Below are 52,181 nucleotides of genomic sequence, written 5' to 3' on the forward strand. Positions count from 1 at the left end.
TTCTTCATTCTTTTCTGTTTGGTCATTTTTTCCTTCCTTCTGGTCCACTCTTTTGATTTGAGTCCCAGTTTCCTTTCCATCACTATTGGTTTCCTGTGCATTTCCATTCATTTCATTTAGTTTAGCCTTCATTTGTTCCTCTAATTTGTGACTAAAATCAACCAGTTCTGTGAGCATCCTGACCACCGGTGTTTTGAACTGTGCATCTCATAGGTTGGCTATGTCTTGGTCGCTTAGAATTATTGGCTCTGGGGCTTTGAGTTCTTCTTGAACCAATAATGTTTAGGTATGAAGGGTGGGGCCTTAGGTCTTCACCAGGGCAAGGCACCCAAGATTGCTGGGTTGTGACGCTGTATGTGGGGGTGGGGTCAGAGAGGGAGCAATAGCGGTCCCCTGTGCTGCTTCCCACTGCTGGGGCCTGCGCGGTCTGTCTCACTGCTTGTTCCTTCGCCTGGTTTATCTGCGTGCGATTGTGTGACCGCGGTCAGCCTGACGCCTCGTGCCCTCACTTGGTCTGCCCGTGGCAACCCTACACCTGGGATCTACCAACTGCTGCCTGTGCACCTGGGTCAGTCTGGACGATTTTTCCAGTGCAACCCTGATATAGGGTGCCGCCAAGGGGTGGGGGCGGGGGGCAAAAAAGATTTGGAATGGTGTCCAGAATTCAAAGTGTATAGGAATATTGGAGAGACATATTACGATGTCCTCACCACCCCCCAGGGGGGAAGGGACGAATGGAGCAGGGCCATTGAGAGCTGTTTTGCATAGCAACAGTTTTGCAGCTAACCTCTAGAATGATATTTAACATATCTATAACCTTTAACTGGTTTCATAGTTATGTTAAATAGTTGTGGCCAAGTTTTGAGCCAGGGAGAAGGGAGTGGCTGCTACCCAGGATGGTAACTAGGGCTGCACTCCTGAGTGAGGGTACCTGTGTGGGAGCTTGGAAAAAGGGGCTCCAGGACATGAGGCAGTAACTGCCCAGGTGAAGGGGAAAACCACGCAGCTTTGCCAGAATGGAGATCCCTGCAGCCAGGTGAAGAAGAAAGACACATGCTTTTGGTGGAGTGCGAACCCCTGCAGCTTTGGTAGAAGAGGCCCGCGCGGCTTTGGGATGCACCTTTGGCCGCGTGGCCTGGAAAGCAGGAGAGACTTTGACTGGAACTGGGTACAAAGAACTCTTGCCAGTGGACCATGAGAGGGTACCACAGTACTTTGGATTAACTAGAGATCCTGCCTGACACAGCGGCCTGCAACACAGACGTGTGCTCTTTTCCTGATTTACGGTACCCGGAGTTGGGACAGTGGGAGAAGGGAGCTGTGTGGGTGTAGGTGTATACCCTAAAGGACTTTGATATTTTAGTGGAGGCATTAAGCCTAAATAGCATTAAATAAACATTTTGTCTCCTTCTCACAAATCTCTGGCATTGAGAGATGTCTTTCCAATTGGCGGCGGACAGAAGAGCCCAGTAAATATTAGTATTTTGTCCTTGGGAGAGGCCCCTGTTGTGTAGCAGTTTTTGGCATCCCTAGGTGGGCCAAATATTGCCCCCTCCCTTGGACCTCTTTCGGTAACAACCCCACTCCACCAGCTGCTGGCTCCACCCCTCTTACGGGTCTGGCTGAATAGTTCGTTGTCCTCAGAGTTCCGTACAGTTCAATTTTCTGTGTTTTTGGTTGTGTTTTTGTTACTAAAACTTTGTTGTCTTCAAAGTTGGTTGTGTGAGGAGGCACAATGTTTCCACCTACACCTCCATCTTGGCCAGAAGTCCCCGGTTTAATATTTTTTTAAATTGATGGATTCCAGGAACAGAGGAAGAAAGGGAGAAAGAGAGACAGAGAAAGGGAGGGAAGCATCGCTTTGTTCTACCACATCACCGCACTCATCAGTTGGTCCTGGTGTGTATCCCGGCTGGGGATCAAACTGGCAACCGCGGTGCCTCAGGCTGAGGCTCTAACAAATGAGCTACTCAGCCAGGACTAACTATGCTTTAAAGGCAGACTCGGGATTTCCCTGAGTGGACAGGCCCACGATCACTAACTCAAACCGTGGGATCACTGGGGCTTGAAAGAAGCCTGTTCTGCAGAACAGGTTTGCACACTCAGGTGTACGCCGGTGGCTATGTGCTCAGGGCCAAAGCATCCGCACTGGGGCTGACTGCGTCAGAAAGGTGCATGACGTCGTCCAGCAGGGCACCCTCGTCCTTCTGCCACTGCCTGCCACTGAGACGGGCACCTCCTTCGGGCTGGCTTTGGCTGTCCTCCCCAGCACAACGCACGGGGTTCGGAGCTCTGGATCTTCCTCTGCCCAGCGGAAGTCCTGGTCATTGGACACCCCAACCCTCCACCCTCCTCATCACCAGGCTTCAGAGCCCTCCTCCTCAAGGTCACTCGAGACACCAAGTAGGGGACACGGTCTTCCACAGCCCCTCATTTCCTCATGTGCACCCTCCCTAAATCCACACTCTTCGTCAGCAGTAAAGGGGCTTCAGCTTTGTTCCATCTTGCTACCTGAGGCTCCTGTGGACACGCAACCCAGACCTGGTTGCAGGAAGTAGCGTCACTGTTCTCGGGCTCTGAGCCAAAGTGATACAAACGCTCCCAGGGTTTGAGCCATGCCATCCTCGATGTCCAGACTGGGGGTCTGGAGCAGCTTTCTTGGGGTGACGGCCTGGTCCTCAGGGACCGAATTGTATGTTGTGGTAACTGCCTTGACAGCAGCATGGACTCGTTCACAGAACCTTCTCCCAGGAAGTAGCTGATTGTATCCCCAGGAGATCTGAACCTGGAGGCTCTTGCAGGGATTCAGTGATCGTGTTTGGATCCTGTCTCATACCGGACTCTCCCAGACAACTTACGGACTTTCCAGGACCCTCCTTCAGAGCTGAGCCCAGAGGCAGGGGATTGCCTATGGGTAGAGCCAGCCAGGCCCTCCCTCCCAGGTCCCCTACCCAGCCCTTCACTCTGCACACAAGGAAACTGAGGCCCCAGTGGGGAATTGACCTGCCCACAACCATCAGTGGATGGAAGCTGAGCTGGGAGTTGAGCTCAGGTGCCCTCTGTTTACAGGCAGCTAGTGATTGGAAGGGACCCAGACCTCTGAGAGCAGAGGCCTGGGTGAGGTGCTGCTGCAGAATGAGGGACCAGAGGACCCTAGTGCATCCCAGTGGTGGCAGGAGAATTGTAACACGGCAGCTTGGGGGTCACGGGAACGATGCTGATAAGCTGTAGGTAAACCACGCGACTTCCCGGAGCTCCTCTTCTGTAGAAGGGACAGGAAATACTGGACCAGATCACCCACAGGCTGGTGGGAGGAGCAACTCCCCACAACAGCGGCTCACCTTTGAGCTGAGCTGCGCGGTGGTCTCCTGACCAGGTCTCCTGGCTGGTGGGTGGCGGTGCCGGCACCTGAGCCCACTGTTCCTCACATGCAGGGCAACGAGCCCACCCAGATGCACCTGGAGCCTTTGGAAAAGATCCCCCCCTGAACCTGCTCTCCAAAGAGGAAAAGCAGTGGGATTCAGTGGACAAAGCACTGGTTTCAGAGTCAAGGCTGTTGGTTCACGTTCTGAAGTGTGCACTTAGCTTTGGTGACCTTGGGTGAGTTAGGTGTTCGGTCCTTTAGTGTTTGGGTGAGAGATGTCAGGAAGGCCCCTCCGCCCTCCCTTCCTGCATCTCCAGGATCCCTCACAGGGCCTGGTGGCAGTAGGAGGGACAGAACCGTGGGAGGGGGAGGAAAGGTGGACGGTCAGCAGGGCCAGGATTTCCCCAGCTCCTTCTCTCTGTCCCCAGGTCCCGCCTGGCTCGGGGTGGGCCCTGAGCCAGCTCTGCCTGGGGAGAACCAGGGGACTAGTGACTCTAACCTCAAAGTCTAAGGTCACAGCTAGAGCAGTCTCAAGAATAGCCAGTGGAAAGCAAAACTGTCATCTTGAGTCCCTGCCTGGAAAAAGAACAGGGACAGGATGTGGACAGAGGTAGAATTCTTGGGATGGAGGACAGAGGCCCTCCCTTCTGGTGAAATGTGAGCCATGCCTTCCAGCAATTGTTCCATCTTCAATAACTGACGGACTCCAGCCAGTTTCCCACTGGCTGCACACCACAGACACGGGCCCGGCCTTGACCAGCATCTTTCTAACTCAGTATGATTGGACTACTGGTCGAGCACCTGTAGTCAGATCAATGAAATTGTAACACACAGTATCAGGCAGGACTATTGTCTTGGAGCAAAGTGGAGGGAGAACAGACTGGGGCTGGGAAGGCTCGGACCTGCAGCAGCCCCTGAGGCAGGCAGGCTGGAGGTTCGCTCACACCCCGGGTCCCGGGTCCCCCCATCAGCCCACCCTCAGCATCTTCCCCGGCTCCGGCAGGCACAGCCTGGACACCCACAGTCCCCCACATGGGGGCCCCAGACACCACCCCTGTCCCCCACGTGCCACACACAGAAAGGAGGCTCTCTCTACACAAAAACCTGAGTCCCTCTGGAGAAGGGATTTAAATGACAAACACATTTTCCCATAAAAGTCTTCCTTTTACAACCTCTGACATTGACTGTGCCCAAGGCCATGAACACAGGACGCCTTTCCAGGAGGGGAGCTGCCCTCCCGAAGTGGAACCATCGACAGGACGTTCCTGGTGACGTACAAAGCCATGGGCGATGTTGGTGTCGTGCTTCCAGGAGGCCTGGGTCCGTGGCACAGAGGCGCACTTCACTGTCGCACTCCCTCTGACACTGCTCAAGAAGACCACTGCGTCACACCCAGACGCTGTTCCGGGGGCTCGGTGGGTCGGAGTGTCATCCCGGACACCAAAGGGTCACGGGTCCCCTACCCAACTGGGGGGCACACAAGAAGCCAACTTGTCAATCCTCTCTCTCCTTCCCTCCTTCCAGTCTTCTCTCTCTAAAAGTAATGAAAAAGCGTCCTCGGGTTAGGAAATAAATAAAAGACATTCTTGAAATACTAATAATTAACTACGTCAAAACACGGAAACTTTGGTTTTGAAATCCACCTTCGATGCAGCCAGGGAGCCCCGCGCTTCTGCCGGAGAGACCCAGGACTTCTTCCTGCTAGAACCACTTCTGGGCGCAGAGATGTCAAAACCCCAATCCACCCGTATGATACTGTCTTATACACACCTTCAGAACATGGGACCACAGAAGCAGGACACACTGGGGGCACTCCTGCACCCTTCTTGAAAAGACCTCCACAAAGTGGGGGCCTTGGCCTTGCGGGCCCAGGAGCTCATGGACCTTAGGAGGCATGAGTCTGTGCGAAGCAGAACTCATCTACAGGGGCCGTCAGCAGCCTGGACCAGGGAGGTAGAGGCAGGTGAGTCAGGGTCAGCCCAGCAGCGCACCAAGGCCACCAAGGACCCAGGCCCTTCCATCCTCTGTCTCGCTGCTCCTGAGTCTTCGCTGGTGCTCTGCATGGTCTGAGGCCTGCAGCAGCCTCCAGCACCATCGGCAGGAACTTGGTGGTGCCTGGGGGTTCCACCGGGTGGTGCCTGGTGGTGCCTTGGTGGTTCCTAGTGTTATTTGGCACAAAGAGGAGATGCTCTTTGTGCCAAATAACACTAGGAACTTGGCCGACTGGGAGAAGGTGGTGATGGGAGACTGGCTGGTCAGGCGACCACTAAGTACCATCTGTCTCCTCATCCACTATGACAGAATCTGGTTTTTTATGAGGATTGGACTAGTCTGATTGCTTGCAATAAATCCACAGACCAGGTGGGTTAGCAATGAAAATGTGTTTTCTCACAGTTCCAAAGGCCGGAAGTCTGAGTTCAATGTGTTGGCAAGGTCAGAGTCTGTGTGTACGTGCAGAGAGCCACGGTCTCACGAAGTTCTGCATGGCCTTCTCTCAGTGCACACACGAGGAACGAGCACAAGCTCTCTGGTGTCTTCTCATACGAGGGCACAAGTCTTCTGTGACGCTGAGGGTGAACTGATGGGGGCACCCAGGACCCAGGGTGTGAGTGAACCCCTGCCCTTTCTGCCTCAGCTGCTGCTGTGGGTCGGTGCCTGCCCAGCCCCAGTGTGTTCTCTCTCCTCTTTCCTCCAAGAAAACATCTGTCCTGCTTGATAACACACACTGGAATTTGACACCCTGACTGGACAACTGCCCTCCTGTCAGCCCGGGGTCAGGACTCACACCCGTCCCCAGGAGAGGGAGGCCCAGCTCCGAGTGTGTAGCAGGAAAGGAGAAACCGGACTCAGGCTATTCCTGGAAATGGGGTGATTCTGGGAAGGCCCACAGCACAATCAGCTCCATCCCTGCCTCTGAGGAAGCATTCACTGCAGTCAAAAATAATGTGGGCTGTTCCCTGGGTAACCCTTTTCTTACCAGACAGGGCCCAAGCTCACCATCTGTCCCCCGCTACTGTGGACAGTGCCCTGGCCTTGCCTTAAGTAGACATTACATTCAGAGTGAAAAATCCGCCCTGTTCCCCAGATGGAGCCAGCGCTTGGCCCCCCCTGCCCTGGCTCACAGAGAAGAGGAGCTGGGAAATCCTGGCCCCACTGACTGCCCTTCACTCAGTTCCTTCCCTCCTCCTGCAAACCAGACCCCCGGGGGGATCCTGGAGATGCAGGGAGGTCCTTGTGGGGAGAGGTACAGGTCCCCAGGGCCTGGGGATCCAGAGAGTGTCACCTGAGCCAGGCTGGGGACTTCAGAGCTGCTGTCAGAGGAGGGACAGCTGTCCGCTGTGGGGAGAGGAGGCGTGGGGGTGGGGCAGGTGGTGGGGGCCGGGAGAAGTGGATGCGCAGAGAGCAGAGTGTGAGGGAGCCCTGTGCTGGGAAGGGAAGTCCTGCGGTGGCCAGGGGGGAGGGCATTGCGAGGTCTGCAGGGGTCAGAAAGCTTAGGCACAAGGGGACTGGGAGCTGCCCCAGTGCCAGCAGGTGCCCGAGTAAAACAGGTAGAAAACATGTTGCCTAAAATTGCTCCGTCGAGTCGACCCTTGCAGGACCATAGCAGTGAACAATAAGCAGCTATAAATCGGTGGTCTGGGAACTACCCTGATTTTTTTAAATTCCCTCTTTTGGGTTTCAAGCGAAACCACACGCACAGACACCAGCTCCATATATGGCTCGGAACGTCCCTTTCTGCGACCCACAGTAAGTGCCGGGCAATTCCAGGGCGCTTCACGTCACTGAGGCCTGCCCACACCGCAGCCAGCGTTCCAAACGCAGCCCTGACTCCTGACCTGGAGGGCCCAGGTGGGTGGGACGCTGGTGGGAGGAGCAGGGAGGGGAGGGGGAAAGGCAGGAGGGGGTTGACCACTGAGAGACGTGGGCGGAGGAAAGACCCGGCTCGGACTTTTCCAACAAGGGACAAGATAGGCAGATTGTCACCTTCTCGTAACCCTGGCTCCTTCCCCTGAACGAGGGGCCATGGCGCCCTTGCCTCAGGGTGTCACGTAGGTGGGGGGGCTGATGGCAGGTGTCCACCCTACTGCTGACAGCTGTGCAAACCACAACACCGTGGTCCTGGGCCAAACTGGCAATTGAATAAGACCCCTCAAATCTGCCTCTGTCACGGCATCAGCTCTGAGGGCATCTGAGTCCGGAAGGGCTGTGTGGAGGGGGCTTGATGGGGCCACGGGCACTAGTCAGGGGTACTTGGTTTGAGGGCCCGCCTGCAATGAAGAAGGGGATGAAGACCCACTTTCGAGTGTTGCTCAGAATGGACCCAGTGCTGAGACGCTGGAAAGATGCTGGCACACGTGGTCCCACGAGAACGTACCTGCAGAAACACGGTCACACGTGCTTGAATGAACGTGTACTCAGCAGGCATGTTCCTTGGACCCTCCCTTCTGAGGGTGGGGTGCTGTTCCTCGGTTCCAGTCCCCGGTGCCCACACACAGGGGATTCTGTGAGAGTGACCCTGGTGTCCTCACGCGACAAGTGCTCACATCCCTCCCTTCCTTCCCAGGAAGTGAGGAAGCTGCAGGGTTGCCTCTTCCCCCAAAGAAGCCACTTCCTGGGGGGTGGAAGGGCTCAAGTTCATGTACCTCTGACTGTTCTGATGCAGGCCAGCCAAACGCCCTGTCTGGTGACCTTGCTGGCGTTGTTCCGCATGGCTACGGGCAGCAGGCCGTCCACGTGGGAGACGGGAATGGTCAGTGGTCCCCTGGGCCGGGCAGGTAGGGAAGGTTTTCTGTGTGGACATCGGCCCCGGTGTTAGAAGCATGGAGACTCGCAGGCTGAACTGCGATGCTGCGTCCTTCCTACAGGGCACCTTCAGTTCTTTGGGAATTCAAGCTCGACCTCTGTTCTCTATCAGATTGAACGTGTTGTACATTGAGCTACATTTTTTTTTTTGGTAAACACTCCTGCGAGTCCCAAACAGGACTTATTTGCAAAGGTCCACGCCGTGTCCACCTGGCTCTCCGGACCGAGTGGAGCCTGCGGAGTGCGAGTCCGGCCACTGAGTCCTGGGTCCACCACGTCTCGGCTGAGACACTGCTCAGTCTCCCGGAAGCTCAGGAGACGGCCCCACACAGCGGGGAAGTGTGACAAGTCCGGCATGGGCCCGGCACAAAGGGGGGAGCACAGAGGCGCTGTCTCCTGAACAGTCCGGCGGCAGAGCGGGAGGCTGGAATCACCGAGTCATCCACACGGTGAGAGAGAAAGAGAACAGGAGGCAGTGACCAGCCAAAGGTCACCCACAGGCGGCCTGTCCTTCTTCCCTGTTCCTTTCGCTCGGCACCAACACCCTCCCGACTTGAGAGTCGGCCTGTCTGGGATTCCCAGGGACATTCTTAAGTGACCCGGTCAACAGCCCCCTGGACTAGGACACAGCCCCCGGCCTGTGGGTGGGAGCTTCCGTTCCCTGACATCGTTAGACGGATGGAGGAGACCTGTGAGCATCGGTGACACTCTGTCACTGATCTGTGATATTGTCCCCACGGCCTTTGATGCCCTATTTTCTAAGGTTCTGCTTGTGCTGGGGGAGGGGCATTGGCAGCATGTGTGGGGCCAACGCGTTATTTCTCACAGTACCTGTCAGAGCCGCCATTTATGGAGTCCCAACCGGGTACGAGGCCACCGAGCCATTGCAGCTCCGGATTCTCACAGCCACCCGGACAGGCTGACATTGGTGTTCACACCCTTCTGAACGAGAGTCCTGAATTCGCCCAAACCCGTGACATCTGGTCTTGTAGAGGGGTCAGGATTTGAACCTAGGTTGGGTTTTCTCCTCCCGGGTCAGCGCTGTGTGCTTTGGGAACCGGACTCGCGAGGACTGTCTCGGGGAGCCCCGGGCCAGTGCACCAACCAGGAGCCGCAGGAGCCGCTTCCCACTCCGGGGCTGCAGACCAGCCCCGTGACAGCCGGCAAGTACTTCGCTGCTCTGCCACAAGGTTCATCCTCCTTCCGTCTACATCACCGGGATCCAACGAGGACGAAATGTCAGGTGACGCTGACGTCCGGGGTCAGTGGGAGGATGACAGGGGCACGGAGCCACCCCGACCTGGACCGTTTTCTCCAAGACTGTCAGATGACAGTGACATGAACGCCTGAATTCTCTTAAGACACTTTATTTCGCGTGTCTTTGTTACCTTACAAAACCCGCTTCCTTGTCTAGGCCCTGAAAGAAGGCAGGGCCTGCCCCTGGGTCCTGGTGGGGGGCGCGCCAGAGCCCGGGGAGCCTGCACACCCTGGGCCTTCCCTCCGCCCTGGGGCCCAAAGCCCCGTGGACTCTGTCTCAGGGCTCCTGAAGGGAGCCCCGCCTGACACAGTGGGGACAGGCGGACACTCTAAGGAGGAGCAGGAGGCCAGACCGTGGGGCCCTGGGTGGGGGCCGGCCCTCCCTCCTCTGGGCCCCTCCTCAGAGGTGCGCACAGTACAGCTGGACGCTGCCAGTGACGCGAAGCTCCCGCAGCCGCTCCAGGGCCTGCTGGCCCAGCGCCGTGGCCCCCAGGGCCTGCCCATTGAGCGCCAGCTTCAGCCCTCCCTCCTGGCACAGGAGCAGCACCTGCAGAGGGAGGGCGGGAGGCAGGCTTCCAGATGGAGCTCTGCCTGTGCCTGATGGCCCACCCTGCGAGCCCCTCCTCCCTCGCTTGGGCCCAGCTTGTCCCGGGTCCTCCCACAGGGAACCGCGCAGGGCTGGGCCTCAGCCCCACCATGTGCAGCCGGGGTTGCTTCCCTTGGAGGAGACGTTCTCCACCCTGGGCGCACACATGAGTCATGGGGGGCGGGTGAGGGGGCTGGTCAGTAACACCAGTGCCAGGGCCACTCTGGGCAGGGCACCGCTGGCACCAGGGCGGAGGATTCAGAGCCCAGCAGGAAGGTCCTGCCCAGGACGTCCCTGCCACCCATGGACCTGGATGGGGGCTCTTGGGCTCTGACCCACCTCAAAGAATCTCTGGGGGTAGAAGAGGAAGGGGGCGGAGATCAGCCTCTTCTGTCCCCAGGGCGAGACCCAAGCCAGTGTTCTGTCCGCAAAGGAAGCCCTGAGAGTCACAGGAGCCCGAGCGGCCTCGTCCAGCAGGCGCACCGTGAAACTGCCGGGAGGGGGACGAAGTAGGCAGGCTCAGGTTCCGGGTCCCCGGGCATGTCTCCCCACACCTCTGGGCTGTGGTCGCTGGGGCCTGAGGGGAGGGATGGGGGGGGGGCGGGTGGGTAGAGTGTGCTGGAAGTTCGGGCAGATTTCGCCCCCACAATCCAGCTCTTGGACACCTGACAGTTCAGAGGGGAAAGCCCTGCCACTCCCTGGCTGCAGGACCACAGGGAGCAAAGGACCATGCCCAAGCCTCAGTTTCCCCTCCTTGAAATGGGGGTAATTATAACGTGAGTAACAGGTAATGTTTACCGTGCATCACGGACCCGCATTGTCTTAGGTGCATCACGGACCCGCATTGTCTTAGGTGCTTTGCAGGCAGCGTAGGGGTTAGGGCGAGGCCACCTGGGCTCAACCCTGGCGCCGCTGCTGCTAGCCCTGTGACCTTGGGCAAGTCAATGTCTCTGTGCCTCAGTTTCCTCATCTGTAACGTGGGAACAACAACGGTGCTGTACCTGCCTCTGGGGCTGCGATGAGCATCAAATGAGTTAACAGGGTTAACTCCTCCTGTTAGAACAGCAGCTGGTATATAACAAGCCCTCCTATCACACTGATTGTTTAAAAAACATACTACAAACACCCTACGTACCTCTCAGGGCCAGCGATGGGAGTGAAGGAGGTAATGTTTGTGACATTTAGCAAGTACCTGGGCCACATTAGGTGTTTACAGATGCAAATGGTCTGCTTCTCTGGACTCCTCCCAGAAACCCTGGGCCTGAGGTCCATCTCCTCAGTTTGCTGAGGGCAGGATGTTAAAGCACATCCACTATTACCCCTAAGAGATGGGGCTTCAGGTGGAATGTGAACCAGGATTCAGGACCCCAGGTTTGGGGGTCTTTCTGCTGCCTGGCTCCTGACTCTCTGATAGGGCAGCCAGATTCTGTTTCATGTCCTGGGGCTTCCAGAGTCACTTTGTTTGAAACAATAGCCCAGAAGCTGTTGACTGAGCCCTGGGCAGGGAGGCGGTGAGTGGGGGGAGAGACGCAGGTTCACATGGGGGGGGGGGGGGGGGGGTGGGGGGCAAAGGCCCGGGAAGGCCTGCCCTGCTGGGCCTTTCAGGGAACTCCTTTCTGGTTGTTCTGTTCCAGGAAGAGGCTCTCTCCATTTCCAGCTTGGGGAGGGGACAGCAAGAGCTCAGCGCTGGGCAGAAGTCTGGAAGGTCGGGGTCCCGAGAGGGCTCGCTGCATGGAGTCTCCAGCCCCAGGCCAAGCCCCCTTCCCCAGGCTCCTCCCCCGAAAAGGTTTTGTCTTTCCATTGGCCTGAGAACTCCTGGAGGCCTCAGGGTCCCCCACCTTGGCCTGGTCTAGCAAGCCCTGGGCTTGGTAATGGATTCCCCCTGAGGACCAGGGAAGCTGGGCCACAGCAGAACCCTGTTGCCTTCAGTGCTTGGGGAAAGGGTTAGAGGAGAAGGACAAATTTTTGTGCACATGCACCGGAACCCTCAGATCCTCACCCCATTTGTCCAATTCAAGCCACAGTTGCTTCTTGAAAATGACAGTGGCGGCGGCGGCAGCTGCATTTCTTGCAGGCATGGTGCTAAGTCTACATGACGGTGACCCACGGCCTGACTGGCCTGTAGAAATGGTCTGGCTGGGCCACAATACCCTTGCACATTAAAGTCACACCCTATTCAACAATTGAGAGACTTTATAGGAAAGATGGCTTCTAGCTTCTCTTTAAAAATTACCGGGTCTGTCGTGACTGGGTCTATGGAAATATTCGTTCCACTTCCCCAGCTCCCCCACCTGGTGCCTCACTGTTCACTGACCTGTCAGGCCTCCGAGGGCACGAGAGCCCGTGGGCCTTGCGGAAGAGCAGTTTCACTGCTGGCTGTGCCATTGACAACCATGAGGCTCTGAGCTAGGATATGAACCTGCCTCGTGTCCCCAAGCTTTTGGGTGGCCAGGGGAAGGTATCCTTTATCACCGGGAACCATTTTATTTTCTCTATAGGGTTAGAATGATGTCTTCCCTTCTTTTCTTCCTCCTGATGGGGAAACTCGGGACCCCTGATCAGGGAGATGCAGTGACTTGTCTGAGGCCACAGTTTGTAAGAGGTAAAATCCGGAGTCCAACCCAGTGGTGCCTGCCTCAGAATTCAGGAGAAGGCAGGGCAAGAGCTTAGAGAGGTCAGTGACTTCAAACGCAGTCAGGACACAAACGGAGAGAGAGGGGGAGACAAGAGGCGCGCCCCTTACTCCCCGGCCCCGCCCCCGAGAGAATGCTGGTGCTACCTGCTCTGTGCCCACTTGTGGTGTCCTGCAGTGACCAGCATCCACACCGCCCCTGGGGTCAGCACTGTCCTCACCCCCTTTTACAGACGAAGAAACGATGGCACAGAGAGGACAAGGAATGGCTCCAGCGGCAGGGTCCTCAACAGAGGTCAAAGCCAGGCAGGTGATGTGGCCCAGAAGTCATGAAATCCAATGCAATTCCAGAAAGATGAAAAGAGGAGGCAGGGAAAGAAGGAGGGAGGGAGGGAGGGAGGGAGGGAGGGAGGGAGGGAGGGAGGGAGGGAGGGAGGGAGGGAGGGAAATAAAAAGAAGCAAAAAGAAAAGAAAAAAGAAAAGAAAAGAAAAGAAAGAAAAGAAAAGAAAAGAAAAGAAAAGAAAAGAAAAGAAAAGAAAAGAAAAGAAAAGAAAAGAAAAGAAAAGAAAAGAAAAGAAAAGAAAAGAAAAGAAAAGAAAAGAAAAGAAAAAAGAGAAGACCATTGTCTAACTGGCTTGGAACCACCGCTTTGGGAAACGGAGCGGGAGCGCCCCCTGGGGGAGAAGTTAGGCAGCGTCTGTTGTGTGCTGGGTGACTGTGTCCCTCCAAGTCCCCACTCGCCAGCACCAGGCCTCCTCTGGGGCCGCCTGGCTGTGCTTCCTAAACTCTGTGCTGTGTCACGGTTAGAGGTCACATCCTCTGTCGGGGTCTCAGTCCCAACGCCGCTTTCAAAGGCCTTTCCTGAGGCCCCTGGGGCAGCCTGACCAGATTTACAGGCATGGAAGATACCCCGGAACTGGGGCCACTGGGGCCTTGAACGCAGGATGAGCCCTGGTCCCGACCTAGCCCGCCTTTTACAAGCACTGCCACCCCGACCAGCTTACTCCTCCTCTCTGCTCCGCACACTTACTCCTTGGGCTCCGGCAAGACCAGCCCCCGCAGCACGATGACCTGTCCGGGCCAGAGACCCCGGGGGACGGGGAGTGAGCAGGGCACCTCCTGAAGGAACAGGTGACGGACAAGTTGACCCACAGAGGGGCTCAGGGAGGCTGCTGCCCCTCGTGGGCCACTCTCAGGGGTGGGGGGTGGGGGCCCCGGAGCAGGTAAGTCTCCGCCTCTCCGCCTGCAGGGGGTGGGGCGGAGAGGGGTGTGGGGGGTACTCAGCTCTTCATTTATTAACACCTGCTGCAGGCCTGGCCCCTGCACTCCAGCCCCCCTGGCCTCTCCAGGTGCGATTGGTGCCCCTCTGTGCTGAGAGCACCGTGTATGTCCCCATCCTGCACCCAGAACTGTAATGGCCTGTTCATCGGTCCGCCTCCCCACCAGCCTGTGAGCAACTGGGGGCCCGGGGACTGGCTTGTCCCTCCATCCTAGAGGCTGACACCGACCCTGGCACAGAAGCGTATCAAAGAACTGCGTGCAGAGTAAGTGAAGAAAAGGCCGATGAAGCTAGAGCTTCAGCCTGCAGCTGCCGGCCCACCCACGACCTGCGCTTTTCAATGAAGGGACGGAAAACCCTGATGCTGGAGGCAGTCCCACCAGGTGGGGGTGCCCCTGACCCGTGATGGGGCTCCACCTGCTCCAGAACGAGGGGGAGGTCACTCACCAGCCCGGGGCTCCCTGGCAGGAAAGGCTGTCAGGGAAGAGAGGGTGCAGAGGTCACGTGGTGTTGGCTCAATGAAAGGGAATGTCTTGATACTATCATTATTAGACCTTGGGCACCTCTGGGTTTGTCTGTCAGAGGCAATGCGGGTGAATGATGGGAAGCCCCTCTGAGGTCCTCCCGAATTCAGAAGGGCACCAGCTCTGGAAAATGCGGAAGAACTGGCCCGAGGGTCTGTCATTTACTCACCATGTGGCCTTGGGCAAGTGCCTGGGCCACTTGTCCCCTTCTGCCCTGCAGGCCAACCCCAGCTTCTGGGGTTGTTCTGGGAATGGAAAGCTCCCATCTACAGGGACCTCCTGATAGGAATACTGGGCCTGCCCCTTCAGGGTGGCCGCTCCCTCCCCCCACCCCCTGCCACCCATCTTCCCAAGCAAGAGACCAGACAAGCTGGGACAGGCAATCCAGGCTGTCCAGGGACCATGGCAGAGCCCGCCATGTCCTTGGCAACCATGCCATGAGGGAGGGGCAGCTGGGCCTGTGCAAGGGGAGCAGCAGCCCAGCCAGCGAGGGCAGGTCACGGTGGGGGAGGGACAACCAGGGGCTCAACTCCTATGTCTGCGTCAAGGGGCCCACTTTGCTCCCGAGAGACTCACGTGCCCAACTGGATACTCGCTGCCTCCCTCTGGAAATGGCTGTCGGGAAAGAGAATGAGCAACAGCAGGATTCAGGGTGGCTGCAGGCCCCGGGGGCCATTCATCTGGCCTTGGCCAGCCCTGCCTGTGCCCGGATGCTGGCAGAGGTTGCCTTGGCCTTGAAAGCGCCTCATTCTCCCATTGGCCTTGTCGGTGGTCCTCACACCTGGCACTGTGAACCCTCCGCCTGCGAGGTCCCCCTCAGGTGACCTGAAGCAGCATCTGCGTGGGGCCTGCAAGCTGGCACCTGGACAAGCTCCTCCAGTGGGAGTGACACTGCCAGCCCCGCGTCTGGGGCCCGGGCGCTAAGTCTCCACGTGACGCGCCTCCTGGTCACTGCTCCTCCCTCCAGACTGACCCCACACCCAGGCTCTTGGGCCCCTCCGTGTCACCGTCTCCTCCCCTCGCCCCACTCATTCCCGACACCTCAACAGAAACCCTTCACTCGGCCATAACTGGTGAGACAGCGCTTGTCTGGGGCAGGAGCGGGGCCCAGGCCAGTCCAGGTGTCAGCGGAAGTCAGAGGCCACTGCCGCCCAGGCTGGGCCCAAAGGGAACTTACGTTGATGTTCAGGAACCCAACAGCCTGCACCACGATGTCCCCAAATATGCCCAGCGTGTCCACACGGGACAGTGGGAGCCGGTAGCGGTAGTGGAGGAAGTGCTGTCCGTTCACGCTGACCTGGAGACACACAGGGGCCGCCTCAACTCAGCTCAGGGTTGTTGGTTCACTCCAGGCATCGGTGAGCCCTCCTACCTGGAATTTCCCTCACTTACCTTCACCCCAGCTCTCTGCAGCAGGTATATTTTGCAGACGAGGCTACAGGGCTGGCAGGTGACAGAGCTGGCAGGTGGCCTTGGAACCAAGGCACCTTTCAGGCCCCTGTCTGCCCCTGACAGCACCTCCCCACCGCGCAGCCCTGCATTTCACCTGCACAGACCTGCCAGCAGCCTCAGCACCTTCCCGTCCACAGGTGAGGAAACCGAGGCTCAGAAGGCTGTGCAGACCCCTGTTCCACAGTCTCTCCCTCCACTGCTGCCTCCCACCACTCCCTCCCCTTGGAGACATCCGAAGACCCCCTCGTCTTTCTGGCAGGAGTCACATCAGTGGTGAAGGCCTCAAGGTCAAGTTCTCTCTTCCTGCCCCCTGCTCCCTGAGCTGTGAGACAGGAGAAGGAAAGTACCTTCCTCTGTGGTTGTCGGGGGACCCCATGAGCTGACATTTAAGGGCTCAGAACAGCGCTGGGCATGTGCAGGTGCCCTAGATGCACCGGGACTGTGGCCGTGGCCCCTCCCTGGGGCCAGGCACCGTAGAGCTGTCTCGCTGGTGAGTGGATCAGGCCCCACGGGCCCAGGGCAGCTCCTTGGTCCTCTGGGCACTCGGCCCCTCCCACGAGTTCTAGATACCCGATGCCCCTGGGATCACCTTCATTTCCTCGTTTCCAAAGAGGAAGAGGATGAGGAAGCTTTGTCCTCTCTGCAGAGCCAGGCCGGGCCACCGGGCCTCTGCTTGCCAGCGCCCGAGGTGCAGGGTGTTGCAGATGACATGGGGCTTGGTGGTATGGAAGCGCGGGTTGAAGTGGATGGCGATGTCTGGCCGGGGACGCAGGCTGCAGCCGCACTGGAAGTCCACCTGGAACCTGGTGGGAGGGGGGGCTCACCGAGGGCGCTTCCCCTCAGACACCCCGAATTCCCAGCTCTGTGCCTCTGGGGCTGAGCCCCAGCACCCCAGGGGAGCAGCCTCCTTACCTGGCTGCATCTAAAGGGACCTCTCCCTGCAACATGACCATCTTGCCTGCGCGTAAGCCACCAAAAATTGTTGTGACATAAGGAACCACCTGGACAAAGAGAGACACCCATCCTTACGGGGTGGAGGACAGGCCAAGGGACCCCTATATCAGAGGGGTGGGGAGGGAAGAAGAACAGGAAAGCTTGATCCTCCTGCTGCAAACAGAAAACGTCCTATGGGGAAAAATTAGTTTTCTGAGATGATGTCTCTGTCTAGTCCCCTTTCCTGGACCTTCACAAGTCAAAGCCACATGGGCCCCGGGGAAGCCAAGGTCAGCTCCGCTGCTCGTTGGAGCACCAGCCCAGCCCCCCTCCCCAGTGAGGCTTGCTGTCCACTGGGTGCTGCCCTGGCCTCCAAAGTCTGCTGTCCGGGCTTCCTGAGGACTGTGTTCTGTCCGGGATGCGGGAGGCAGAAGGATGGACCAGTGGGGACCTGCCAGAGGCCCCTGCTGTGGGCGCCTGGAGAGATGCCTACCTCGCGGTGGCCCGCCCAGCTTCCCAGGCTCCCCCTGCCCTGCAAAGAAGTCCCCTGGCATTCTTAAAGCACAGCACACACTTTGTTGCAACTTCCTGCCCTCTCTGGGGCTGTTTCCCCTGCTCTCCCCACACCTGTGAAACTGGACTTGGAATCCAGCCTCCTAACATCTTCTCAAACACCATGCACTCTGGTGCCTGAGTTATCTCTCCCTTCCCCATGATCCGGACCCCTTGTCTGGCTGGCTGGCTTCTGGGGAGACGTGTGGCAGGCTGTCCACACTGGGGGGGGGGGGCACCAGGCCTTGACAGCGGAAGCCCTGTCTCTCCCTGCTGTGGGCTCAGTGCCCGGCCTGGCACAGGTGGGCTCTGAACAGGTGTCTGTGGGATGAATGTGAACTCGCAGCAGGTGCACGTCGGGCAGTGTCACAAGACCAGCCGCCTTCCCGCGGTGTTCTGCCCCTCCCAGCAGCCTTCCGAAGCCCACATCACCTAGAAAGAGCCGAGACCCGACCACACTGCCCTCCAAGTGGGAGCTGCAGCCTGAAGACGGAGGAGGGATTGGAACCTGGGCAGCTGCTTCGCCCCATCACTCAGGCACCTGGGGAGGTGCAGCGGTCCAGACGCCAGGTTACCCGCCGCTCAGCTGTGCCCAGCAGCACAGTCCCTACTACTGAGCAGGTGCGAATCTTGCCCAGAAGAGGGCCAAGCAGAGAGAGAGAGTGATGACCAGTGCTCGTTGGGGGAGGTGCAGCTGGCCAGGCTTCAGAGCCTCTGCAAGGGCACTGAGCCGGGGGAGGAAGACAGGAAGCCCCGCCCTACCCCTGGGCTGGCACTACCCATCTGTCTGCCTTCTGGGCTGGAGGCGAGACTGCCCTTCCTAGGTGCTCTGTGTCCCCACGACTTCCCCCACATCCGCCTGGTCACCCACCTGCAGCAGGGGCACAGCCCTGTGTCTCCAGGATCTACTACTTCCCAAGCAAGGACCCCGGGAGCCCAGCCGTCACTCACACTCAAGTGAGAATTAGCTGGCCAGACTTTGCTAAGCTCAGGGGCACCTGCCAAGCCCGCGGGCAGATGCTGGGCAAGCGGGGCACAAGGCCAAGGGCCCCTCCGCCCACCACCCGGGAGTCGGGCCCCAGTGGGAACGAAGACACCCCGAATTGAGAGTCTCCAGACCCCAGTGGCTGCTCACCGGGTAGAAGACTGGCGGCTGCAGGATGAAGGTGTCAGGAAGTGGGTCCAGTTTTTCCCCAGGTGACATGGGGGATGGGGCGTCTCTGGTGGAGCTGCTGATCCTGATCCAGGGCCCTGCCCCACTGGGCTGACTCACCTCTCCTGGCTGGGGCCCTCAGTGCCTGGGGCAGCTTCTCCAGCTGTTAGTCCCAGTGCCACCTGGAGCCTGCCTGGGAGGGCGAGGTCTGCCACACCCCAGCCCTCGGGCCACCCGCTGCACTGGGGCTGAGGCAGAAACCCGGGTCCCAGGGATGGGACACTCACACCAACCAACCAACCAGCCTACCAACCAGCCCCTCTGGGTCTAAAGCACACGGCTGGCCGTCGCAGGGGCTGGGTGGCAGGTGTGGGGTGCGGGCAGATGCTGGCTGTGTGGGGCCAGGGAAGGATTCGGTTTCCGAGGCTGCCCTCTGAGCCCTCCTCAGTCGGAGGCAGGCGTGGTGGCCCGGCCCCAGCTTCCCAGACGCCTTTGACTGGCTTCTCATTCCCTCCTCCCCTCCCTCCCGTACCCTCCCTCAAAAGGGTTTCATCTGTCCCGCATTTCCTTGCCCTTTTCCCCACTCTTCTCAGTTTTGTAAGTTTTCTAGTTCCCTGGGGCTCCATTTCAGCACCAGCTGGAAATGCCAGGGTCCAGCTGGTGTCACAAGAAAGTGGGGGAAGTGAGAGGGCAGGAAGAGAGGAGAGCCCGGGAAGGGCTCAGGAAAGGCAGTGAAGTATAGTGGTGGGGGGTGCAGGCGGAGCTGCGCCCGGTTGGGGGGGTCCTGGGTTCTTGCTCAGCCTCGGTTCTAAGGTGCTGTGTGCCCTGGGACAAGTCGCTTCCCCTCTCTGGGCCTCCCGCATGCATCTGTGTATAGAGAGACCACAGTGGTGTGTGGTTCCGAGGGAGGTCTCTCTCTGGGGGTGGACACGCACATCTGCATTTTTATCAAGCTCCGCCAGGGTCCTTTAGAAGAGAGGCCGTCTGGGCCCAGGTGTGGTTGGAATTCCGACAAGTCTCTCCCTGTGAAAGGAACACAACCGCTCAGCTCTGTCCTGAGCCGGGAGGTTCCAGGGTCTGACCACCGTCACACTTGGCAGCAAGGGGTTCATGGCGGGCCATGCTGAGCAGAGGGTCGCGTGCAGGGGCTGCTGGGGCAGAGCAAGGGGCCGCGCTGAAGAAGGGCTGCCTGTGTGCTGCCTTGGTGGGGGGTGGGGGGCATCTTAGCTGCTACACAAGGGCAGCAGCCGCAGCAGCCTCTGAAAGCTAGTTAGAAATGCAAGTGTTAGGGCCCCAACCCGGGACCTGCCGAGAAGGGAGCTCTTGAGGTCAGGCCCAGGCGTCTGCATTTCAACCCACTCACTGCCCAGGATTTCCAGCAACACATGTGAATGTTTGCGAAGCACCGACTTAGGTCCTAACTGGCAGGGCTGCGGGTAGCCAGCCAAGGAGTGTGCTCAGAAATTTCTGGGGTGGTGGGGCCGGGCTCCTGAACATGCTTGGTATGGAGAAATTTGATCAGAGGTGTGTTCAGGTAGAAAACTCTGTGTACAATGTGGGGACTGGGGGTGGGGGGAGGGGAAACTGCAGGTGCAGGAACCAGCGGGCCAGGGGCCTGGAGCCCCGCACTGGGAGTCGGACCTGGGCCCTGTTCCCAGTCTCCCAGCCCCATTCTTCTGGAATGAGGCAAATGCACCACCCCCTCCTTCCCCTCCCAGCCTCAGAGCCTGTCTGTGACTCAGAGAAGGAGGAGTTTTAGGTTTCTTTTCTCAGGCTGTTGCAGACTGGGTGCTTAGACAACTGAAGTGTAACTCCTCACCATTTCTGGAGGCCGAGAGCCCAAGGTGAAGTGTGGCAGGTCCTTTTGTTCCGAGGCCTCTCTCCTGGGATTGCAGGTGGCGGGCCCTCAGTCTGAGTGTTTGTGTCCTGACCTCTTCTTATGCGAGACCAGTCACCCCGGACTAGGACCCACCCTGTGCCCTCGGTACCCCTTCAAGGTCCTACCTCCAAACACAGTCACACCCCAGGACCTGGGGATCAGGAATTCCACTAGGATTTTGAGGGGGATACCATTCAGCCCATCACGGAGGAGTGGCTATAACTGAAACCCACGGCTATTGCCCCAGTCTGGCGTGCAGGCTGCTCACAGCCTGCAGTAGGGCGGGGGCAGCTGAAGGAAGGGTAGCACCCTCCATTTTCCAGGCGACTCTGAGTTGCGGTAGCCCCAGTGCCTGTAGACTGTGCAAGGTTCCAGAATAAGAGAGGGCCTTCGTGTCCGTTGGTCTGTCGGGCTGGGAGAGGGCAGATCCTTCTTCCTCAGTGAAGGGGACCTTGGGGAAGGGTCCAAGAGGGCTGACCATGACCCTGGCACCAGCAGGGCAGGCTCCGCCTCTTCCGCAGGCTGCCACCCCGCCCAGCTCCCCGCTGCCTGGACGTCTCTGTCAGAGCCCTTACCATACATAACTTGTCACTGCCTAGTGAAGTCTCCTTTGCTGTCTGTCCCCCATTGCCCCTGCTCTCCAGCTATCAGCTCCATGACAGCAAACCTGGAGGCCAGGTGTGTTCTGACACCCCGGTACTGAGCAAAGGCCCGACCGGAGCAAGTGTTCACAGTGCATTTAAAGACTGAATGGCTGTAACAAGGGGCGTCTATGGCTCCTGTCCCATCTCCGCCTCCTTCTCTGCCTCACCCCCAGCACATGTGGCACTGTGGCCCAAGCAGAAACTTACTGTTCTCACCGGTCGCAGAGTGTAAGTGAGGCAATTTTACCTGTACCTCTCCGTGACCAGTCCACCGGGGCCTCCAGGTACCCCGCTCTCCCCGTTCTCTGATGCAGTGGCCTCTGTCCCAGTCCCTGACTGTGGACGCTGAGTCCCGGCTCAGTCAGTGGGTCCTCTGTCATGAGGCACCAGTTTGGCATCGTCCTGACTGGCACCGAGGGCGAGACAGTCATCAGGAACAGTGACAGAACCTGACAGGGGGCCGGAGAAGGGAGGCCCGGGGAAAGGGCTCCAAAACACCTGCCTCCAACACCTTGGGCCAAGGGAGTGAGAACATTCGGATGGCATTAACAGAAGGCCGGGAAGCGAAGGTACCGCCCGGCAGGTGGCGAGCTGGCTCGCGGCACTCAAAGCCACTTTGGAGGAGGTGGGGGCACAGGAATTGGTCCGGGTGGAGCCTGGACACGGTCAGTGTTCATGAAGGAGTGAAGATGCGGTGCCTGAATGCACATTGAAACATTCTGGAGACAGCAGCTGCCATGCACTCAGAGCTACTCCGCCCTGGAGTGAGTTTCAGTGGCTGCAGCCTTTGTTGGTTCGTGGGGATGGAGGTCGTCCGAGGGGCAGGACCAGCCCTCAGTCCAGTTCTCAGGGCACCCCCAGTCTCAGTGAAGAGAGAGGACACACACTTGGGGGGCGGGGGGACAAAGAGGACAACGCCAACTACTCTTCCCTTTTCCCCTTAAGAGATGGACCCACGTGGACAGAAATGTTGTATAATGACAAGAACGAGCATCGGCCACAACCCCTGTAGGCTGACACAGCACCTCTCATCTCCTCGATGTCTATCCTACCGGGGAGGGAAAAAATTCCTTCTGGTGGGTGGTTCAATAATTAAATCAACATGAGACAGGGTAACGAGGGGAAATAACCACATTTCATTACTTTTGTATGTATGGGAACATCACATACATTTCACAAAGGTGAAATGAGCTATGTATGGCTTTTTGAACTGAGGATGAGGTGAGGTGACTTGAGGCTTCAGAGGGGAGAAAGGTCCTTGCAGGATGATAAGAAGAGCAGATATTCTGTAATAAGTTTATTTATAGGTAGGTCACGAGAAGTTATGTCTGGTGATGACTCTCATGATGGGCAAGGCACCAAATTCAAATTCTTTAAGGGGGAGCTAAAAGTTTCTCACGAGCCTGCGGAGTCTTGGTGACCTTCAGCTCAAAATAATCCACATGTCAAAGTGGCACATCTGGGGGAGACCTGTTCTGAACCCCTTCACTACCCAACTTTTTTCCTCACCCGTGGGTCATGGTTTATTGTGCAGCGTCAACTCTAAACGCAAAGCAGCTTGAGTTTTTTCCAGCCACTGCTCTTGTCTCCGTCAGCTGACCCTCTCTGCCCTGCTGGGCTGCAGACCCGCTAACACCTCAGCCTGTTCCCATCTCTTCTAGGCACTTTCGGTTACTGCAGCTCGATCCAGTTCAGCACTGGTCATCCACCTTTGTCGGCGTCATAAAAAGAAAGAGGAGCCAAACACGTTCACTGCCCGAGGGCAGAATGCATCATCACTCCTGAATCCTCTTGGGGAAAAAGTCATCCAGTCTGAATTGGACTGAGCCTGATGACTCAACCAGCAGTTCTTAGAAATACAGGGCACAACGGGGCAGAATGCAGACCGAGGGAGACTCACAGGGCCAGTGACCCAGTTCCTCCAACGAAAACTTACATTTTCTGTAAGGAGGGCAGGGGAAACCTACAGGGCAGAGGTTGGCAGACTTTCCCCGTAAAGGGCCGGGCAGTAAATCTCTGAGCCTCCGAAGGCCGTAAAGTCTCAGGTGCCGCAGCGAGGAGTCGCCTCTGCCCTTCCGGTGGGGCGGTTGCCACGGGCAGCGTGTCAGGGAAGGACGTGGTTGTGTTGACGTAAAACTTACTGGACACTGGAAGTTGACTTTCATACGATTCTCACATCCCGCAAATATTCTTCTTTGATTTTTAAAGCCGTTTAACAATGTATAAAACCACTCCTGGCTCTCAGGCCACGCAAAACCAGAAGGTGTAGGCCGTCCCCACGTGGGCCGGTGGCAGCTGCCTCCTGCTGCAGTTTCAAAAACGTAAGAGACACATCAAGGGATTGTAACTGACCCACTTTATTTGGATTTTGTTTCAGGCCAACAGTTAAAACGTGTGTCAGCAATAGGAGGACGCGAACACTGGCTGTTTGATGGCATTATGGAACTGCTAGAATGTTTTTAAATGTGCTGAGGGCATTGTAGCCACTTTTATTTTTGAAAGACTCCTTACCTGTTAGACACTCGCATGCGCAGAAGTACTTACATATGGAATGACACGCACCCTGGCACGTGCTCCAGAAAACAACGGTGTGGAGGAAGTGGGCGGGGCATAGATGGGATGAGCCTGGCCCTGCACTGGCTGTGGAGGAAGCCGGTGAAAGGTAATGGGAGTCCGTTATCCTGCTTCCTCTATTTTCACTTGTGTGTGAGAATAATAAGAAGCAAACAACATAAAACACCCCAACCAACAACCAAAGAACACCCCCAACCCCAAACAGCACCTCGGCAGCGCGCAGCTGGGGTTCTCACCCTGTTGCTCCTCTGGGCACCTCCTGGCAGTTCCCCGGACAGAAGGGGGCGGGGCGGGGAGGAGGAGCCGGGCTGGGAGATCAGGCTGTGCACGTGGAGCCACCATGGACTCCCTCTAGTGTGGTTCCAGCCTTAATGCAGGGGCCTCTGCTTCTGTGGTCTTGGTAGAGACAGTGTACCGGCAAAGCCCTGCTACTCCGCACTCTCTGCCACTGAGGACCCTTCAGAGAGGCCCTGGGATCTCCTCGGGGGGCCTTCCAGAAAGAGAAGTCCTTTCTCTTCAGGCCTAAGCCCGGTGGCCAGGCAGCCAGGACCGTGGGCGGTTCTTTCCCCTCCCCCTCAACTCCTTGGCACGATGCTACCGGACCCTCTGGGTCCCCCTCTGAGCTCCAGGCCAGCCAGGAGTTCACATTCACCATAGGACCTTCAGGGGTTACATTTTAGCAAGAAGACAGATGAGTTCAGTGTAATGGCCATTAGTAGTGGAAACATAGGGATAGCCGTTAGGCATCTGCAGTTCCTGAGACTGGGTAATAAATAATCCTCCGGGAACAGTTGGGTTCAAAAAAAAAAAGAAAAATTCTAGCCAAATAAGGTAACTAACCAGGGCCCACCAGCAGCAATACCCACCAATTAGAGAGACCCTCACCGTTTTCAATTTAGCAACCTAGCTAATAGCTAACCGCCACATCTGCTTCTGTAAGCCCGCATTCGCTTGCTCTGCCCTATAAAAACCCCATAGTTTGTAAGCCACGTGCGGCTTCCATGTTGTAGCTCTGAGAAGCTACCTGACTCCCCAGGGGGGGAAGGAAGCCGCCCCTGCGCAGGTAAAAAAACTTTTGGCCAATAAATACCATCATAAGCTCTAAGTTTCTGGATGTCTGATTTCTCGCCCATCGAATGCAACATTTGGAGGCCCCAGCGAGATCCACTTCCCAGGAGGGAGGTTTCGTCCAGAAACTGAGAGAGCAGCCGGGCCCGGTAAGTTCTGGGAGGATCCTCATTCGGTTTCGGTGGTCTAGACCTTTTAGCCCCGAGGGGGTAGGTAGGACGCTACCGGCAGACCCCCCGGGGGTTTCCCAAGGAGAGGACGCTCTCGGGAAACGGAGCTAGGCTCCCAGCGACTTGGTCGCACCTGGTTTTCGCGCTGCGCTGCGCTGCGCTGCGAGATGTATGCTTGAGAGCCGCGGTTCGCCTGTGTGTGTGATAAGAGAGTGCTTGGGTTTTTGTTTTTTTTTTTTGTGTGTGTGTGTGTGTGTTTTCTGTTAGTCATAGTTGTCAGTGTTCTCGCCTCTGAGATCCCCGAGGTCGTCCAGCGCATCAGGATGGGCCAGAGTGGATCCGTACATGGGTCGCCCCTCGATTGTCTATTAAATAATTTTTCTGATTTTCAGAGGCGAGCGCAGGGTTACGGCGGCCCAGCACCTGATCCTGAAATCCTCCGGACCCTCAGTGAACTGGAGTGGCCGACTTTTGGTGTTGGGTGGCCCTCCGAAGGAACCTTTGATTTGCCCCTTCTGTTCGCTGTCAGAGGGGTAGTGTACCGGGTGCCCCACCCCGATCAAATAATATATATAAATGTCTGGGTGGACATTGCAGCGGACCGCCCGAGATATATACGGCGGTGCCAGAGTAAAGGGCGAAGGGAAAGGCAGGCAGTGTGTCTGGCGGCACCCCGAGGCGGAGGCAACAGGCCCAGAGGGGCCCCGGGACGCTCGCCGCAGCAGACGCCACCGGAAAAAGGGGGGCCAAGGCTTTACCCCGTCTTGCAAGGGGACTCTGAGGAGTTCTTAGATTCCCCTTCGGCACCCCCTCCCTACTTTCAGCCTCAGCCTGACACCACCAGGGGCGAGGGAGCGCAGCCTCCACCTGACACCACCAGGGGCGAGGGAGCGCAGCCTCAGCCTGACACCACCAGGGGCGAGGGAGCGCAGCCTCAGCCTGACACCACCAGGGGCGAGGGAGCGCAGCCTCAGCCTGACACCACCAGGGGCGAGGGAGGGCAGCCTCAGCCTGACACCACCAGGGGGGAGGGAGGGCAGCCTCAACCCGACACCACCCAGAGGGAAGGAGTGCAAAGTCCTCCACACACAAGGGGAGGAAGTCGGTACGGGGCGAGGGAGGCACCGCCCCAGAGCGGCGCCGCCCTCTTACCCCTTAGGGAAGTACCGCCAGCGCCAGATTCACCCCCGCGGGCACCACCCCGGCTAATTTATGTCCCCTTTTCAACCAGTGATTTATACAATTGGAAACATCAAAACCCTCCGTTTTCAGAAAAGCCGCAGGGGCTGATTTCCCTTGCTAGAAACTATTTTCAGGACTCATCAGCCCACCTGGGATGATTGTCAGCAGATTTTGCAGACCCTCTTTACCTCGGAAGAACGGGATAGGATAATGAGGGAGGCTGCGAAGGCAGTGATGGGGGAGGAGGGAGAGACAGCATATGGGAGGCGGGAAGTGCAAGACCTTTTACCCGAGGATCCCCCTGATTGGGACCCAAATTCGAGGGGGGAAGGGAGGCGCTACTCCAGTACCGCCGGGCTCTGCTTAGAGGGCTAAAGGCAGCAGCTAAGAAACCAACAAATTTTAGCAAGATTAGTGAGATAATACAAGGAAGGGAAGAGTCTCCCCGCGGCATTTTTGGAGAGACTTACAGAAGCCTACAGAGTCTATACCCCACTCGACCCAAGAGCTCCAGAGAATTGGAGGCTGCTAAATATTGCCTTCGTAACCCAGGCTGCCCCAGATATTAGAAAGAAGTTACAAAAAATAGAAGGGTTTGAAGGAGAAAATATCAGTAGATTAGTAGAGATCGCCCAGAAAGTGTATGTGAACAGGGACGACCCAGAAATAGGGAGGGCAAAGGAGGTTGCAAAAATCCTGATTGCAGCCCAAAAACCCCCCTCCCAAGAATCAGAAAAGGGAAAGGAGACACAGGAATCAGAGGCAGTCATTAGACAAAGACCAGTGTGCATTCTGCAAGGAGAAAGGCCATTGGAAACGAGAATGCCCCAAGAAGATGGAGCAGGGGGCGGGACCTGCTGTGCTGCTCCAAACCTTGGACTGACGGGGCCGGGGCTCCATCCCTGTAGGCTCCCAAGAGCCCATGGTCACTTTAGATGTTGAGGGGAAACCAATAAACTTCCTCGTCGACACGGGAGCCACCTTTTCTGTCCTAAAGCAGCCACAAGGAAAAGTGCAGAAAGCAAAAACTAAGGTAGTGGGGGCAACAGGAAAAGAGGAAACATATCCGTGGACCACGGCCCGGATAACGAACTTGGGTTCAGGCACTATTACTCACTCCTTCCTAATCATCCCAGATTGCCCTTACCCCTTACTTGGGAGAGATTTACTGCAAAAACTTCAGGCCACTATTACCTTCCGAGGGAGCGGCCAGCCGGGTGGAGAAGGCCCAGCGGAAGCTAAGCCTGGGGTCCAGCTAGAGGTAACCGTGCCAATCTCAGAGGAGTACTTGCTCGCAGCCCTCCTCGAAGGTAAGGAGGGGGGATGATGTCCCGCAAGACCTGCTTTCTGAGATACCTGGGGTCTGGGCAGAGACCAACCCGCCAGGGCTGGCAGCGCACCAGCCCCCAGTAATCGTCCAGCTGAAGAGCACAGCCAGCCCGGTCAGAGTGCGACAGTATCCCGTCCCAGCTCGGGCTAGGCAGGGCATAGCCCGGCACCTCAAGCGCCTCCTGGAGGCAGGCATCTTGAGGGAATGCCAGTCAGCCTGGAACACGCCCTTACTACCAGTCCAGAAACCCGGGACCCAAGATTATCGGCCCGTGCAGGACTTAAGGGGAAGTGAATGCCCGAGTAGAAACTATTCACCCCACTGTGCCTAACCCGTACACCCTGTTGAGCTCACTGCCTCCGACCCATGTCTACTACTCAGTACTAGACTTAAAAGACGCTTTCTTTTGTATTCCACTGGCGCCAAAAAGCCAGGGAGATTTTCGCATTTGAGTGGGATGATCCAGAAAATGGACTAATTGGGCAATACACCTGGACCCGCCTGCCGCAGGGTTATAAGAACTCTCCCACTATATTTAGTGAAGCATTGGGCAAGGACTTGCAACCCTTCCGCACCTCTCACCCCTCCGTAGTGCTCTTGCAGTATGTAGATGACCTGCTCATCGCGGCCACGAGTCCGAAGGAATGTGAAACTGCGACAAAAGACCTTCTGCGAGAGCTAGAGGAGAAGGGGTACCGAGTGTCTGCTAAGAAGGCCCAGATTGCCAGACAGACCGTGAGTTATCTGGGCTACAATCTGCAGGGCGGACAAAGGATGCTATCCAGCCAACGGATTCAGGCCGTGATGCAGATTCCTGAGCCCACCAACAAGAGGCAAGTACGGGAATTTCTGGGGGCCGTGGGATATTGCAGGCTCTGGATACTGGGCTTTGCGGAGTTAGCCCGGCCTCTCCATGAGTTAACCAGAGGAAAGGAGGACTTTTTCACATGGACACAGAAAGAGAGGCAGGCCTTCCAAGCATTAAAGGAGGCCCTGACCACCGCCCCTGCACTGGCCCTGCCTGACCTGACTAAACCCTTTCAGCTCTTTGTAGCTGAGAAGGGGGGAGTAGCCCTCGGGGTACTAAGTCAAGAGTTAGGGCCGTGGAGGAGACCTGTGGCCTATCTATCCAAGAAATTAGACCCCGTGGCCTCGGGTTGGCCGGCCTGCCTACGGGCATTAGCCGCAACTTCCGTGCTGGTGAAAGAAGCCAGTAAACTGACTCTAGGTCAAGATATTCAGATAATTGGAGAACACTATTTAGAGCAGATATTGAGAGCCCCGCCTGACAGGTGGCTGTCAAATGCACGGCTTACCCAGTATCAGGCTCAGCTGTTGAATCCTCCGGCCGTAACGTTTTTGAAAACAACAGCGTTGAACCCAGCCACCTTACTGCCAGCCCCAGATCCCACCATTATTCATGATTGCTCCCATGTGCTGGATGCAGTTCCTGGGTCTCGGCCAGACATGAGGGACCAGGCATATGAGAAGCCAGATCTCACCCTCTACACAGATGGGAGCAGCTATATTCAAGATGGACAACGCCTTGCTGGGGTGGCAGTGGCCACTGAGACTGAGGTATTGTGGAAGCAGGCATTGCCTGCTGGAACTTCGGCGCAGAAGGCTGAGTTAATCGGACTGACTCAGGCCCTGAGGATGGCTGAAGGTAAGGTTGTAAACATTTACACTGACAGCCGATATGCCTTTGCCACGGCCCACATACATGGTGCAATATATAAAGAAAGGGGCCTCCTGACTGCAGGAGGCAAGGACATTAAAAACAAAGAAGAAATTTTAGCCCTTCTCGATGCCATTTGGCTCCCTGCTAAGGTAGCCATAATCCACTGCAGAGGGCATCAGCGGGGCGAGACGCCAATCATTAGAGGAAATAACCTTGCAGACGCAGCTGCGAGAGAAGCAGCCGCGCAAAAAAGGACTGTGCTGCCACTGCTTCCTCTTCCAAACCTTCCACCGTCCCCTCACTACACTGCTGAGGAAGAACAACTCGGAGAAAAGTTAGGAGGAAACAAAAACCAAGCTGGGTGGATAGTTTTGCCAGATTCAAGGATATTTTTACCCCAGGGAGTACTAGGGAAGGTGATACAAGACATTCACACCAGTGCCCACTTAGGTCAAAACAAGCTAGACACGCTAGTTAGGAAATATTACCTAGGGCTAGGATTCAGGGATGCAGTTCGTTCAGTAACCGCTAGGTGTCAGGCTTGTGCTAAGGTTAACGCCCAAAATAAGAGATTGCCTCCATTTATTAGATATAGAGGAAAATTTCCTGGAGAACTATGGGAAATAGATTTCACTGAAATGGCAAAAGGCACGTCTAGATACAGATACCTTTTAGTACTAGTAGACACTTACTCTGGGTGGGTAGAAGCCTTTCCCACCAGAGGTGAGACTGCGTCCACAGTCTGCAAGTTATTAATAAGAGAAATTATCCCTAGGTATGGAATACCCCTAGCCATAGGATCAGACAATGGGCCCGCTTTTGTATCCAAGGTTTCACAAGAACTTGCCACAAGGCTAAGAATTAACTGGAAACTACATTGTATATACAGGCCCCAGAGTTCGGGTCAGGTAGAAAGAATGAACAGAACCTTAAAGGAAACTTTAATGAAATTAAGGGAAGAGACCGGCGGAAACTGGGTTGAGCTACTCCCTTTCGCCCTCTTCAGGGTAAGGTGTACACCTTATGTCAAGACTTGGGCACCATATGAAATTATGTTTGGACAGCCTATTCCTCTAGTTCCCAAACTCACTGCTGAGGAATTAGAACTAACTAACTCTAACTTCCTCAAGTCCTTGCAGGCTTTGCAGAACATCCGCCGTGAGGTGAGAGCTCTCCAGCAGGAGAGATATCCTAAAGAGCAAGGAGCAGAAGCTCCGGAGCCTGGACAGTGGGTGTGGATCCTAAATCATCGAAGGGGGAGTCTCGAGCCCCGCTGGATTGGACCGTACCAGGTACTGTTGAGCACACCTTCAGCCGTGCGAGTGGCAGAAAAACCCTACTGGATACATCTTGCCCACATCAAGCCGGCCCCAACACCTGACGAGAGTGAAAAATGGAGTGTACAGCCAGTTTCAGGGGAACCCTTACGAGTAAAATTCTTCAAATCCTGACAATCCTAGTAGTCCTAGGCCCCCTACTGGGAAGGGGGTTTAGGATCCAAGAATGGGTGCTGATCAGGACTGCTGATGGTACTGTGATTGCCACCAACTATACGTGGGGAGGTGCTCCGGTTTCCCTAAAGACTGATTTCTCTAAGTTTTTTGATGATCGGTTCTGTGACTCCCAGGCGGCCATACCTGTTATGAACACCCTCGTCCCCCGCCCAAGGCAAGTCCCATTCTCCCCCTTGCGAAAACTCAGCCAAAAATTACGGCCTGTGGTTTATTAATTCATACGGGTGCCCCGAGACCACTAGAAAAACACAACTCAGGTGTGGAGGGTTTAGAGAATTCTATTGTAAAGCATGGGGTTGTGAAACCCTCGCAATGGGCTGGACGCCAGGGGGAGGAACAGATAAGCACATAACCCTCCTCAGGGAAAGAAGGCCACCCAAACCTGAGGACTGCCGAAAGGACAACTGTAACCCTACCACCATAACTGTCCTAAACCCCGACGCCCCCGACTGGACAAAAGGCCGTACCTGGGGAATAAGACTTTATATAGAAGGAGAAACTGACCCAGGAACCTTCATTACAATTAAAAGGCTACCTATTGGGAACAGGCCACTACTGAGGGGTCTAGGTGAGGGGCTGCCACCCCGACCTCCTGGACCAGCCAAACCGCCCAGCAGGGTACTTCCCTCAGGGAATCCGTCCCTGACACCTACCCCAACGGAAGGGGAGAGAACTAGCTCAGCCCCCTTACTGACAAGGGGGGCACCGTGGCCCCCAAAGGATGTGCATAGACCACAGGAAAGGACGTCTACCTATGAATTACTTGATAAAGTCTTCCCCTTCCTAAATGAGACCCAGCCAGAAATCACTGAGTCTTGCTGGCTGTGCTTGAGCCCCAGGTCTCCCTTTTATGTAGGGATAGGGATAAACACCTCAGGGATAACATTAGGCACAGTCCCAATCTCAGCTATAGAGAGCTGTGAAGAAGATGGAACATTAACCTTAGATGAGTTCCATGGAAATGGGACCTGCTACATACTAGGAAACTATAATCTCACCTCTTCTAACTATAGCAGTTATTGTTTAAATCAAGTCCACATCACTATCAGCCGGAGTAGTGATCCCCAGTTTCCCAGGGCTCCTGAAGGGGTGTGGTTCATTTGTACCCAAGGAATATTCAAATGCCTGATTCCTACCGGTCCTACCCTGTGTGTTAGTGCATATATTATCCCGCAAGTGTACCTCTATAGAGGGGATCCCACCTTCTTGCTAGAACCACCAAGGCGAGTTAAGAGGAACCCGCTTCTGATCCCCATAATAGCTACCATAGGAATTATAGGCTCGACAGCAGTAGGAGCAGGAGCTTATGTGCATAATGACAATAGCTTGAAGGTGCTTTCCCAGACCTTCTCTAAAGACATTTCCCTGCTACAAGATCAGGTAGTCTACCTAGAAAGGCAAGTCGACTCCCTAGCAGAAGTAGCCCTACAAAATAGAAGAGGGTTAGACCTATTATTTTTCAAACAGGGAGGATTATGTGCAGCCTTAGGAGAAGAATGCTGTTTTTATGCTAATCATTCTGGAGTAATTAAAGAGAGTATTAAAACCCTAACTAAAAGACTTAGAGAAAGAGAAAGTGAACCTGATAGTCCTAACTGGTTTGCCTCTTTATTTAAGACCTCGCCCTGGCTGACCACCCTAATATCAGCGTTAGCAGGACCCTTGATTCTGCTGTTGTTAGCCCTAACTTTAGGGCCTATCATCCTCAAAAAGTTGCTTGCCTTTATAAAAGATAGGGTTAACACAATCAAATTAATGGTCCTGGCTCAACCCTATACCATCCTGCCCCAAGAAGAACAACAGTCAAGGGTTTGACTAGTAACTAGAAAAGGGGGGGAATGTAATGGCCATTAGTAGTGGAAACATAGGGATAGCCGTTAGGCATCTGCAGTTCCTGAGACTGGGTAATAAATAATCCTCCGGGAACAGTTGGGTTCAAAAAAAAAAAGAAAAATTCTAGCCAAATAAGGTAACTAACCAGGGCCCACCAGCAGCAATACCCACCAATTAGAGAGACCCTCACCGTTTTCAATTTAGCAACCTAGCTAATAGCTAACCGCCACATCTGCTTCTGTAAGCCCGCATTCGCTTGCTCTGCCCTATAAAAACCCCATAGTTTGTAAGCCACGTGCGGCTTCCATGTTGTAGCTCTGAGAAGCTACCTGACTCCCCAGGGGGGGAAGGAAGCCGCCCCTGCGCAGGTAAAAAACTTTTGGCCAATAAATACCATCATAAGCTCTAAGTTTCTGGATGTCTGATTTCTCGCCCATCGAATGCAACATTCAGAGGGAAGGTTTGCAAAAAGGATTGATAAGCGAAAGCAGGCTCGAACCGGCAGGCAATCTAAACAGATGTCTCAATAACAGATTTTAACTCTGAGAGGTCTTGCCCCGGCCCACCTAATCTGGCCCTGAATGCTCTCTCATTTGCCGCTCCGGTCTGCTCCGTGATGTTCAGTTTCTCCAGCCGATCACGTGCCACCTCTGAGCTTTTAGCCAACTGTTTTTGCGTTCCCATGCACCCCTCGAATACTCTCCTAGCCCCCTTTCCCTGCCTTTCCTCTCAGAGCCCTATCGATGCCCTCTGTTTGGAGACACCCTCAGCACGCCCCCTTGGACCCCCGCCCCCGCGCGCCCCTGCCGTTTGTGCACGTCCCGCGCTGCCCACAGCACACGGAACCCCCAGCTCCGGCTCCTCCGGAGGACCTGGGGCCGCGCCCACTGGGAACTGGCCTGGAGCAACGCCCCTGGCGAGGCCCGGGGACCTGCGGGTCCGCAGCAGGGGGATGGGCCTGAACCCCGCCTCCCGGAGGAAGGGCCGGCTCCGTTCCCCTAGGTCCCACGGGTCCTCCCCTGAACCGGCCTCGGCCTCGGGAACAGCAGGTATGGGACCAGATGACAGTCAGCACTCGGCTGTTCCCCAGCTGGGGCCCGCGGGAACGGGGCCCCTCCTAACTGAGCCGCGGGGCCGCCGGCGCCCCACAGAAGTCACCATGTGGCCTTCAGGACCCCTTCCTGTGGGCGTTGGTTGGTTGTGTGAAACGCCTGTTAACCAGAACGAGTGAATATCTCGGAATGGTCGCTTACGGTTAATTTAATGAAAGCGATATGCTTAAAAAAATCAAAGCTATATGCTTAAAAAAAAAAAAAAAAGGCGTGCACAATCTACCCTCCCACTGCGATTAAGGGGGAAGCGGGAGGGAGGTGGCAGTCCCGGGCAGGTAGAGTTAAGGCGGCTGCGTCTTGCGGAAGCCTCCGCCCTCAGGTTTAGTCCCAAGGTTTCTACAGTCTGGGACAGACGCCTCTGACCTCCTCATCCTCTCCGGTATCTTGACCCCAGGGACGCCAAAGCCTCTCCTTCCCAGAGGAACTGAGCCCTCCCCAGCATCGGGTCCTACACCCCCTTCATTCACTCACGGAGAAACGGATCACAGAGCAGCCGGCCTGCCAGATTGGGAATAGGGCTCCCAGCCCACCTTCACTCTGGAGGTGACCATCTGAACCCCCCTCCCACGGAAGGCAGGGGTGGTTTAACTAGTATTTTTTTCCCTTGAAATAGAACCAGTGGGATCCCAAGCGTTGGTCCAGGTCTCGCCAAAGCAGCCAAAGCAGGGGCCGCCAAAACTGGGCAGAAGCCTCCAGAAGGGGTAAGGCTGTTTGCATGGAAGGACCGGGTCCCTGGGTGGTAGAGCCCTTCAAAGAATGGGCTTTGCCGGCAGTTCCAAAAAAACAAATCCTGGTGGAGTTTCTGTGCGGAGCAGCCTCCCGCCAGCCCTGTAAGGAGAAGGCGGGTGTGGTCGTAGCAACAGAGTGCGACCAGGCCCGGGGCTCGCTGGCAGGAGATGTCTCTTGCAGCGACTTCTGGCCACAGGGCCCCTTCCCCAGAACCCTGAGAACAGAAGTGGTTTGGAAGGCCTTTACGATATTGCCAGTTGGTAACTCGTGAATGATGCAACCAGTGTCCTCAGTTGGCTTTCATCAGAAACATGGTTTGCTTCCGTTTAAAATTCTGAGGGGCTGAGAGTTTCCGGTGGAGCTATACTAAAAATGACAGCCCCCACTCGCCACGTCCTATACAGAAGAGTTCAAGCTGGAGAGAGAGAGAAAGTGCCCTGTTGGGTTGGTAACAAGCCAGTATAAACACGTGCTTCCTCATTTAACCCTCTTGACAATTCTGTGAGACAACTGTTTCCGTCTGTTTTATAGACAATCGAACTGAGTTCCGACAGGTTAACTTACCAGCTCAAGTTCGGACCAGTGTCAGAGCCAGGCTTTAACCCCAGGTCTCTCTGGCTTCAGTGTATTTCAGTCCAGAAAGCATATTCTTGGTCTCAGTTTCAGACTTCTGCAATATTTTTTAATCCAAAGAGAAAATATCCCAACTTCTGTCACATTGCTTGTGGTTTCAGTGTGGTGGCTCGACTCGATGTCTTGGAAATGTGTACCTAACTGTTGGAAGGAACAGCTCGGCACTTCAAGGGCCCGCCTGTGGCAGGAGGACCTGAGTGACAAAAGAGCACCCAGGCCTCTTGCCTGTCACTATAATCCACTATATACGGTTATCTTTTTTTTAAGCTATATGCCAGTATCATTTTGATAAAGTTTTACAAAAGATTATTAGCAAATAAAAAAAAACACACCTGAAAGCTACTTATTATTATCAGTAGCATTTTAGAACAATTGACTAAAACGCACTGACTGGCAATTATTTTGTGTGGCAGTGAACCGTATCGCAAAAGCAAGCTTGAGGGGAAGTATTTCCTAGACTCTCAAAACCGAAAGCTCTCCTAGAACCACGAGTCTGAAGTAACACAGGATTTCCAGTAATCGTGAAGAAGTGTTCTTTGTTAACTATATGATCGCCAAATCCATTTAGGGAGAAGCCCGGGGTTAACGTGGAGACCGCACCCACCCAGAAGAGAACTGTGTCCAGCTTGTCCCTGAAGTCGGAGACCCCAGGCCAGTTAACAAAGCCAGCGGGCAAGGTGCGTGCGGCAGCTCCGGTGACTTCTTCCCCACACACTGGATTTGGCTTTAGTTAGATTGCGTGGCAGCTTGAACTGCATGCTGATTTGGGATGTTGGCTGTGCCTTTCTAATGTTTTAAAAATAGCTTTATTGAGCTCCATTGAGGTATAACTGACATTCCTACATCTGGTGTACAATAAACCGCACATATTTAGAATAGACAGCTGACTATGTTTTTGATATACGTATATACCCGTGAAGCCGTCCCCACAACCCAAACTCCCTGTTCTCCTTCGTAAGTCCCCCCACCTCCCCACGCCACCCCAGCCCCAGGCGGCCACTGATCTGCTTCCTGTCACTATAGAGTCATGTGTATTTCTAAGACACTTATATAAATGGAATCCTATCATATGGGCCCTTTTTAGTCTGACTTCTTTCTCATAATTTTACGTAATTACTTGGAGTTACAGCCATGTAGCTCATTCCTCCTGACTACGGAGCCGGAGCTCTGGTGTGGATACTTACCTTTCTGTTCACTGGGTTGTTTTCACTGCTTGGCTGTTACAAATGAAACTATTACGGACGTTTGTGTGGAAGTCTTTGTATAGACATATGTTTTCTCTTGGGGGGTATCCGTGCACATGCTTTCAGTTTAATATTTTATGAAATCATTTTCTGCAGCACACTGCAGAAAGTTACCGCCGCCTCTGTCACCTAGGGTGGCTGTCGCCGTCCTTTAAGACAGAAATGTATATAGACCTGCATTTTTAACGGTGGGCTTGGGGATCTCATTTGATAGCACCATAGGCAAAAATGTGGTAAGAGAGGAATAGGGTTTTACTCAGTAACAGTGAAACCAGGACACTATAGCCTTACTTCTCTGACATTCTTTCTCCAGCAGAGATCTGGGAGGACAGTCTTGGCCCACGGGGTCCTCATGGACTATCGGGGGCGGGGTGAGGGGAGAAGACAATAAGAACCTGCATTCCAATGTGAGAGCAGCAACATCGCCACTCCCAGCATGACACCTGGTGTAAGGTTAATACACAGGTCATTCACTTTCCCGCTTTAGGGTTTAGGACCAGAACCTGCCCCGGTGCGGCCCTTCAGGCTGTTCTGTTTTCCTCTTCCCCCAACTCAGGCCTGTGTGCGTCTTTCTGAAGGGTGTTCACTCTTCACCTTCTGGAAGGTTGCTTGTTCTGCTGTGCCATTTCAAAACCCTGGATGCACCCCTTAGTCACTTAGCTCCTTGTTCTTCTGCATTCGCCAAGCCGCCCACACACCCTTGAAAACACACAGAATCACTCACTGCTTTGTGCAACCGGGTGAACGGATGACAAGATCAGGCAGACAAGAGATTTGTGTCGAGCTCAGAGCACGTAAGGAACGCCAGCGAGCTCTTTTCCTCCGACGAGGCCTTAGAGATTGCTGGCCATGGACAAGGGGCCAGACCCCCACCGCCCACATTCTCTCCTCTTTTTCTCTGTACCTATACATCGTCTCCAACTGCATCAAGACCACTCCCCTTCCCTGCTCACTCGGTACCAGCCAGGACAGCTTCCTTCCTGTACTTCTGATGAACCCAAGTCTTTCCTTCCTCAGGGCCTTTGCACCTACCAGATTGCACTTACTGTTGTTATGGACTGAATCTATGTGTCCCCCCCTTCCCGATCTATATGTTGAGTCTCTAACCCCAAGTATGGCTGTCTTTGGAAGACATGATGAAGGTTAAATGAGATGGTAAGGGTGAGGCCCTCATCCGAAAGGATTAGATTAGAGACTCCAGAGACTGGCTCTTTCTCCCTCTCCACACATGCAAAAAACAACAAGAACAAAAAAGTCACGTGAGCACACAGCAGGATGACAGCTGCACACAAGCCAAGAGAAGAGGCCTCAGAATGAGAACTACCCTTCTGGCACCTTGATCTTGGACTTCCAGCCTCCAGAATGGTGAGAAAACAAGCTTCTGCTGTTTAAGGCGCCCGGCCTTTGTATGGCAGCCGGAGCAGACAAACACAGGCCTCTAGGCAAAGGCCGACTCTGTGCTTTTGAACTTGGCCCCTCCCACTTTGTCAGGACCCCTGGGCAGCTGATCACTCTTCTTTTTTGCTGCCATCTTCGACATTCCTCTTTCTATCAGAGCTTCACCAGCAGAACTTAACAGGTGCTGCCGTCTTGCCCAGCTTGAAAATCCCCTCTCTTCACCCCTTGTTGCTCTTCATTCCCACCTAACACCTCTCTTCCCTTTCACAGCCAATACCTTGAACCAGGTGCCCACCCTTCTGGTCTGCATTCCTCTCGCCCCATTTCCTGTCTAGCTTATGCCAAAAAGGCCTGCCCTCCAGCATATTAAGTTTTGGGGTCACCATGTCAATGTACTTTTTATAAGGTGCCTACTGGTATTTCCAGGGGTGGGGGGGGTCTAATTTATGGATCCATTTGATGCATTGCCACCTTAATGTGATAGTTTTCAAGTCCATGAACGTGGAATGCGTTTTCATTTATTTAAATCATCTTTAATTTCCTTTAGCCAAAATAATGTTGAAAAAAGAGCCAAGTAGTTTAAACAGCTCCACAGAACAGCAGGGCAACGCGGATGAGCCTCAACACCCTTCTTCCCAGTGACAAAAGCCAGACACAAGAGACCCCATGATATGTGATTCCATTTCTATGCAATGCCCAGAAAAGGCTAATTCGTCGGGACAGAAAGTAGAATGGTGGTTGTCTGGGGCCCGGGGGGAGGGGGAGGGGAAGAAAGGCGAGTGATGGCCGATGGGTATAAGGTTGCCCCGGGGCCGGGGGCAGGAAGTGGGTCTGACCACAGATGGATTGAGGGATCTTTTGCGGATAATGGACGTGTTCTAAAATAGGCCTCGGGTGAAGCTTGCACAAATGCTTGAGGGTATAAAAGTCATTGAACTGTACACCTAAACTGTGCGTTGGAAGGGTTGTCCATTATATCTCGGAGAAGGTTAAAAGAAACAGGGAAAAGCCCCTTTCACTTCCGTGATCTCATGCCCCGGCAAATGCCCGTCCTCACCCAGGCAAATGAGGCTGGGACCTGGGAGGAGAGCTACAGCCTCGCAGAAACCAGACCACCTGGGGAGGTGGTCGCAAACTCGGGGGCAGCGACCACCACGATCTTGACGGCGGGAGGGGCGGTCCCTGCCTCTCTGCCTGGCTCCTGCCTAGCCTGCCTTCTTCTCCCAGCACTGCCCGGCACAGACAGTTCGGGAGGACGAGCAGTGTGGGCATCAGAACTTTGCATGTTTATGTTTCCATGGTGCTGAGCACACTGCTGGAGTAGGAGGGATGAGGGATATGAGCTTCTTTTTTCTCCTAAATTTGGGTTTACAGTGGCCACAGCTCTGGGATTGCTTTTCTCTTCTTTCTTTTTTTTTAAATGGTGCTAAGGGCACTTACCATGGGACGTACCTACCCTCTTAAACTTTTGAGTGCACAGTAGTGTGCTTTGCACACGCACTGTCTCTCAGACGAGCGGGCTGTCTCCCCCAGGCCTCGTTGGAGAGTAGTGGCACTCTGGGTCCAGTCAGGAGCTAGAAAGCACACAGCAGGTTAAACAGGGGGGAGTGGGGGGAAATGTAAATAATTATTAAGATACCAGGAAGCTTGACAGGGCCTCCCAGGGCTGAGGACCTGGAGGGCACTCGAGGAAGGACAAACTTGGAAGGGGTCCAGACCTCACTGGAGAGGTAAGGCCCACCCCCTGGAGAGCAGGAAGTTGGTTTGGCCAGGCTGCAGGTGGTCTCCAGTTGCTGGGCATGTGCGACCCTCTGGAATGTAGGCAGCGAGCTGGCTCCCAGCAACCCAGGGGGTGGGGGACCCTCTGGGCCACAGGAGGTCCATGCAGGATACCTGCAGAGGGAATCCGGAGGCCAGCAGGGGCAGGGGCAGGAGACTATGGGGCACTTTGTCCATCAAGAGGACCCCAGAGAGGCTGCAAGGTTATGGGGGCAGAGGGATCGGGGCTCAGGCAGACCTCCACCAGGTGTCTCCGCACTGGCACCACTAATCATGGCCCCCTCCCCCAGGGCAGGACATTGCCAGGGAGCCCCTTTCTCTTGCAATGTCCCTCTAGCGCCCCCTATTGAGAAAGCTTAACCTGGTGCTCAAAGTCCAGGAGAAATGCTTACCGCAGTCCAGTCATCCACGCAGGAGGTATAAGGAGGGCGTGATACCTGGAGACCGACACAGCCACTAGTCTCACTGCCTTTAGTGACGAGGGTGACAGCAGGAGGGGAAGGACCTTTGCTCCTTTGCGTGAAGAGGGTTTTCTCCAGCCTGGATTTCTGGGCAGAGATGGGACGCAGGGCCTTCAGGCCGAGCTGGAGCTGGTCCCCAAACAGCGTCTCTGGAACCCCTCGGGCACGCGCCTTGTCTTTATTGCTATATTCCTTCCCATCACAGGGCAAACCAAGACCCCAACCTGGAGACCTGATTGAGATTTTTCGGATCGGCTATGAGCACTGGGCCATCTACGTGGAGGACGACCGTGTGGTCCACCTGGCGCCCCCGAGTAAGACCCTCTGCTGAAGTATCTATGTTTCAGTTAGCAAAGGAAAGAGACGCACAGTTCATTATCGTGTGCCTCGGCCGCTGCCTTGCTTTAGCAGTAGAACACCCCGAAGCGTGACTAGACCTCACTTTGCCATGTGATAGAGCTTGGTCTCCGTCTACCAGATGCCACTGCGTGTCCCGCCCAGGCCCCTGACCACCCAGACCTCCCTTTCCTCTCGGTGTCAAGTTTGAGAACCTGAGCCTCCATCCGCGCAGACGGCACTTCCACATCCTTCCTCCTGTTCCTGAGGCGGCCCAGGGGGGTGCGGTGCTTCCCTGCGCTGATCGCCACTTGCTTCCTGTTGCCCCCAGTGCTGCTTCCGGCTTCCTCACCACCTTGGGCACCACCCTCCACCCTCACCCGGTCGGCCAGCTCTTCCCTGCCTGACCCAGGCTGCCCCACCCCCAGTGTGGACACAGCTCTCCTTCCATTCCCCACGGCAGCGTTAACACAAAGCTGAGGTTAGACCGGTGGCTGATGAAATGGTGGCAGAGGTTTGATGATGACAGGTTGGCGGTAATAGAAAGCTACAGCATAGAATGGGAAATACTATAAAACTGGCCACCCAGAGCCATTGGTCAGAGTGTCACCTCAGGAGGTAGGGCCTGGGGAAGCTGGGGGAAGGGGAAGGAGGGGCTCCAGGGCACTGGATGCCTTTTGGGTTTCATGTTAAATTACAGAAGGCCACTGGCCTGCCTGCCTCCGTTGGCCCACCCCCTCTCCCTGCTGGGGCCTCCCACAGAGCATCCCCTCCCCCACCCCGCACTCCCTTCCCCATCCACTCACACCCTCCCCCACTCCCAGCCTGGAAGCCCACTTGTATGCAGAACAAAGAAGGTAGAAATTGCTTCGCATTACATTCCCCTCCATCTCTCCCTTCCAGGAGCCTCCCTCTGGTACGACCAAAGGGACTGTTAACCGTCACAACCTCGCCCTCCCCGTCAGCTCTTTCTCTAGAAATGACTTCTGCCATCTCTTCCCGCAAGCTGAATTGCCTACTGCCAGCTTTTAGGAAATCGGCAGCTTTTCCTCAAATATGGAAGAGAAGAGCAAGGGGCGTTGCTTGCCCTCAAACAGCTTACAAATGGGGAGGCCACACACGTTTGCGGAAAAACAGCCCTGGTTTTGAACTGCCACTCACCTTGGGCAGGTTCCTGACCCTCTCTGGGCCTCTGTCTCCTCTAAGGACTGAATACCATATACAGCAGCTTTGAAACATTTCTTTTTTCAAAGCTGTGGGACCCTGTTTTCAAATAAACCCTTTATGGAAACCCCAAAATCCGAGCAGAGAGAGAGGCAGGCTGGCTCTGGGTGGAGGCTGATGGCAGCGGGTCCCACCCAGGGCTCCCGTCTGCTCGGTCCCACCTGCGCCTCCGCGGCGGCTACAGGCGGAGGCACGTCATGGACCCACGTGCCAGCCCCTTACCCAGGAGCCCACGCTTACACTTACACGTACGGGTGCTCGGCACACGTGTGTGAAGATTCCTGAAGTCTGGCTAGGAAAGCGAGACTGCAGTCATAGGACTTGGTCACTCGGTCAGCCCAGCCCAACACGGTGCAGTCGGGGGCCACACCGCAAGGCGCTGGAAGAGTTTCAGGAGAAAGACATGGCCGAGGGAGGTCAGAAGTGGCCGGGCAGAGGCTTTCCGGGGAAGCTGGTCCTTTGCAGCTCATTTAAGCCAACTCCCCATCCTGGGCCATGCCTTTCATAGATGGAGAAACTGAGGCCCAGGGGGTGGCAGCTGACCCAGCACCTGAGAGGGGGCCGGCGCTCTGCCCTTGCTGTCCCTCAAAGCCCTCCAGCTTCTGTTTGCCTTTGGCCTCCAGGTGAGGAAGTGGAGGCCGGCAGCATCACCTCCATCTTCAGCAACCGGGCTGTGGTGAAGTACAGTCGTCTGCAGGACGTGCTGCAAGGCTGCTCCTGGAAGGTCAACAACAAGCTGGACGGGACGTACCTGCCCCTGCCCGTGGACAAGATCATCCAGCGCACAAAACAGATGATCGACAGGACGGTGCAGTACAGTCTGATCGAAGGCAACTGTGAGCACTTCGTCAACGACCTCCGCTACGGCGTGCCCAGGAGTCAGCAGGTGCGGCGCGGACGGGGGCTCCTGGCGCGTCAGAATGGCGATCGGTGGTCCCGTGTTATTGTTGCCCCGGTGGGGCCTTCTCTTCTGCAGGACTGGACCGTTCTCCATCGCTCCTAAGCCGTGGAGGAGTAGAAAAGGCAGTGGGCTGCGTAGCCAGACCACCAGTGGAGTCCAGTCTGGTTGGCCATCGCCTGGCCTGGTCCCCCTGGTCAAGTCATCGTATCTCTGAGACCGTCCCTTCCTTTACAACATAGGGATAAACCAAGGTCGACACTTTATTGCTGAAGTCACAGACTACCAGCCTGTGCGCCACATCTGGCCCACAGACGTGTTCTGCTCCGATGACTAGCATTTTTTTTTAAATTACTTGCCAACACTTAGACATATAGACATTTGTCCCTCCCCACGCTGTCCCTCCCCACTGGCCCTCGCTTTCCGCACCCTCCTTCTTTGTGGTCTGGTCCTCTCCCAGCCGCATCCTCCTCTGGTGAGGCCTGGCCCGGTGCTGGGGGCTTGGTGGGCGCCGATATGGCGGACCTCCCATCCCATGGGCGTTTGGACATGAAAAGAAGGCCCCAAGGGTCAAGGGATTATAAGAGGCCCTTGCTCATCAGAAACCTGGGCCCGAAGCTAAGCTCAGACACTAATTTGCTGTGTGACATAGTCCAAGTGAGTTTGCCTCCCTGGTCTCGGGTTCCCTGTATATAGAACGAGGGCCTCTGTGGTGGTGCTACTCTGAGACCCTTGGCCTCTGAGCCCCACCTTGGAGTCCGGCGCTAGACTGAACAGCTCTGAGGAAGGCCAGGGACCAGGAGCCCAGTGCCCGCCTCCCCACCTGGGGCAAGGGAGTGCGCCTGCCTCAGGTGGCCGCCCCGGCAGTCCGGGCTTCTCTCGGTCTCCTGCAGCTCTGGGGTCCTTGGAAATAAGGAGCACAGGTGGCTTCCTGCTCTGGGGAAAGCCTCCAAGCAGGACAGCTCCTGAAGGGGAGCGGCGAGGTCGGGGCAGGACGGGGGCAGGGTGGGGGTGCGAGCCTAGGGTCCTCACTGAGCTCCCCACGAACCGATCGGCTTTGCAGGTGGAGCTCGCCCTGATGCAAGGCATGAAGGCTGCGGGAGCCATGATCTCGGCTGTCGTGGAGAGCATGAGGCCCAAACCAGCAACCGGCTGAAAACACCAAGCAGAGGACCAGCTCCCGGCGTCCACAGGGAGACTGACCATTCCTCCTTTCTCCTTTCAGTGGCCCCTAAGAAAACTGTGAGCTTCTGGAAGAGCCTAGAATGTATCCAATTACCCCTTAAGAAACACACCCAATATATGTGATTAGATCCATGGACTCTCAGGGTGGGAAGAATCTAATTTATTATGCAACTGTTAGGCACCAGGTACTGTGCGAGGCATTTTCTACACTAACTGGGTCGTTCTACTCTCTTCATAGGAAAGGGTCTTACTTGTTTCTTAGGCTGAACCTAATCTGTGATGCTTGAATACCGTCTGATACACCCTGCAAACCTCTGTTGGAATGTCCCCAGTAATGAAGAACTCTTTTCTGGAGCTCTTTTTATTGAACTAAAATGTCTGTAGCTTTTCTGGATTGTCCTGGTCCTGCCCTAACTGACCCACAGTGTGGATCGAAGGAGGCGGAATCTAAGAAAGCCTCTAGCTCACCACTCAGGGCCAAGGGCGCCCCATCTGGGAACACCTTTCTTTTTGAAATTATACATCAGCTTTATTCCTTGTTTAAACCACCCCCCCAATTTAAAGAATAATCAGCTAGACCATTTATCTTGCTTTTCTACCTTAAAAGAACCAGAAAATTTGAAATTGCTATTTTCATTGATTTCAAGTGACTATTTAGAATAACCTAAGCAACAGACCTCTATCGTGTGAATGAGGGAAAGGAAAAAGGGACTTTTGTGTCTGGGAGAATGTTGACAGGACGGAAGATTTAAATTACGATTGCGATTATCAGTGCCAGCTGGGAGCTGAAACCACCCAGTCTAGGGGCGGGCTCTCAAAACCCCTGGCAGATGCGAAGACCGTGGGAAAGAGAAGACAGAGCCGTGGGATCTGTTAGACTCTCCCGTGAGCCTCTCTCCCCTTTGGAGAAAATAGACCTGCAATGGTTTCCCCTCCATTCTTTTCTTAGCAAAATCCACCTTGACTGGCTCCTTAGACCTCAGACACCGGAGTCTGGGTGTGTGTCTGTGACTGTCTTCCAACTGCCCTTCTCGCTCTCTGCTCAGCTCTGGTGCTGGAGGTGAGAACACACCCTTGTCTCTGAATCTTCCCCAGGACGGGCCGCTGACTCCGGCTCCCCGGCACCTCCTCCCCACCTGCCGGGAGTCAGTCCAGTTCCCCGTGCCTCTCCCTGCAGTCTCTTGGCTCATCACACAGCCTGGGGTGAGACTTCCTGGGAAACATATGGGTATATACCAAGAATTTATATTCCATAAAGGACATTCCTTTCGGCTTTGAACTAATTCAGTCATGTATTAGTGACCCTTTTGGTCAGAACCGGACTTTGAACTCACAGGCCATATTAATTATTAATCACACAAACTGGATGTTATTGATTTAACAAACCGCTACCCCACACCAAGGAGTGTTGGTAACTTCTAATCAAGCGACTCATCCATGCCCTGCTTGTGTTTAGGACAGAAAGATACTTCTCTGGCTCCTTTCCCGTTTGGACAGAGACCCTGAGGAGCATATCAGGACCCATGTTCACTCCTCCACCCAACAAACATTTTTGAGTGTCTGCCAAATGCCACACCTTGGCTCTCCCGCCTTCGCCTGAACCCACCAGCAGGGGTCAGGGATGGCGGGAGAAGTTCTGAGTCGGCGGGGAGGAGCGCGGGGCAGACAACCCTCTCTCCCTAAACCCTCCTACTTGGCAGATGAGGAGCCGAGAGGCATTAACACCCGCTGCAGTTTCTGCCTTCCAGGTCGAAAACGGATGTCTCTGCTTTAAGTGGGACCACTGGGGGAGCCTTTTTTGGTCTTGTGGATACAAAGCACATCCCCACTAGTGGTGGGGGGCGGTATAGACGTGAAGGGTAAGTAATCGGAATGCGCGTTTCTGAGATGTTAAATACTGGTCTCTTGTTTGTGCGCTTCTTTTTTAGTGTTTATTTCTTTTCACTTTGGGGGGATGGGCGAGTGGGGACCCTGGTGATATTGGCACGTCACAGGGACCGACCGCCAGGGAACTTGAACGTGCCGAGTTCCTCAGTGGTAGGCAGGCCCCGTATCGGCGACACAGGAGCTGGATGTGTTGCTTCATGCTAGAGAGGGTGGCTCCTGGCAGCACCGAGTAACTCTGCAGAGGCCGAGATGATGACGAAGGGGCCAGGGTTTGCCGGCCAACACACCAGCAGTGGGGAGTGGGACACCTGTCTGCCAGCAAGGCCAACTGAGTAAAGGGACACACGCCCCACCGCTGGGGCAGCTGGCCGGACACGGTGGGGAGGAGTGGACAGCGGGGAGCCCCCTGGGACACGAGGAATAGAGATAAGCTGCTCCCCAGCTCTGGGTTTTAAGTGTTTGGCCTGTGCTCATATTATGCTTTCATTATTCCCCGGTCTCCCACTGAGAAGGGGGTGACGGAAGGAGCGGTGTCCACAGTTGGCAGCACCCGGGAGGGAAGCGCTCAGAGACCCCCGGGGAGGGCCCTGGACACAAGCAGACCAGAGGAGCTCCGTGTCCACTCACGTCCTCCAGAACCTGAATTTCCTGGAGCTGGGTGCAGGAGAGCTTGGTTCAAAAAGTAAGATTTGACACGGAAGGATGACTTCAGAGCCTTTAGGATTTGGGCTTGTATGACTCATGGTCAAGTGCAAGGTAAGGTCAGGGGCACTGGATCATGGAGCATTTTGACCCCCAGGCTGTTCTCTGTTAAAACGGCTCCCACTTCAGCGGAACAATACGTGTTTACACAAATTCTAAGAAGGCTCTCAGTCACTTGAAGTTCTGTTCTGACAAAGTTCCCGTTCTCAGCACTTTGGAAACAGACCGTAGAGCTTCACAGACACTTGAACGAGAAGGCAACTATTGGGGACCCCACGCTGCTTCGAGATCCTGAGGAAGTGGTTTGGGGTTTTTTTGTTTTTGTTTTTGTTTTGTTTTGCTTGATTATGGTGGGTAATTTTTAAAAAGATTTTTGGTAATCCAGATTCAGCTTAATAGGTTACATATAAAAATATTAATTTTTATGTTTGTTTTCACAAAGATTGCTAAAGTTCAACATCAAAGTTGGAGCATATCCGGTTTATAGCAGTGTGGAAGGTGCTTTGGAAATGAGGAATTTTGGGAGCTTCTACTGCCCCTTCCGAAGGAGGGCTTTTGGAAGGAGCTCCTGGAGGCCGTAGCTCCCTTGTCTTTTCATCTTGGAAGATGGCTCCCCTCCGCTTTGCCTGAACCCACAGCTGCCCCGAGATCAAGGCAGCAGTGAGAAGTGCTGAGTCAGAAAGATGGGGAACCCGTGGCTTTGAGGGATTTGCCAGAGCAGTGACTTCCACACTTTACATCGTCCGCAGAATCCTCTCTTAAGGCCTGATGTGGTCAAGCCACCCAGACAGAAAAGGGATAAAAATGTAGCTGGGCTCTGGGGGACCCGGGGCCCAGGGCTTCACGCCGGCAGCAGAGGGGTGTCTTCAAGACCGGAAGTGCTCCAGCACGCGCTCTGCCGACAGCTGGTGGGAATGACAACACGGATGACAATAGTGACATCCACGAAGTGTTCACGCTCTTCCGGGCGCTGTTCTAAATGCTTCGATCACCCTGTGGTTTTACGCACTCACTGTCTTCATCACAGGCCCCGTGGCCCCTTAAACAGGTGCCCCCACCCACTCAGCTCTAACCAGTCCTTCAGGCGGGTAACTGTCTATTGCACAAACATCTCCACTTGGCATAATAAGGAAATTGAGGTCAAGAGCGGCTTTACAATGAACCCACAGATAAACAGGGGAAGAGGGTACTTGAGGCACAAAGATGCTTAATATTAAGGGCAGTTCGGGCAGGGCAGCAGGAAAACGGTCCTCTCATAACCGCTTGCAGGTTGTTGACGGAGCTGCCTCTGGGAGCTCACACTCATGCCGACTGCTCTGCAAGGCCGGGCTCAGCTGAGCCTGGTCCCTGGAGAACCTACACCCAGACTGGGCACACGAGGACCATGGCAGACAGAAGGCACTGAAAGAAGCGTGGGAAGAGGCTTCTGCTGCGTGATTGGCCTGTCGTTCTCCAAAGATGGGGAGACCACGTCCTAGAGACCTCTGGAAGCCTCATCTCTCTCAGTCAACTCTTTTAAAACTTGCAATACCTGACGATTTAGTCAGGGGCACTGGCCTCTTTTCCCTTAGATTGTCGAATGTAAAAAATGACCACAGCCAACACAGTAATAGCCATGCAGTGTGAATGAATCAAAGTTACACCCACTTTTTTTTATCAGATCAACAAAAAATATTTTTTGTGTGCCCCAGAATTTTAGTAATTAGTTTAGGCCATGAGATGAAAAAGGCTGCAAATCACTGCCCCAGACAGTCCCAGATCTGCGTTAGGACTCTCTTAGTGCCCGGGGCTGGGAAACTCAACAAAGTAGCTTAAGCAGAGTGAGAAGTTGACCGGTTTAAGACACTGTCGAATTCTGGAGAAGGGGAGAGTGCAGCTGGATTTAGGGCTTCAGGACACCAGCTCAGAATGACGTGAGGCCCCAGTGAGAGCCCTGTGATTATGGTGGAGAAATGGGCAGGAGTCGGTGGGCAGACACGGCAAAGGACCACCGTACACTGTGTGGGCTTAGATCCTTGCTCTCCTTCCGACGGGACCCAGAACATGCTCTCGTGCACAAAAGCCAACCCCCCTGTCCAGACGCAGGCGGAGATTCTGTCCTGTGGAGTGAGGCACCTGAGCAACCCCTGTTAGCAGGTTCCCCCCTCCCCTTAGGTTATTCCATAAGAGATATATGTTTGGGGGCTCGTGGTTTTCTGGGTTTCATCTCAGTTCAGCATTGTAGCGGGTCTACTGTTGCAACTCAGGCCCCAGGGACGCAGACTCGGAGACGGAGGTTTGTGGACGTTGCGTTTACTATTCGGGGAGTGGAGGAAGCAGAATTCGGCAGAGGGAGAAGGGGAACTGGGATGGGGTCACAGCCGAGGCCTCAGCCAGCCAACAGCGAGCTCCGGAGCTGCGGTGGCCTTGAGGGACCGGCCTTTACAGCTCTCCGTCTGCTGTCTGTGGCCCTGGCCCGCCAACGGGAGGGGGTAACCCCCCCAGAGGGGAACTCAGGTGGGAGCTGTCAGCCATCAACACTGCCAGCGGCTGGGGGAATTCGGCCGGCCCTCCTCCCTGCAGACGGGGGAGACGGCACCTTGCACGTGGGGGCAGAACCCAGCGCTTTGCAGCACACCAGCCATTCTCTGTGTGAGTGTCCAGGGGGTTCCACGATAAAGATGCAGCCACAGGTGGAGACAGACAGCCGCAGGTGGAGACGGACAGCCGCAGGAGGGAAACCACAGCCTCACCATCCTGGGCGCCGCCAGCAACACAACCTCATCAGCAAATAGGAAAGACTCCCTGTTACGCACTCGTGTTAAAGCTGCACTGGGATTGTCTTTAAAGCCAAGTAACTAGGCTGTGCAAACAGGTGACTTAAAAAATACATATAACCGTTTCTTTCTGGAGGCCCCATTCTGCCCGAGAGCAGACGGCACTGGTGACCTCGGCCATCTCAGGTTGCACGTGGAGTCACTTGGGAGGATTTCTTCTCTCGCCCTTGTCCGGGGAAGGAGCCTGAGCGGTGGGGGAGGAGTCCTGTCCGCCGCTCCCGCTCCCGCTCCCCCTCGTCCTGGCGGCGGCTGTGACTACGGGGAGCCTTGCCAAGGCCGGTGGTCCTGTGGTTTCCCAACGGTGGGGTTCGCCTCACTTTCCAACAGGGTCCCCTCATCAAGACTCTGAAACTCCTTCAAGGTGTCGGGGCTTAGCGTTAGCCATGCTCTCGGCCTGTTTGAGGCTCAGAGAGGCATGGGCTTGCCATCGTGCCCTCCTGGACAGTTAGCTGCCGCCCCTTGTGACAGGGCGGCCCCCTCCAATAATGGCGTGTGTCAACTCAGGTGAGCTCCCCTTGGAGTGGTTCCCAGGTGCCGCCAGCTCCCAGGTCCCCGACTTCAGGGGCCCAAACCTCGCCTATTTTTCACCTGGAATGGACCATATTTTAAGCCCGTCACCCTCTAAAACTCAAAATTACTTTTATTAATAATCATGAAAGGAAACACATAATAATAGCCAGAAGGGACCCTGAACAATTTTTATTAGACTTTATGCACATAACCACACAAGTAAAACTGTAGAATAAGATAAAATAAATATTGCAAAGCACAACTATTTACTCGATATTTTTATTGTACCTCACCATTTGAGCATAAATCCTTTGGTTACAGCCTGATGTTATAATATTTTATATAAGTAAATGTCCAGTGAGCAAATTTTTTTTAAAAAAGAAAATAAACATCAGCAAAAGTTACAACCTAGGCAATGACTAAATTGTACCACTGACACAGCACCTTGGTTTTTTACTTTTTCTTTAGCCTTCAAAGCACTTAAAACTCAAATTTCAATTTAAGAAATGCTGTCACATTCAGATAAGTATTTCAATATATAAAATGAAATGTTCACTCACCAAACATTTACATCTGCCAGTTTGCATTCTGTTTTATTGTCCTCAATTTGAAACACAGAAAGAGCTCCAAGGGGTCCCCTAAAATGACGCCATTGACCTAGATCAAGTTCAGGTTCCTCAGCTTTCCAGTCACCGCGCTTTCATTGTTTTTTGTGAATCCATCACTTAAAAGCAGAAATGCATCCCACCACAGAGATGAGGGTCCCGAGTGCGATGTTCGCCTCCGAAACCTCGAAATCTCATCCCTGAAACAAGCCGAGTGCCGCTGGGTCCATGGACCCTGCGACCAACTGTACGAGCGAGACCAGGGGCTCTCCAATCCGGTGCCCGTGCAGAATACGACATTCAGTAACTGATAAGTAACCAACACGTGCTCGTTGGAAGTCTACAGATGCATTATTAAACCTTAACCAGAGGCACGTCAGTTGTTTAAAGCATAGCCCAACGAAGTATTTTTTAGGTGACAAGTAGGAGGGTATTATCACTTATTGAAAGTTGCTGGTGCATGGTGATAACAAAACAGACTCACTTTTAAGTAAGTTTATTCTTGTTTTCAGTCTCTGCCTTAGGTCTCTTCCTTAGACCTCGGTTTCCCACTGAGTGGAGAGCTCATTTTCTCCATTTAGAGTGAGGGGCACACACCTGAGCGCAGTTTTTCATCAGCTCCTACGTTCTTGTTTCTTTTTTTAAACTTATTTTTAGAGAGAGGGACGGGAGGGAGAAAGAGAAGACGAGAAACATCGTGTGGTTGACTCTCACACGCCCCCTGCTGGGGTCCTGGCCCGCAACCCAGGCACGCACCCTGACTGGGTATCAAACTGGCAACTCTTTGGTTCGGAGGCTGGCACTCAACCCACTGAGCCACACCAGCCTGGGCACATTCTTGTTTCTGACACTCCTCCCCCAGCTCGGATCTTTAGCTGGTCTTAGGGTTGCAGGGATGGCGCGGGGGACAGGACTAGCTAACTAGGATGTCTTCCTAAGTCTTTCTTACGCTTGGACAGAGATTTTTGAACCCAAAAGAAAAAGTTTGCTTGTTTCACCTTGACAGTTCCCCTCCTGTGACATGATGGTGCACGTCGAGGTTTCAGGACTCATTATCAACTACTCGACCTGAAGAGAAAGCCCTTAGATAGGATGATGAGAAGAACAAGACCGAGGCACTTTGGTAGTGAAAGGGGACTCTGAATAATTATGCCGATACAGCAGGTGTAGGCTAGGTCTGTCCTGGCAAACCAGTGAAGAGATTAAAGAAAGAGAAGTGTGTACGTGTGTTCGGGGCCAGAGCAAAAATATAACAACATATCAGTCATTACCTAAAAATACTATATTGTTCCACATAAAAATTTGACATATAACACTGCTAAACACCCTCAGCCTTTTAGATACTTTTTAAAAAGATCTTATTTATTCATTTCTAGAGAGAGGGGAAGGGAAGGAGAAAGAGAGAGAGAGAAACACTGATCAGTTGCCTCCCCTACACCCCAACTGGGGTCGGATGCAACCCAGGCATGTGCCCCGACTTGGAATCCAACTGGTGACCTTTTGGTTTGAGTTAAGACACCCAACCCTGTCCGATTTGCAGCTGTCCGATTTCTCCTTGGCCCTTTCTATGCTGACAGATCTTAGCCCACAGGCCAAGGTGAGGTTTCTGCAAACCTCTGAGTATATCCAATCCCCACGCCCAGGGAGTGGGGGAAATGATTGCTCTGTGAATGAGGACCCTGTGGAGTTACAGCGAGTCAGGCGTTCGGTCAAAAGGCAGAGGTCAAACCAGGTAGACATTGGTGAGAACTCTCCCTAGGCGCAGTGCATTTTGAAAATTGTTTATCGTTTCTTTGTGCCTTCATGGTTGACATCTTACAATGTTTTGAGACTACGCATACTCCTTATTTAAACTTTGAGGGCAGAAACAAAGGAGAAAGTAACAATCATCTAAAAGTCCACCACTGAAAGTTACCGGTTTTTATCATTTTGGCGAAACATTTTTCTGGTTTTCTCCAATAATTTGTTAAGGCTTGGCCCAACAGTGGCTTTCAATGAGTTGTATTCAAATCACCTGTCGCTAAAGTCTAGCATTTGCTTTACTACTCAAAATGTATCCCAAGATTTTGTAGCCAAGTTTTCTACTGGAAATTACGGTTTCTTTTTTCCAGTTAACTTTTTATGAAAGTAGAATATTTGGGGGCTTAGGGTACGAGATCACATTATTAGTCATTTATTTTTAAGTATTTCATTACGTTATTTGTTGCATAATCCTTTACTTTGCCCGGTGATTTATGATATCGGAATTACA

The 52,181-nt window shown here is 54.6% G+C and overlaps 2 protein-coding genes across 3 annotated transcripts; one reads left to right on the forward strand and one right to left on the reverse strand.

The window, feature by feature from the left end:
• Window positions 1-9,728: 9,728 nt before the first annotated feature.
• LGALS12 (galectin 12) lies at window positions 9,729-18,921 on the reverse strand. Its single transcript, XM_037140152.2, has 9 exons — window positions 18,519-18,921; window positions 16,811-16,899; window positions 16,488-16,701; window positions 15,624-15,743; window positions 15,023-15,061; window positions 14,370-14,396; window positions 13,674-13,762; window positions 10,350-10,500; window positions 9,729-9,971 (listed from the first exon to the last, which is right to left on the reverse strand). Exons 1-9 carry the CDS (start codon window positions 18,585-18,587, stop codon window positions 9,825-9,827), a joined length of 945 nt encoding a protein of 314 aa, XP_036996047.2. The 5' UTR covers window positions 18,588-18,921; the 3' UTR covers window positions 9,729-9,824.
• On the forward strand, window positions 18,216-43,890 carry PLAAT5 (phospholipase A and acyltransferase 5). Of its 2 annotated transcripts, none has more exons than XM_053659271.1 (6): window positions 18,216-18,580; window positions 34,137-34,224; window positions 35,454-35,562; window positions 39,973-40,081; window positions 41,951-42,213; window positions 43,289-43,890. In XM_053659271.1, the coding sequence occupies exons 1-6, from the start codon at window positions 18,544-18,546 to the stop codon at window positions 43,379-43,381; spliced, it is 699 nt and encodes a 232-aa protein (XP_053515246.1). In that variant the 5' UTR covers window positions 18,216-18,543; the 3' UTR covers window positions 43,382-43,890. The 2 variants fall into 2 exon arrangements, with proteins under 2 accessions (XP_053515246.1, XP_053515244.1); XM_053659269.1 differs by lacking the exon at window positions 18,216-18,580 and adding an exon at window positions 33,167-33,460.
• The last annotated feature ends 8,291 nt before the right edge of the window (window positions 43,891-52,181 follow it).

Source organism: Artibeus jamaicensis, unplaced genomic scaffold (assembly GCF_021234435.1).
Source record: "Artibeus jamaicensis isolate MK-2021 breed Jamaican fruit bat unplaced genomic scaffold, CSHL_Jam_final scaffold_614, whole genome shotgun sequence".
Lineage (NCBI taxonomy): Eukaryota > Metazoa > Chordata > Mammalia > Chiroptera > Phyllostomidae > Artibeus > Artibeus jamaicensis.

Bases quoted from the DNA above. Each gene is read 5' to 3' on its own strand.
- LGALS12 (XM_037140152.2), bottom strand. From the start codon at position 18,587: ATGTCACCTGGGGAAAAACTGGACCCACTTCCTGACACCTTCATCCTG. The intron at 15,744-16,487 runs GTGATCCCAGGG...GTGTGTCTCCAG, and splicing joins TTGGAAACGAGGAAATGAAG to GTCAGCGTGAACGGACAGCA. The intron at 10,501-13,673 runs GTAAGTGTGCGG...CCCTCCCGGCAG, and splicing joins GTCTTGCCGGAGCCCAAGGA to TTTCACGGTGCGCCTGCTGG.
- PLAAT5 (XM_053659269.1), top strand. From the start codon at position 33,364: ATGGGCCTGAACCCCGCCTCCCGGAGGAAGGGCCGGCTCCGTTCCCCT. The intron at 35,563-39,972 runs GTGCGTGCGGCA...TTCCCATCACAG, and splicing joins TAACAAAGCCAGCGGGCAAG to GGCAAACCAAGACCCCAACC. The intron at 40,082-41,950 runs GTAAGACCCTCT...TTTGGCCTCCAG, and splicing joins GGTCCACCTGGCGCCCCCGA to GTGAGGAAGTGGAGGCCGGC.